This window comes from Haliotis cracherodii, unplaced genomic scaffold (genome assembly GCF_022045235.1).
Source record: "Haliotis cracherodii isolate W230 unplaced genomic scaffold, xgHalCrac1.p SCAF_13, whole genome shotgun sequence".
NCBI classification, from domain to species: domain Eukaryota; kingdom Metazoa; phylum Mollusca; class Gastropoda; order Lepetellida; family Haliotidae; genus Haliotis; species Haliotis cracherodii.
Window position 1 is genome coordinate 1,056,196 of NW_027266268.1, and position 72,089 is coordinate 1,128,284.

The window sequence follows — 72,089 nt, forward strand, 5'->3', positions numbered from 1 at the left end:
CATGACTTGAGGTCAAACTATAAATACATCAGCGATTCGAGCTTTTTCGCATGCACGACTTTTACGCCATGAGAGTTATTCTGAAAAGTATAAGTTTCAGAACAAAAATGTTTAGTGTGTGGATGCATTCTTACATGGTCCACCCTCATGAAAAAAATTGGCGCATTCGCAAGAAAAATCATGACTTGAGGTCGAACTATAAATACATCAGCGATTCGAACTTTTTCACATGCACGACTTTTACGCCATGAGAGTTATTCTGAAAAGCATAAGTTTCAGAACAAAAATGTTTGGTGTGTGGATGCATTCTTACATGGTCCACACTCATGAAAAAAATTGGCGCATTTGCAAGAAAAATCATGACTTGAGGTCGAACTATAAATACATCAGCGATTCGAACTTTTTCACATGCACGACTTTTACGCCATGAGAGTTATTCTGAAAAGTATAATTTTCAGAACAAAAATGTTTGGTGTGTGGATGCATTCTTACATGGTCCACCCTCATGAAAAAAAATTGGCGCATTCGCAAGAAAATCATGACTTGAGGTCGAACTATAAATGCATCAGCGATTCGAACTTTTTCACATGCACGACTTTTACGCCATGAGAGTTATTCTGAAAAGTATAAGTTTCAGAACAAAAATGTTTGGTGTGTGGATGCATTCTTACATGGTCCACCCTCATGAAAAAAATTGGCGCATTCGCAAGAAAAATCATGACTTGAGGTCAAACTATAAATACATCAGCGATTCGAGCTTTTTCGCATGCACGACTTTTACGCCATGAGAGTTATTCTGAAAAGTGTAAGTTTCAGAACAAAAATGTTTGGTGTGTGGATGCATTCTTACATGGTCCACCCTCATGAAAAAAATTGGCGCATTCGCAAGAAAAATCATGACTTGAGGTCGAACTATAAATGCATCAGCGATTCGAACTTTTTCACATGCACGACTTTTACGCCATGAGAGCTATTCTCAAAAGTATAAGTTTCAGAACAAAAATGTTTGGTGTGTGGATGCATTCTTACATGGTCCACACTCATGAAAAATATTGGCGCATTTGCAACAAAATTCATGACTTGAGGTCGAACTATAAATACATCAGCGATTCGAACTTTTTCGCATGCACGACTTTTACGCCATGAGAGTTATTCTGAAAAGTATAAGTTTCAGAACAAAAATGTTTGGTGTGTGGATGCATTCTTACATGGTCCACCCTCATGAATAAAATTGGCGCATTTGCAAGAAAAATCATGACTTGAGGTCGAACTATAAATACATCAGCGATTTGAGCTTTTTTGCATGCACGACTTTTACGCCATGAGAGCTATTCTCAAAAGTATAAGTTTCAGAACAAAAATGTTTGGTGTGTGGATGCATTCTTACATGGTCCACCCTCATGAAAAAAATTGGCGCATTCGCAAGAAAAATCATGACTTGAGGTCGAACTATAAATACATCAGCGATTCGAACTTTTTTGCATGCACGACTTTTACGCCATGAGAGTTATTCTGAAAAGTATAAGTTTCAGAACAAAAATGTTTAGTGTGTGGATGCATTTTTACATGGTCCACCCTCATGAAAAAAATTGGCGCATTTGCAAAAAAATTCTTGACTTGAGGTCGAACTATAAATACATCAGCGATTCGAACTTTTTCGCATGCACGACTTTTACGCCATGAGAGCTATTCTGAAAAGTATAAGTTTCAGAACAAAAATGTTTGGTGTGTGGATGCATTCTTACATGGTCCACACTCATGAAAAAAATTGGCGCAATTGCATAAAAATTCATGACTTGACACCGAACTATAAATACATCAGCGATTCGAGCTTTTTCGCATGCACGACTTTTACGCCATGAGAGTTATTCTGAAAAGTGTAAGTTTCAGAACAAAAATGTTTAGTGTGTGGATGCATTCTTACCTCGTCCACCCTCATGAAAAAAATTGGCGCATTCGCAAGAAAAATCATGACTTGAGGTCGAACTATAAATACATCAGCGATTCGAACATTTTCACATGCACGACTTTTACGCCATGAGAGTTATTCTCAAAAGTATAGGTTTCAGAACAAAAATGTTTGGTGTGTGGATGCATTCTTACATGGTCCACACTCATGAAAAAAATTGGCGCATTTGCAAGAAAAATCATGACTTGAGGTCGAACTATAAATGCATCAGCGATTCGAACTTTTTCGCATGCACGACTTTTACGCCATGAGAGCTATTCTCAAAAGTATAAGTTTCAGAACAAAAATGTTTGGTGTGTGGATGCATTCTTACATAGTCCACCCTCATGAAAAAAATTGGCGCATTTGCAGGAAAAATCATGACTTGAGGTCAAACTATAAATACATCAGCGATTCGAGCTTTTTCGCATGCACGACTTTTACGCCATGAGAGTTATTCTGAAAAGTATAAGTTTCAGAACAAAAATGTTTGGTGTGTGGATGCATTCTTACATGGTCCACCCTCATGAAAAAAATTGGCGCATTTGGAAGAAAAATCATGACTTGAGGTCGAACTATAAATACATCAGCGATTCGAACTTTTTCGCATGCACGACTTTTACGCCATGAGAGTTATTCTCAAAAGTATAAGTTTCAGAACAAAAATGTTTGGTGTGTGGATGCATTCTTACATGGTCCACACTCATGAAAAAAAATAGCGCATTCGCAAGAAAAATCATGACTTGAGGTCGAACTATAAATGCATCAGCGATTCGAACTTTTTCACATGCACGACTTTTACGCCATGAGAGCTATTCTCAAAAGTATAAGTTTCAGAACAAAAATGTTTAGTGTGTGGATGCATTCTTACATGGTCCACCCTCATGAAAAAAATTGGCGCATTTGCAAGAAAAATCATGACTTGAGGTCAAACTATAAATGCATCAGCGATTCGAGCTTTTTCGCATCCACGACTTTTACGCCATGAAAGTTATTCTGAAAAGTATAAGTTTCAGAACAAAAATGTTTGGTGTGTGGATGCATTCTTACATGGTCCACCCTCATGAAAAAAATTGGCGCATTCGCAAGAAAAATCATGACTTGAGGTCGAACTATAAATACATCAGCGATTCGAACTTTTTCACATGCACGACTTTTACGCCATGAGAGCTATTCTGAAAAGTATAAGTTTCAGAACATATATATTTGGTGTGTGGATGCATTCTTACATGGTCCACCCTCATGAAAAAAAATAGCGCATTCGCAAGAAAAATCATGACTTGAGGTCGAACTATAAATACATCAGCGATTCGAACTTTTTCGCATGCACGACTTTTACGCCATGAGAGTTATTCTGAAAAGTATAAGTTTCAGAACAAAAATGTTTGGTGTGTGGATGCATTCATACATGGTCCACACTCATGAAAAAAATTAGCGCAATTGCATAAAAATTCATGACTTGAGGCCGAACTATAAATACATCAGCGATTCGAACTTTTTCGCATGCACGACTTTTACGCCATGAGAGTTATTCTGAAAAGTATAAGTTTCAGAACAAAAATATTTGGTGTGTGGATGCATTCTTACATGGTCCACCCTCATGAAAAAAATTGGCGCATTTGCAAGAAAAATCATGACTTGAGGTCGAACTATAAATACATCAGCGATTTGAGCTTTTTTGCATGCACGACTTTTACGCCATGAGAGCTATTCTCAAAAGTATAAGTTTCAGAACAAAAATGTTTGGTGTGTGGATGCATTCTTACATGGTCCACCCTCATGAAAAAAATTGGCGCATTCGCAAGAAAAATCATGACTTGAGGTCGAACTATAAATACATCAGCGATTCGAACTTTTTCGCATGCACGACTTTTACGCCATGAGAGTTATTCTCAAAAGTATAAGTTTCAGAACAAAAATGTTTGGTGTGTGGATGCATTCTTACATGGTCCACCCTCATGAAAAAAAATAGCGCATTCGCAAGAAAAATCATGACTTGAGGTCGAACTATAAATACATCAGCGATTCGAACTTTTTCACATGCACGACTTTTACGCCATGAGAGCTATTCTCAAAAGTATAAGTTTCAGAACAAAAATGTTTAGTGTGTGGATGCATTCTTACATGGTCCACCCTCATGAAAAAAATTGGCGCATTTGCAAGAAAAATCATGACTTGAGGTCAAACTATAAATGCATCAGCGATTCGAGCTTTTTCGCATCCACGACTTTTACGCCATGAAAGTTATTCTGAAAAGTATAAGTTTCAGAACAAAAATGTTTGGTGTGTGGATGCATTCTTACATGGTCCACCCTCATGAAAAAAATTGGCGCATTCGCAAGAAAAATCATGACTTGAGGTCGAACTATAAATACATCAGCGATTCGAACTTTTTCACATGCACGACTTTTACGCCATGAGAGCTATTCTGAAAAGTATAAGTTTCAGAACATATATATTTGGTGTGTGGATGCATTCTTACATGGTCCACCCTCATGAAAAAAAATAGCGCATTCGCAAGAAAAATCATGACTTGAGGTCGAACTATAAATACATCAGCGATTCGAACTTTTTCGCATGCACGACTTTTACGCCATGAGAGTTATTCTGAAAAGTATAAGTTTCAGAACAAAAATGTTTCGTGTGTGGATGCATTCATACATGGTCCACACTCATGAAAAAAATTAGCGCAATTGCATAAAAATTCATGACTTGAGGCCAAACTATAAATACATCAGCGATTCGAACTTTTTCGCATGCACGACTTTTACGCCATGAGAGTTATTCTGAAAAGTATAAGTTTCAGAACAAAAATATTTGGTGTGTGGATGCATTCTTACATGGTCCACCCTCATGAAAAAAATTGGCGCATTTACAAAAAAATTCATGACTTGAGGTCGAACTATAAATACATCAGCGATTCGAACTTTTTCGCATGCACGACTTTTACGCCATGAGAGCTATTCTCAAAAGTATAAGTTTCAGAACAAAAATGTTTGGTGTGTGGATGCATTCTTACATGGTCCACCCTCATGAAAAAAATTGGCGCATTTGCAAGAAAAATCATGACTTGAGGTCGAACTATAAATACATCAGCGATTTGAGCTTTTCTGCATGCACGACTTTTACGCCATGAGAGCTATTCTGAAAAGTATAAGTTTCAGAACAAAAATGTTTGGTGTGTGGATGCATTCTTACATGGTCCACCCTCATGAAAAAAATTGGCGCATTCGCAAGAAAAATCATGACTTGAGGTCGAACTATAAATACATCAGCGATTCGAACTTTTTCGCATGCACGACTTTTACGCCATGAGAGTTATTCTGAAAAGTATAAGTTTCAGAAGAAAAATGTTTGGTGTGTGGATGCATTTTTACATGGTCCACCCTCATGAAAAAAATTGGCGCATTTGCAAAAAAATTCATGACTTGAGGTCGAACTATAAATACATCAGCGATTCGAACTTTTTCGCATGCACGACTTTTACGCCATGAGAGCTATTCTGAAAAGTATAAGTTTCAGAACAAAAATGTTTGGTGTGTGGATGCATTCTTACATGGTCAGCACTCATGAAAAAAATTGGCGCAATTGCATAAAAATTCATGACTTGACACCGAACTATAAATACATCAGCGATTCGAACTTTTTCGCCTGCACGACTTTTACGCCATGAGAGTTATTCTGAAAAGTATAAGTTTCAGAACAAAAATATTTTGTTCGTGGATGCATTCTTACATGGTCCACCCTCATGAAAAAAATTGGCGCATTTGCAAGAAAAATCATGACTTGAGGTCGAACTATAAATACATCAGCGATTCGAGCTTTTTTGCATGCACGACTTTTACGCCATGAGAGCTATTCTGAAAAGTATAAGTTTCAGAACAAAAATGTTTTGTGTGTGGATGCATTCTTACATGGTCCACCCTCATGAAAAAAATTGGCGCATTTGCAAGAAAAATCATGACTTGAGGTCGAACTATAAATACATCAGCGATTTGAGCTTTTTTGCATGCACGACTTTTACGCCATGAGAGTTATTCTGAAAAGTATAAGTTTCAGAACAAAAATGTTTGGTGTGTGGATGCATTCTTACATGGTCCACCCTCATGAAAAAAATTGGCGCATTCGCAAGAAAAATCATGACTTGAGGTCGAACTATAAATACATCAGCGATTCGAACTTTTTCGCATGCACGACTTTTACGCCATGAGAGTTATTCTGAAAAGTATAAGTTTCAGAACAAAAATGTTTGGTGTGTGGATGCATTTTTACATGGTCCACCCTCATGAAAAAAATTGGCGCATTTGCAAAAAAATTCATGACTTGAGGTCGAACTATAAATACATCAGCGATTCGAACTTTTTCGCATGCACGACTTTTACGCCATGAGAGCTATTCTGAAAAGTATAAGTTTCAGAACAAAAATGTTTGGTGTGTGGATGCATTCTTACATGGTCCACACTCATGAAAAAAATTGGCGCAATTGCATAAAAATTCATGACTTGACACCGAACTATAAATACATCAGCGATTCGACCTTTTTTGCATGCACGACTTTTACGCCATGAGAGTTATTCTGAAAAGTATAAGTTTCAGAACATATATATTTGGTGTGTGGATGCATTCTTACATGGTCCACCCTCATGAAAAAAATTGGCGCATTTACAAAAAAATTCATGACTTGAGGTCGAACTATAAATACATCAGCAATTCGAACTTTTTCGCATGCACGACTTTTACGCCATGAGAGCTATTCTGAAAAGTATAAGTTTCAGAACAAAAATGTTTGGTGTGTGGATGCATTCTTACATGGTCCACCCTCATGAAAAAAATTGGCGCATTTGCAAGAAAAATCATGACTTGAGGTCGAACTATAAATACATCAGCGATTCGAACTTTTTTGCATCCACGACTTTTACGCCATGAGAGCTATTCTGAAAAGTATAAGTTTCAGAACAAAAATGTTTGGTGTGTGGATGCATTCTTACATGGTCCACCCTCATGAAAAAAAATAGCGCATTCGCAAGAAAAATCATGACTTGAGGTCGAACTATAAATGCATCAGCGATTCGAACTTTTTCACATGCACGACTTTTACGCCATGAGAGCTATTCTCAAAAGTATAAGTTTCAGAACAAAAATGTTTAGTGTGTGGATGCATTCTTACATGGTCCACCCTCATGAAAAAAATTGGCGCATTTGCAAGAAAAATCATGACTTGAGGTCAAACTATAAATGCATCAGCGATTCGAGCTTTTTCGCATCCACGACTTTTACGCCATGAAAGTTATTCTGAAAAGTATAAGTTTCAGAACAAAAATGTTTAGTGTGTGGATGCATTCTTACATGGTCCACCCTCATGAAAAAAATTGGCGTATTCGCAAGAAAAATCATGACTTGAGGTCGAACTATAAATACATCAGCGATTCGAACTTTTTCACATGCACGACTTTTACGCCATGAGAGCTATTCTGAAAAGTATAAGTTTCAGAACATATATATTTGGTGTGTGGATGCATTCTTACATGGTCCACCCTCATGAAAAAAAATAGCGCATTCGCAAGAAAAATCATGACTTGAGGTCGAACTATAAATACATCAGCGATTCGAACTTTTTCGCATGCACGACTTTTACGCCATGAGAGTTATTCTGAAAAGTATAAGTTTCAGAACAAAAATGTTTGGTGTGTGGATGCATTCATACATGGTCCACACTCATGAAAAAAATTAGCGCAATTGCATAAAAATTCATGACTTGAGGCCGAACTATAAATACATCAGCGATTCGAACTTTTTCGCATGCACGACTTTTACGCCATGAGAGTTATTCTGAAAAGTATAAGATTCAGAACAAAAATATTTGGTGTGTGGATGCATTCTTACATGGTCCACCCTCATGAAAAAAATTGGCGCATTTACAAAAAAATTCATGACTTGAGGTCGAACTATAAATACATCAGCGATTCGAACTTTTTCGCATGCACGACTTTTACGCCATGAGAGCTATTCTGAAAAGTATAAGTTTCAGAACAAAAATGTTTGGTGTGTGGATGCATTCTTACATGGTCCACCCTCATGAAAAAAATTGGCGCATTTGCAAGAAAAATCATGACTTGAGGTCGAACTATAAATACATCAGCGATTTGAGCTTTTTTGCATGCACGACTTTTACGCCATGAGAGCTATTCTCAAAAGTATAAGTTTCAGAACAAAAATGTTTGGTGTGTGGATGCATTCTTACATGGTCCACCCTCATGAAAAAAATTGGCGCATTCGCAAGAAAAATCATGACTTGAGGTCGAACTATAAATACATCAGCGATTCGAACTTTTTCGCATGCACGACTTTTACGCCATGAGAGTTATTCTGAAAAGTATAAGTTTTAGAACAAAAATGTTTGGTGTGTGGATGCATTTTTACATGGTCCACCCTGATGAAAAAAATTGGCGCATTTGCAAAAAAATTCATGACTTGAGGTCGAACTATAAATACATCAGCGATTCGAACTTTTTCGCATGCACGACTTTTACGCCATGAGAGTTATTCTGAAAAGTATAAGTTTCAGAACAAAAATGTTTGGTGTGTGGATGCATTCTTACATGGTCCACACTCATGAAAAAAATTGGCGCATTTGCAAGAAAAATCATGACTTGAGGTCGAACTATAAATACATCAGCGATTCGAACTTTTTCGCATGCACGACTTTTACGCCATGAGAGTTATTCTCAAAAGTATAAGTTTCAGAACAAAAATATTTGGTTCGTGGATGCATTCTTATATGGCCCACCCTCATGAAAAAAATTGGCGCATTTGCAAGAAAAATCATGACTTGAGGTCGAACTATAAATACATCAGCGATTCGAGCTTTTTTGCATGCACGACTTTTACGCCATGAGAGTTATTCTGAAAAGTATAAGTTTCAGAACATATATATTTGGTGTGTGGATGCATTCTTACATGGTCCACCCTCATGAAAAAAAAATAGCGCATTCGAAAGAAAAATTATGACTTGAGGTCGAACTATAAATGCATCAGCGATTCGAACTTTTTCACATGCACGACTTTTACGCCATGAGAGCTATTCTGAAAAGTATAAGTTTTAGAACAAAAATGTTTGGTGTGTGGATGCATTCTTACACGGTCCACCCTCATGAAAAAAATTGGCGCATTTGCCAGAAAATTCATGACTTGAGGTCGAACTATAAATACATCAGCGATTCGAACTTTTTCGCATGCACGACTTTTACGCCATGATAGTTATTCTGAAAAGTATAAGTTTCAGAACAAAAATGTTTGGTGTGTGGATGCATTCTTACATGGTCCACACTCATGAAAAAAATTGGCGCATTTGCAAGAAAAATCATGACTTGAGGTCGAACTATAAATACATCAGCGATTCGAGCTTTTTTGCATGCACGACTTTTACGCCATGAGAGTTATTCTGAAAAGTATAAGTTTCAGAACAAAAATGTTTGGTGTGTGGATGCATTCTTACATGGTCCACACTCATGAAAAAAATTGGCGCAATTGCATAAAAATTCATGACTTGAGACCGAACTATAAATACATCAGCGATTCGAACTTTTTCGTCTGCACGACTTTTACGCCATGAGAGTTATTCTCAAAAGTATAAGTTTCAGAACAAAAATATTTGGTTCGTGGATGCATTCTTATATGGCCCACCCTCATGAAAAAACTTGGCGCATTTGCAAGAAAAATCATGACTTGAGGTCGAACTATAAATACATCAGCGATTCGAGCTTTTTTGCATGCACGACTTTTACGCCATGAGAGTTATTCTGAAAAGTATAAGTTTCAGAACAAAAATGTTTGGTGTGTGGATGCATTCTTACATGGTCCACCCTCATGAAAAAAATAGCGCATTCGCAAGAAAAATCATGACTTGAGGTCGAACTATAAATGCATCAGCGATTCGAACTTTTTCACATGCACGACTTTTACGCCATGAGAGCTATTCTCAAAAGTATAAGTTTCAGAACAAAAATGTTTGGTGTGTGGATGCATTCTTACATGGTCCACCCTCATGAAAAAAATTGGCGCATTTGCAAGAAAAATCATGACTTGAGGTCAAACTATAAATGCATCAGCGATTCGAGCTTTTTCGCATCCACGACTTTTACGCCATGAAAGTTATTCTGAAAAGTATAAGTTTCAGAACAAAAATGTTTAGTGTGTGGATGCATTCTTACATGGTCCACCCTCATGAAAAAAATTGGCGCATTCGCAAGAAAAATCATGACTTGAGGTCGAACTATAAATACATCAGCGATTCGAACTTTTTCACATGCACGACTTTTACGCCATGAGAGCTATTCTGAAAAGTATAAGTTTCAGAACATATATATTTGGTGTGTGGATGCATTCTTACATGGTCCACCCTCATGAAAAAAAAATAGCGCATTCGCAAGAAAAATCATGACTTGAGGTCGAACTATAAATACATCAGCGATTCGAACTTTTTCGCATGCACGACTTTTACGCCATGAGAGTTATTCTGAAAAGTATAAGTTTCAGAACAAAAAATGTTTGGAGTGTGGATGCATTCTTACATGGTCCACACTCATGAAAAAAATTAGCGCAATTGCATAAAAATTCATGACTTGAGGCCGAACTATAAATACATCAGCGATTCGAGCTTTTTCGCATGCACGACTTTTACGCCATGAGAGTTATTCTGAAAAGTATAAGTTTCAGAACAAAAATATTTGGTGTGTGGATGCATTCTTACATGGTCCACCCTCATGAAAAAAATTGGCGCATTTACAAAAAAATTCATGACTTGAGGTCGAACTATAAATACATCAGCGATTCGAACTTTTTCGCATTCACGACTTTTACGCCATGAGAGCTATTCTGAAAAGTATAAGTTTCAGAACAAAAATGTTTAGTGTGTGGATGCATTCTTACATGGTCCACCCTCATGAAAAAAATTGGCGCATTTGCAAGAAAAATCATGACTTGAGGTCGAACTATAAATACATCAGCGATTTGAGCTTTTTTGCATGCACGACTTTTACGCCATGAGAGCTATTCTGAAAAGTATAAGTTTCAGAACAAAAATGTTTGGTGTGTGGATGCATTCTTACATGGTCCACCCTCATGAAAAAAATTGGCGCATTCGCAAGAAAAATCATGACTTGAGGTCGAACTATAAATACATCAGCGATTCGAACTTTTTCGCATGCACGACTTGTACGCCATGAGAGTTATTCTGAAAAGTATAAGTTTCAGAACAAAAATGTTTGGTGTGTGGATGCATTTTTACATGGTCCACCCTTATGAAAAAAATTGGCGCATTTGCAAAAAAATTCATGACTTGAGGTCGAACTATAAATACATCAGCGATTCGAACTTTTTCGCATGCACGACTTTTACGCCATGAGAGCTATTCTGAAAAGTATAAGTTTCAGAACAAAAATGTTTGGTGTGTGGATGCATTCTTACATGGTCCACACTCATGAAAAAAATTGGCGCAATTGCATAAAAATTCATGACTTGAGGTCGAACTATAAATACATCAGCGATTCGAGCTTTTTTGCATGCACGACTTTTACGCCATGAGAGTTATTCTGAAAAGTATAAGTTTCAGAACATATATATTTGGTGTGTGGATGCATTCTTACATGGTCCACCCTCATGAAAAAAAAAGCGCATTCGCAAGAAAAATCATGACTTGAGGTCGAACTATAAATACATCAGCGATTCGAACTTTTTCACATGCACGACTTTTACGCCATGAGAGCTATTCTGAAAAGTATAAGTTTCAGAACAAAAATATTTGGTTCGTGGATGCATTCTTACATGGTCCACCCTCATGAAAAAAATTGGCGCATTTGCAAGAAAAATCATGACTTGAGGTCGAACTATAAATACATCAGCGATTCGAACTTTTTCGCATGCACGACTTTTACGCCATGAGAGTTATTCTGAAAAGTATAAGTTTTTAGAACATATATATTTGGTGTGTGGATGCATTCTTACATGGTCCACCCTCATGAAAAAAATTGGCGCATTTACTAAAAAATTCATGACTTGAGGTCGAACTATAAATACATCAGCGATTCGAACTTTTTCGCATGCACGACTTTTACGCCATGAGAGCTATTCTGAAAAGTATAAGTTTCAGAACAAAAATGTTTGGTGTGTGGATGCATTCTTACATGGTCCACCCTCATGAAAAAAATTGGCGCATTTGCAAGAAAAATCATGACTTGAGGTCGAACTATAAATACATCAGCGATTCGATCTTTTTTGCATGCACGACTTTTACGGCATGAGAGCTTTTCTGAAAAGTATAAGTTTCAGAACAAAAATGTTTGGTGTGTGGATGCATTCTTACATGGTCCACCCTCATGAAAAAAATTGGCGCATTTGCAAGAAAAATCATGACTTGAGGTCGAACTATAAATACATCAGCGATTCGAACTTTTTCGCATGCACGACTTTTACGCCATGAGAGTTATTCTGAAAAGTATAAGTTTCAGAACAAAAATGTTTGGTGTGTGGATGCATTCTTACATGGTCCACACTCATGAAAAAAATTGGCGCATTTGCAAGAAAAATCATGACTTGAGGTCGAACTATAAATACATCAGCGATTCGAACTTTTTCGCATGCACGACTTTTACGCCATGAGAGTTATTCTGAAAAGTATAAGTTTCAGAACAAAAATGTTTGGTGTGTGGATGCATTTTTACATGGTCCACCCTCATGAAAAAAATTGGCGCATTTACAAAAAAATTCATGACTTGAGGTCGAACTATAAATACATCAGCGATTCGAACTTTTTCACATGCACGACTTTTACGCCATGAGAGTTATTCTCAAAAGTATAAGTTTCAGAACAAAAATGTTTGGTGTGTGGATGCATTCTTACATGGTCCACACTCATGAAAAAAATTGGCGCATTCGCAAGAAAAATCATGACTTGAGGTCGAACTATAAATGCATCAGCGATTCGAACTTTTTCACATGCAGGACTTTTACGCCATGAGAGTTATTCTGAAAAGTATAAGTTTCAGAACAAAAATGTTTGGTGTGCGGATGCATTCTTACATGGTCCACACTCATGAAAAAAATTGGCGCAATTGCATAAAAATTCATGACTTGAGGCCGAACTATAAATACATCAGCGATTCGAACTTTTTCGCATGCACGACTTTTACGCCATGAGAGTTATTCTGAAAAGTATAAGTTTCAGAACAAAAATGTTTGGTGTGTGGATGCATTCTTACATGGTCCACCCTCATGAAAAAAATTGGCGCATTTGCAAGAAAAATCATGACTTGAGGTCGAACTATAAATACATCAGCGATTCGAGCTTTTTCACATGCACGACTTTTACGGCATGAGAGCTATTCTGAAAAGTATAAGTTTCAGAACAAAAATGTTTGGTGTGTGGATGCATTCTTACATGGTCCACCCTGATGAAAAAAATTGGCGCATTTGCAAGAAAAATCATGACTTGAGGTCGAACTATAAATACATCAGCGATTCGAACTTTTTTGCATCCACGACTTTTACGCCATGAGAGCTATTCTCAAAAGTATAAGTTTCAGAACAAAAATGTTTGGTGTGTGGATGCATTCTTACATGGTCCACACTCATGAAAAAAATTGGCGCATTTGCAAGAAAAATCATGACTGGAGGTCGAACTATAAATACATCAGCGATTCGAACTTTTTCGCATGCACGACTTTTACGCCATGAGAGTTATTCTGAAAAGTATAAGTTTCAGAACAGAAATGTTTGGTGTGTGGATGCATTTTTACATGGTCCACCCTCATGAAAAAAATTGGCGCATTTACAAAAAAATTCATGACTTGAGGTCGAACTATAAATACATCAGCGATTCGAACTTTTTCACATGCACGACTTTTACGCCATGAGAGTTATTCTGAAAAGTATAAGTTTCAGAACAAAAATGTTTGGTGTGTGGATGCATTCTTACATGGTCCACACTCATGAAAAAAATTGGCGCAATTGCAGAAAAATTCATGACTTGAGACCGAACTATAAATACATCAGCGATTCGAACTTTTTCGTCTGCACGACTTTTAAGCCATGAGAGTTATTCTCAAAAGTATAAGTTTCAGAACAAAAATATTTTGTTCGTGGATGCATTCTTATATGGTTCACCCTCATGAAAAAAAATGGCGCATTTGCAAGAAAAATCATGACTTAAGGTCGAACTATAAATACATCAGCGATTCGAGCTTTTTCACATGCACGACTTTTACGCCATGAGAGTTATTCTCAAAAGTATAAGTTTCAGAACATATATATTTGGTGTGTGGATGCATTCTTACATGGTCCACCCTCATGAAAAAAAATAGCGCATTCGCAAGAAAAATCATGACTTGAGGTCGAACTATAAATGCATCAGCGATTCGAACTTTTTCACATGCACGACTTTTACGCCATGAGAGCTATTCTGAAAAGTATAAGTTTCAGAACAAAAATATTTGGTATGTGGATGCATTCTTACACGGTCCACCCTCATGAAAAAAAATAGCGCATTCGCAAGAAAAATCATGACTTGAGGTCGAACTATAAATACATCAGCGATTCGAACTTTTTCGCATGCACGACTTGTACGCCATGAGAGTTATTCTGAAAAGTATAAGTTTCAGAACAAAAATGTTTGGTGTGTGGATGCATTCTTACATGGTACACACTCATGAAAAAAATTAGCGCAATTGCATAAAAATTCAGGACAGGAGGTCGAACTATAAATACATCAGCGATTCGAACTTTTTCGCATGCACGACTTTTACGCCATGAGAGTTATTCTGAAAAGTATAAGTTTCAGAACAAAAATGTTTAGTGTGTGGATGCATTCTTACATGGTCCACACTCATGAAAAAAATTGGCGCATTTGCAAGAAAAATCATGACTTGAGGTCGAACTATAAATACATCAGCGATTCGAACTTTTTCGCATGCATGACTTTTACGCCATGAGAGTTATTCTGAAAAGTATAAGTTTCAGAACAAAAATGTTTGGTGTGTGGATGCATTTTTACATGGTCCACCCTCATGAAAAAAATTGGCGCATTTACACAAAAATTCATGACTTGAGGTCGAACTATAAATACATCAGCGATTCGAACTTTTTCACATGCACGACTTTTACGCCATGAGAGCTATTCTCAAAAGTATAAGTTTCAGAACAAAAATGTTTGGTGTGTGGATGCATTCTTACATGGTCCACACTCATGAAAAAAATTGGCGCATTCGCAAGAAAAATCATGACTTGAGGTCGAACTATAAATGCATCAGCGATTCGAACTTTTTCACATGCAGGACTTTTACGCCATGAGAGTTATTCTGAAAAGTATAAGTTTCAGAACAAAAATGTTTGGTGTGCGGATGCATTCTTACATGGTCCACACTCATGAAAAAAATTGGCGCAATTGCATAAAAATTCATGACTTGAGGCCGAACTATAAATACATCAGCGATTCGAACTTTTTCGCATGCACGACTTTTACGCCATGAGAGTTATTCTGAAAAGTATAAGTTTCAGAACAAAAATGTTTGGTGTGTGGATGCATTCTTACATGGTCCACCCTCATGAAAAAAATTGGCGCATTTGCAAGAAAAATCATGACTTGAGGTCGAACTATAAATACATCAGCGATTCGAGCTTTTTCACATGCACGACTTTTACGGCATGAGAGCTATTCTGAAAAGTATAAGTTTCAGAACAAAAATGTTTGGTGTGTGGATGCATTCTTACATGGTCCACCCTGATGAAAAAAATTGGCGCATTTGCAAGAAAAATCATGACTTGAGGTCGAACTATAAATACATCAGCGATTCGAACTTTTTTGCATCCACGACTTTTACGCCATGAGAGCTATTCTCAAAAGTATAAGTTTCAGAACAAAAATGTTTGGTGTGTGGATGCATTCTTACATGGTCCACACTCATGAAAAAAATTGGCGCATTTGCAAGAAAAATCATGACTGGAGGTCGAACTATAAATACATCAGCGATTCGAACTTTTTCGCATGCACGACTTTTACGCCATGAGAGTTATTCTGAAAAGTATAAGTTTCAGAACAGAAATGTTTGGTGTGTGGATGCATTTTTACATGGTCCACCCTCATGAAAAAAATTGGCGCATTTACAAAAAAATTCATGACTTGAGGTCGAACTATAAATACATCAGCGATTCGAACTTTTTCACATGCACGACTTTTACGCCATGAGAGTTATTCTGAAAAGTATAAGTTTCAGAACAAAAATGTTTGGTGTGTGGATGCATTCTTACATGGTCCACACTCATGAAAAAAATTGGCGCAATTGCAGAAAAATTCATGACTTGAGACCGAACTATAAATACATCAGCGATTCGAACTTTTTCGTCTGCACGACTTTTAAGCCATGAGAGTTATTCTCAAAAGTATAAGTTTCAGAACAAAAATATTTTGTTCGTGGATGCATTCTTATATGGTTCACCCTCATGAAAAAAAATGGCGCATTTGCAAGAAAAATCATGACTTAAGGTCGAACTATAAATACATCAGCGATTCGAGCTTTTTCACATGCACGACTTTTACGCCATGAGAGTTATTCTCAAAAGTATAAGTTTCAGAACATATATATTTGGTGTGTGGATGCATTCTTACATGGTCCACCCTCATGAAAAAAAATAGCGCATTCGCAAGAAAAATCATGACTTGAGGTCGAACTATAAATGCATCAGCGATTCGAACTTTTTCACATGCACGACTTTTACGCCATGAGAGCTATTCTGAAAAGTATAAGTTTCAGAACAAAAATGTTTGGTATGTGGATGCATTCTTACACGGTCCACCCTCATGAAAAAAATAGCGCATTCGCAAGAAAAATCATGACTTGAGGTCGAACTATAAATACATCAGCGATTCGAACTTTTTCGCATGCACGACTTGTACGCCATGAGAGTTATTCTGAAAAGTATAAGTTTCAGAACAAAAATGTTTGGTGTGTGGATGCATTCTTACATGGTACACACTCATGAAAAAAATTAGCGCAATTGCATAAAAATTCAGGACAGGAGGTCGAACTATAAATACATCAGCGATTCGAACTTTTTCGCATGCACGACTTTTACGCCATGAGAGTTATTCTGAAAAGTATAAGTTTCAGAACAAAAATGTTTGGTGTGTGGATGCATTCTTACATGGTCCACCCTCATGAAAAAAATTGGCGCAATTGCATAAAAATTCAGGACTTGAGACCGAACTATAAATACATCAGCGATTCGAACTTTTTCGCATGCATGACTTTTACGCCATGAGAGTTATTCTCAAAAGTATAAGTTTCAGAATAAAAATATTTGGTTTGTGGATGCATTCTTACATGGTCCACCCTCATGAAAAAAATTGGCGCATTTGCAAGAAAAATCATGACTTGAGGTCGAACTATAAATGCATCAGCGATTCGAACTTTTTCACATGCACGACTTTTACGCTATGAGAGCTATTCTCAAAAGTATAAGTTTCAGAACAAAAATATTTGGTGTGTGGATGCATTCTTACATAGTCCACCCTCATGAAACAAATTGGCGCATTTGCAAGAAAAATCATGACTTGAGGTCAAACTATAAATACATCAGCGATTCGAGCTTTTTCGCAAGCACGACTTTTACGCCATGAGAGTTATTCTGAAAAGTATAAGTTTCAGAACAAAAATGTTTGGTGTGTGGATGCATTCTTACATGGTCCACCCTCATGAAAAAAATTGGCGCATTCGCAAGAAAAATCATGATTTGAGGTCGAACTATAAATTCATCAGCGATTCGAACTTTTTCACATGCACGACTTTTACGCCATGAGAGCTATTCTCAAAAGTATAAGTTTCAGAACAAAAATATTTGGTGTGTGGATGCATTCTTACATGGTCCAACCTCATGAAAAAAATTGGCGCATTTCCAGGAAAAATCATCACTTGAGGTCGAACTATAAATACATCAGCGATTCGAACTTTTTCACATGCACGACTTTTACGCCATGAGAGTTATTCTGAAAAGTATAAGTTTCAGAACATATATATTTGGTGTGTGGATGCATTCTTACATAGTCCACCCTCATGAAAAAAATAGGCGCATTTGCAAGAAAATTTAGGACTTGAGGTCGAACTATAAATACATCAGCGATTCGAACTTTTTCGCATGCACGACTTTTACGCCATGAGAGTTATTCTGAAAAGTATAAGTTTCAGAACAAAAATGTTTGGTGTGTGGATGCATTCTTACATGGTCCAACCTCATGAAAAAAATTGGCGCATTTGCAACAAAAATCATGACTTGAGGTCGAACTATAAATACATCAGCGATTCGAACTTTTTCACATGCACGACTTTTACGCCATGAGAGTTATTCTCAAAAGTATAAGTTTCAGAACATATATATTTGGTGTGTGGATGCATTCTTACATGGTCCACCCTCATGAAAAAAAATTGGCGCATTCGCAACAAAAATCATGACTTGAGGTCGAACTATAAATGCATCAGCGATTCGAACTTTTTCACATGCACGACTTTTACGCCATGAGAGTTATTCTGAAAAGTATAAGTTTCAGAACAAAAATGTTTGGTGTGTGGATGCATTCTTACATGGTCCACACTCATGAAAAAAATTGGCGCATTTGCAAGAAAAATCATGACTTGAGGTCGAACTATAAATACATCAGAGATTCGAACTTTTTCGCATGCACGACTTTTACGCCATGAGAGTTATTCTGAAAAGTATAAGTTTAAGAACAAAAATGTTTGGTGTGTGGATGCATTTTTACATGGTCCACCCTCATGAAAAAAATTGGCGCAATTGCATAAAAATTCAGGACTTGAGACCGAACTATAAATACATCAGCGATTCGAGCTTTTTCGCCTGCACGACTTTTACGCCATGAGAGTTATTCTCAAAAGTATAAGTTTCAGAATAAAAATATTTGGTTCGTGGATGCATTCTTACATGGTCCACCCTCATGAAAAAAATTGGCGCATTTGCAAGAAAAATTATGACTTGAGGTCGAACTATAAATGCATCAGCGATTCGAACTTTATCACATGCACGACTTTTACGCTATGAGAGCTATTCTCAAAAGTATAAGTTTCAGAACAAAAATGTTTGGTGTGTGGATGCATTCTTACATAGTCCACCCTCATGAAAAAAATTGGCGCATTTGCAAGAAAAATCATGACTTGAGGTCAAACTATAAATACATCAGCGATTCGATCTTTTTCGCAAGCACGACTTTTACGCCATGAGAGTTATTCTGAAAAGTATAAGTTTCAGAACAAAAATGTTTGGTGTGTGGATGCATTCTTACATGGTCCACCCTCATGAAAAAAATTGGCGCATTCGCAAGAAAAATCATGATTTGAGGTCGAACTATAAATACATCAGCGATTCGAACTTTTTCACATGCACGTTTTTTACGCCATGTTAGTTATTCTGAAAAGTATAAGTTTCAGAACAAAAATGTTTGGTGTGTGGATGCATTCTTACATGGTCCACCCTCATGAAAAAAATTGGCGCAATTGCATAATAATTCAGGACTTGAGACCGAACTATAAATACATCAGCGATTCGAACTTTTTCACATGCACGACTTTTACGCCATGAGAGTTATTCTCAAAAGTATAAGTTTCAGAACAAAAATATTTGGTGTGTGGATGCATTCTTACATGGTCCACCCTCATGAAAAAAATTGGCGCATTTGCAAGAAAAATCATGACTTGAGGTCGAACTATAAATGCATCAGCGATTCGAGCTTTTTCGCATGCACGACTTTTACGCCATGAGAGCTATTCTCAAAAGTATAAGTTTCAGAACAAAAATATTTAGTTCGTGGATGCATTCTTACATGGTCCACCCTCATGAAAAAAATTGGCGCATTTGCAAGAAAAATCATGACTTGAGGTCAAACTATAAATACATCAGCGATTCGAGCTTTTTCGCAAGCACGACTTTTACGCCATGAGAGTTATTCTGAAAAGTATAAGTTTCAGAACAAAAATGTTTGGTGTGTGGATGCATTCTTACATGGTCCACCCTCATGAGAAAAATTGGCGCATTCGCAAGAAAAATCATGACTTGAGGTCGAACTATAAATACATCAGCGATTCGAACTTTTTCACATGCACGACTTTTACGCCATGAGAGCTATTCTCAAAAGTATAAGTTTCAGAACATATATATTTGGTGTTGGGATGCATTCTTACATGGTCCACCCTCATGAAAAAAATTGGCGCATTCGCAAGAAAAATCAGGACTTGAGGTCGAACTATAAATACATCAGCGATTCGAACTTTTTCGCATGCACGACTTTTACGCCATGTTAGTTATTCTGAAAAGTATAAGTTTCAGAACAAATATGTTTGGTGTGTGGATGCATTCTTACATGGTCCACCCTCATGAAAAAAATTGGCGCAATTGCATAAAAATTCAGGACTTGAGACCGAACTATAAATACATCAGCGATTCGAACTTTTTCGCCTGCACGACTTTTACGCCATGAGAGTTATTCTGAAAAGTATAAGTTTCAGAACAAAAATATTTCGTTCGTGGATGCATTCTTACATGGTCCACCCTCATGAATAAAATTGGCGCATTTGCAACAAAAATCATGACTTGAGGTCGAACTATAAATGCATCAGCGATTCGAACTTTTTCACATGCACGACTTTTACGCCATGAGAGCTATTCTCAAAAGTATAATTTTTAGAACAAAAATATTTGGTGTGTGGATGCATTCTTACATGGTCCAACCTCATGAAAAAAATTGGCGCATTTGCAAGAAAAATCATGACTGGAGGTCGAACTATAAATACATCAGCGATTCGAACTTTTTCGCATGCACGACTTTTACGCCATGAGAGTTATTCTGAAAAGTATAAGTTTCAGAACAAAAATGTTTGGTGTGTGGATGCATTCTTACATGGTCCACCCTCATGAAAAAAATTGGCGCATTTGCAACAAAAATCATGACTTGAGGTCGAACTATAAATACATCAGCGATTCGAACTTTTTCGCATGCACGACTTTTACGCCATGAGAGTTATTCTGAAAAGTATAAGTTTCAGAACAAAAATGTTTGGTGTGTGGATGCATTCTTACATGGTCCAACCTCATGAAAAAAATTGGCGCATTTGCAAGAAAAATCATGACTTGAGGTCGAACTATAAATACATCAGCGATTCGAGCTTTTTTGCATGCACGACTTTTACGCCATGAGAGTTATTCTGAAAAGTATAAGTTTCAGAACAAAAATGTTTGGTGTGTGGATGCATTCTTACATGGTCCACCCTCATGAAAAAAATTGGCGCATTTACAAAAAAATTCATGACTTGAGGTCGAATTATAAATACATCAGCGATTCGAACTTTTTCACATGCACGACTTTTACGCCATGAGAATTATTCTGAAAAGTATAAGTTTCAGAACAAAAATGTTTGGTGTGTGGATGCATTCTTACATGGTCCACCCTCATGAAACAAATTGGCGCATTTGCAAGAAAATTCATGACTTGAGGTCGAACTATAGATACATCAGCGATTCGAACTTTTTCGCATGCACGACTTTTACGCCATGAGAGTTATTCTGAAAAGTATAAGTTTCAGAACAAAAATGTTTGGTGTGTGGATGCATTCTTACATGGTCCACCCTCATGAAAAAAATTGGCGCAATTGCATAAAAATTCAGGACTTGAGGTCGAACTATAAATACATCAGCGATTCGAACTTTTTCGCATGCACGACTTTTACGCCATGAGAGTTATTCTCAAAAGTATAAGTTTCAGAACAAAAATATTTGGTTCGTGGATGCATTCTTACATGGTCCACCCTCATGAATAAAATTGCCGTATTTGCAACAAAAATCATGACTTGCGGTCGAACTATAAATACATCAGCGATTCGAGCTTTTTCGCATGCACGACTTTTACGCCATGAGAGTTATTCTGAAAAGTATAAGTTTCAGAACAAAAATGTTTGGTGTGTGGATGCATTCTTACATGGTGCACACTCATGAAAAAAATTGGCGCATTTGCAAGAAAATTCATGACTTGAGGTCGAACTATAGATACATCAGCGATTCGAACTTTTTCGCATGCACGACTTTTACGCCATGAGAGTTATTCTGAAAAGTATAAGTTTCAGAACAAAAATGTTTGGTGTGTGGATGCATTTTTACATGGTCCACCCTCATGAAAAAAATTGGCGCATTTACAAAAAAATTCATGACTTGAGGTCGAACTATAAATACATCAGAGATTCGAACTTTTTCACATGCACGACTTTTACGCCATGAGAGTTATTCTGAAAAGTATAAGTTTCAGAACAAAAATATTTGGTGTGTGGATGCATTTTTACATGGTCCACCCTCATGAAAAAAATTGGCGCATTTGCAAGAAAAATCATGACTTGAGACCGAACTATAAATACATCAGCGATTCGAACTTTTTCGCCTGCACGACTTTTACGCCATGAGAGTTATTTTCAAAAGTATAAGTTTCGGAACATATATATTTGGTGTGTGGATGCATTCTTACATGGTCCACACTCATGAAAAAAATTGGCGCATTCGCAAGAAAAATCATGACTTGAGGTCGAACTATAAATGCATCAGCGATTCGAACTTTTTCACATGCAGGACTTTTACGCCATGAGAGTTATTCTGAAAAGTATAAGTTTCAGAACAAAAATGTTTGGTGTGCGGATGCATTCTTACATGGTCCACACTCATGAAAAAAATTGGCGCAATTGCATAAAAATTCATGACTTGAGGCCGAACTATAAATACATCAGCGATTCGAACTTTTTCGCATGCACGACTTTTACGCCATGAGAGTTATTCTGAAAAGTATAAGTTTCAGAACAAAAATGTTTGGTGTGTGGATGCATTCTTACATGGTCCACCCTCATGAAAAAAATTGGCGCATTTGCAAGAAAAATCATGACTTGAGGTCGAACTATAAATACATCAGCGATTCGAGCTTTTTCACATGCACGACTTTTACGGCATGAGAGCTATTCTGAAAAGTATAAGTTTCAGAACAAAAATGTTTGGTGTGTGGATGCATTCTTACATGGTCCACCCTGATGAAAAAAATTGGCGCATTTGCAAGAAAAATCATGACTTGAGGTCGAACTATAAATACATCAGCGATTCGAACTTTTTTGCATCCACGACTTTTACGCCATGAGAGCTATTCTCAAAAGTATAAGTTTCAGAACAAAAATGTTTGGTGTGTGGATGCATTCTTACATGGTCCACACTCATGAAAAAAATTGGCGCATTTGCAAGAAAAATCATGACTGGAGGTCGAACTATAAATACATCAGCGATTCGAACTTTTTCGCATGCACGACTTTTACGCCATGAGAGTTATTCTGAAAAGTATAAGTTTCAGAACAGAAATGTTTGGTGTGTGGATGCATTTTTACATGGTCCACCCTCATGAAAAAAATTGGCGCATTTACAAAAAAATTCATGACTTGAGGTCGAACTATAAATACATCAGCGATTCGAACTTTTTCACATGCACGACTTTTACGCCATGAGAGTTATTCTGAAAAGTATAAGTTTCAGAACAAAAATGTTTGGTGTGTGGATGCATTCTTACATGGTCCACACTCATGAAAAAAATTGGCGCAATTGCAGAAAAATTCATGACTTGAGACCGAACTATAAATACATCAGCGATTCGAACTTTTTCGTCTGCACGACTTTTAAGCCATGAGAGTTATTCTCAAAAGTATAAGTTTCAGAACAAAAATATTTTGTTCGTGGATGCATTCTTATATGGTTCACCCTCATGAAAAAAAATGGCGCATTTGCAAGAAAAATCATGACTTAAGGTCGAACTATAAATACATCAGCGATTCGAGCTTTTTCACATGCACGACTTTTACGCCATGAGAGTTATTCTCAAAAGTATAAGTTTCAGAACATATATATTTGGTGTGTGGATGCATTCTTACATGGTCCACCCTCATGAAAAAAAATAGCGCATTCGCAAGAAAAATCATGACTTGAGGTCGAACTATAAATGCATCAGCGATTCGAACTTTTTCACATGCACGACTTTTACGTCATGAGAGCTATTCTGAAAAGTATAAGTTTCAGAACAAAAATGTTTGGTATGTGGATGCATTCTTACACGGTCCACCCTCATGAAAAAAAATAGCGCATTCGCAAGAAAAATCATGACTTGAGGTCGAACTATAAATACATCAGCGATTCGAACTTTTTCGCATGCACGACTTGTACGCCATGAGAGTTATTCTGAAAAGTATAAGTTTCAGAACAAAAATGTTTGGTGTGTGGATGCATTCTTACATGGTACACACTCATGAAAAAAATTAGCGCAATTGCATAAAAATTCAGGACAGGAGGTCGAACTATAAATACATCAGCGATTCGAACTTTTTCGCATGCACGACTTTTACGCCATGAGAGTTATTCTGAAAAGTATAAGTTTCAGAACAAAAATGTTTGGTGTGTGGATGCATTCTTACATGGTCCACACTCATGAAAAAAATTGGCGCATTTGCAAGAAAAATCATGACTTGAGGTCGAACTATAAATACATCAGCGATTCGAACTTTTTCGCATGCACGACTTTTACGCCATGAGAGTTATTCTGAAAAGTATAAGTTTCAGAACAAAAATGTTTGGTGTGTGGATGCATTTTTACATGGTCCACCCTCATGAAAAAAATTGGCGCATTTACACAAAAATTCATGACTTGAGGTCGAACTATAAATACATCAGCGATTCGAACTTTTTCACATGCACGACTTTTACGCCATGAGAGCTATTCTCAAAAGTATAAGTTTCAGAACAAAAATGTTTGGTGTGTGGATGCATTCTTACATGGTCCACACTCATGAAAAAAATTGGCGCATTCGCAAGAAAAATCATGACTTGAGGTCGAACTATAAATGCATCAGCGATTCGAACTTTTTCACATGCAGGACTTTTACGCCATGAGAGTTATTCTGAAAAGTATAAGTTTCAGAACAAAAATGTTTGGTGTGCGGATGCATTCTTACATGGTCCACACTCATGAAAAAAATTGGCGCAATTGCATAAAAATTCATGACTTGAGGCCGAACTATAAATACATCAGCGATTCGAACTTTTTCGCATGCACGACTTTTACGCCATGAGAGTTATTCTGAAAAGTATAAGTTTCAGAACAAAAATGTTTGGTGTGTGGATGCATTCTTACATGGTCCACCCTCATGAAAAAAATTGGCGCATTTGCAAGAAAAATCATGACTTGAGGTCGAACTATAAATACATCAGCGATTCGAGCTTTTTCACATGCACGACTTTTACGGCATGAGAGCTATTCTGAAAAGTATAAGTTTCAGAACAAAAATGTTTGGTGTGTGGATGCATTCTTACATGGTCCACCCTGATGAAAAAAATTGGCGCATTTGCAAGAAAAATCATGACTTGAGGTCGAACTATAAATACATCAGCGATTCGAACTTTTTTGCATCCACGACTTTTACGCCATGAGAGCTATTCTCAAAAGTATAAGTTTCAGAACAAAAATGTTTGGTGTGTGGATGCATTCTTACATGGTCCACACTCATGAAAAAAATTGGCGCATTTGCAAGAAAAATCATGACTGGAGGTCGAACTATAAATACATCAGCGATTCGAACTTTTTCGCATGCACGACTTTTACGCCATGAGAGTTATTCTGAAAAGTATAAGTTTCAGAACAGAAATGTTTGGTGTGTGGATGCATTTTTACATGGTCCACCCTCATGAAAAAAATTGGCGCATTTCCAAAAAAATTCATGACTTGAGGTCGAACTATAAATACATCAGCGATTCGAACTTTTTCACATGCACGACTTTTACGCCATGAGAGTTATTCTGAAAAGTATAAGTTTCAGAACAAAAATGTTTGGTGTGTGGATGCATTCTTACATGGTCCACACTCATGAAAAAAATTGGCGCAATTGCAGAAAAATTCATGACTTGAGACCGAACTATAAATACATCAGCGATTCGAACTTTTTCGTCTGCACGACTTTTAAGCCATGAGAGTTATTCTCAAAAGTATAAGTTTCAGAACAAAAATATTTTGTTCGTGGATGCATTCTTATATGGTTCACCCTCATGAAAAAAAATGGCGCATTTGCAAGAAAAATCATGACTTAAGGTCGAACTATAAATACATCAGCGATTCGAGCTTTTTCACATGCACGACTTTTACGCCATGAGAGTTATTCTCAAAAGTATAAGTTTCAGAACATATATATTTGGTGTGTGGATGCATTCTTACATGGTCCACCCTCATGAAAAAAAATAGCGCATTCGCAAGAAAAATCATGACTTGAGGTCGAACTATAAATGCATCAGCGATTCGAACTTTTTCACATGCACGACTTTTACGCCATGAGAGCTATTCTGAAAAGTATAAGTTTCAGAACAAAAATGTTTGGTATGTGGATGCATTCTTACACGGTCCACCCTCATGAAAAAAAATAGCGCATTCGCAAGAAAAATCATGACTTGAGGTCGAACTATAAATACATCAGCGATTCGAACTTTTTCGCATGCACGACTTGTACGCCATGAGAGTTATTCTGAAAAGTATAAGTTTCAGAACAAAAATGTTTGGTGTGTGGATGCATTCTTACATGGTACACACTCATGAAAAAAATTAGCGCAATTGCATAAAAATTCAGGACAGGAGGTCGAACTATAAATACATCAGCGATTCGAACTTTTTCGCATGCACGACTTTTACGCCATGAGAGTTATTCTGAAAAGTATAAGTTTCAGAACAAAAATGTTTGGTGTGTGGATGCATTCTTACATGGTCCACCCTCATGAAAAAAATTGGCGCAATTGCATAAAAATTCAGGACTTGAGACCGAACTATAAATACATCAGCGATTCGAACTTTTTCGCATGCATGACTTTTACGCCATGAGAGTTATTCTCAAAAGTATAAGTTTCAGAATAAAAATATTTGGTTTGTGGATGCATTCTTACATGGTCCACCCTCATGAAAAAAATTGGCGCATTTGCAAGAAAAATCATGACTTGAGGTCGAACTATAAATGCATCAGCGATTCGAACTTTTTCACATGCACGACTTTTACGCTATGAGAGCTATTCTCAAAAGTATAAGTTTCAGAACAAAAATATTTGGTGTGTGGATGCATTCTTACATAGTCCACCCTCATGAAACAAATTGGCGCATTTGCAAGAAAAATCATGACTTGAGGTCAAACTATAAATACATCAGCGATTCGAGCTTTTTCGCAAGCACGACTTTTACGCCATGAGAGTTATTCTGAAAAGTATAAGTTTCAGAACAAAAATGTTTGGTGTGTGGATGCATTCTTACATGGTCCACCCTCATGAAAAAAATTGGCGCATTCGCAAGAAAAATCATGATTTGAGGTCGAACTATAAATTCATCAGCGATTCGAACTTTTTCACATGCACGACTTTTACGCCATGAGAGCTATTCTCAAAAGTATAAGTTTCAGAACAAAAATATTTGGTGTGTGGATGCATTCTTACATGGTCCAACCTCATGAAAAAAATTGGCGCATTTCCAAGAAAAATCATCACTTGAGGTCGAACTATAAATACATCAGCGATTCGAACTTTTTCACATGCACGACTTTTACGCCATGAGAGTTATTCTGAAAAGTATAAGTTTCAGAACATATATATTTGGTGTGTGGATGCATTCTTACATAGTCCACCCTCATGAAAAAAATAGGCGCATTTGCAAGAAAATTTAGGACTTGAGGTCGAACTATAAATACATCAGCGATTCGAACTTTTTCGCATGCACGACTTTTACGCCATGAGAGTTATTCTGAAAAGTATAAGTTTCAGAACAAAAATGTTTGGTGTGTGGATGCATTCTTACATGGTCCAACCTCATGAAAAAAATTGGCGCATTTGCAACAAAAATCATGACTTGAGGTCGAACTATAAATACATCAGCGATTCGAACTTTTTCACATGCACGACTTTTACGCCATGAGAGTTATTCTCAAAAGTATAAGTTTCAGAACATATATATTTGGTGTGTGGATGCATTCTTACATGGTCCACCCTCATGAAAAAAAATTGGCGGATTCGCAACAAAAATCATGACTTGAGGTCGAACTATAAATGCATCAGCGATTCGAACTTTTTCACATGCACGACTTTTACGCCATGAGAGTTATTCTGAAAAGTATAAGTTTCAGAACAAAAATGTTTGGTGTGTGGATGCATTCTTACATGGTCCACACTCATGAAAAAAATTGGCGCATTTGCAAGAAAAATCATGACTTGAGGTCGAACTATAAATACATCAGAGATTCGAACTTTTTCGCATGCACGACTTTTACGCCATGAGAGTTATTCTGAAAAGTATAAGTTTAAGAACAAAAATGTTTGGTGTGTGGATGCATTTTTACATGGTCCACCCTCATGAAAAAAATTGGCGCAATTGCATAAAAATTCAGGACTTGAGACCGAACTATAAATACATCAGCGATTCGAGCTTTTTCGCCTGCACGACTTTTACGCCATGAGAGTTATTCTGAAAAGTATAAGTTTCAGAATAAAAATATTTGGTTCGTGGATGCATTCTTACATGGTCCACCCTCATGAAAAAAATTGGCGCATTTGCAAGAAAAATTATGACTTGAGGTCGAACTATAAATGCATCAGCGATTCGAACTTTATCACATGCACGACTTTTACGCTATGAGAGCTATTCTCAAAAGTATAAGTTTCAGAACAAAAATGTTTGGTGTGTGGATGCATTCTTACATAGTCCACCCTCATGAAAAAAATTGGCGCATTTGCAAGAAAAATCATGACTTGAGGTCAAACTATAAATACATCAGCGATTCGATCTTTTTCGCAAGCACGACTTTTACGCCATGAGAGTTATTCTGAAAAGTATAAGTTTCAGAACAAAAATGTTTGGTGTGTGGATGCATTCTTACATGGTCCACCCTCATGAAAAAAATTGGCGCATTCGCAAGAAAAATCATGATTTGAGGTCGAACTATAAATACATCAGCGATTCGAACTTTTTCACATGCACGACTTTTACGCCATGTTAGTTATTCTGAAAAGTATAAGTTTCAGAACAAAAATGTTTGGTGTGTGGATGCATTCTTACATGGTCCACCCTCATGAAAAAAATTGGCGCAATTGCATAATAATTCAGGACTTGAGACCGAACTATAAATACATCAGCGATTCGAACTTTTTCACATGCACGACTTTTACGCCATGAGAGTTATTCTCAAAAGTATAAGTTTCAGAACAAAAATATTTGGTGTGTGGATGCATTCTTACATGGTCCACCCTCATGAAAAAAATTGGCGCATTTGCAAGAAAAATCATGACTTGAGGTCGAACTATAAATGCATCAGCGATTCGAGCTTTTTCGCATGCACGACTTTTACGCCATGAGAGCTATTCTCAAAAGTATAAGTTTCAGAACAAAAATATTTAGTTCGTGGATGCATTCTTACATGGTCCACCCTCATGAAAAAAATTGGCGCATTTGCAAGAAAAATCATGACTTGAGGTCAAACTATAAATACATCAGCGATTCGAGCTTTTTCGCAAGCACGACTTTTACGCCATGAGAGTTATTCTGAAAAGTATAAGTTTCAGAACAAAAATGTTTGGTGTGTGGATGCATTCTTACATGGTCCACCCTCATGAGAAAAATTGGCGCATTCGCAAGAAAAATCATGACTTGAGGTCGAACTATAAATACATCAGCGATTCGAACTTTTTCACATGCACGACTTTTACGCCATGAGAGCTATTCTCAAAAGTATAAGTTTCAGAACATATATATTTGGTGTTGGGATGCATTCTTACATGGTCCACCCTCATGAAAAAAATTGGCGCATTCGCAAGAAAAATCAGGACTTGAGGTCGAACTATAAATACATCAGCGATTCGAACTTTTTCGCATGCACGACTTTTACGCCATGTTAGTTATTCTGAAAAGTATAAGTTTCAGAACAAATATGTTTGGTGTGTGGATGCATTCTTACATGGTCCACCCTCATGAAAAAAATTGGCGCAATTGCATAAAAATTCAGGACTTGAGACCGAACTATAAATACATCAGCGATTCGAACTTTTTCGCCTGCACGACTTTTACGCCATGAGAGTTATTCTGAAAAGTATAAGTTTCAGAACAAAAATATTTGGTTCGTGGATGCATTCTTACATGGTCCACCCTCATGAATAAAATTGGCGCATTTGCAACAAAAATCATGACTTGAGGTCGAACTATAAATGCATCAGCGATTCGAACTTTTTCACATCCACGACTTTTACGCCATGAGAGCTATTCTCAAAAGTATAAGTTTCAGAACAAAAATATTTGGTGTGTGGATGCATTCTTACATGGTCCAACCTCATGAAAAAAATTGGCGCATTTGCAAGAAAAATCATGACTGGAGGTCGAACTATAAATACATCAGCGATTCGAACTTTTTCGCATGCACGACTTTTACGCCATGAGAGTTATTCTGAAAAGTATAAGTTTCGGAACAAAAATGTTTGGTGTGTGGATGCATTCTTACATGGTCCACCCTCATGAAAAAAATTGGCGCATTTGCAACAAAAATCATGACTTGAGGTCGAACTATAAATACATCAGCGATTCGAACTTTTTCGCATGCACGACTTTTACGCCATGAGAGTTATTCTGAAAAGTATAAGTTTCAGAACAAAAATGTTTGGTGTGTGGATGCATTCTTACATGGTCCAACCTCATGAAAAAAATTGGCGCATTTGCAAGAAAAATCATGACTTGAGGTCGAACTATAAATACATCAGCGATTCGAACTTTTTTGCATGCACGACTTTTACGCCATGAGAGTTATTCTGAAAAGTATAAGTTTCAGAACAAAAATGTTTGGTGTGTGGATGCATTCTTACATGGTCCACCCTCATGAAAAAAATTGGCGCATTTACAAAAAAATTCATGACTTGAGGTCGAATTATAAATACATCAGCGATTCGAACTTTTTCACATGCACGACTTTTACGCCATGAGAATTATTCTGAAAAGTATAAGTTTCAGAACAAAAATGTTTGGTGTGTGGATGCATTCTTACATGGTCCACCCTCATGAAACAAATTGGCGCATTTGCAAGAAAATTCATGACTTGAGGTCGAACTATAGATACATCAGCGATTCGAACTTTTTCGCATGCACGACTTTTACGCCATGAGAGTTATTCTGAAAAGTATAAGTTTCAGAACAAAAATGTTTGGTGTGTGGATGCATTCTTACATGGTCCACCCTCATGAAAAAAATTGGCGCAATTGCATAAAAATTCAGGACTTCAGGTCGAACTATAAATACATCAGCGATTCGAACTTTTTCGCCTGCACGACTTTTACGCCATGAGAGTTATTCTCAAAAGTATAAGTTTCAGAACAAAAATATTTGGTTCGTGGATGCATTCTTACATGGTCCACCCTCATGAATAAAATTGCCGTATTTGCAACAAAAATCATGACTTGCGGTCGAACTATAAATACATCAGCGATTCGAGCTTTTTCGCATGCACGACTTTTACGCCATGAGAGTTATTCTGAAAAGTATAAGTTTCAGAACAAAAATGTTTGGTGTGTGGATGCATTCTTACATGGTGCACACTCATGAAAAAAATTGGCGCATTTGCAAGAAAATTCATGACTTGAGGTCGAACTATAGATACATCAGCGATTCGAACTTTTTCGCATGCACGACTTTTACGCCATGAGAGTTATTCTGAAAAGTATAAGTTTCAGAACAAAATTGTTTGGTGTGTGGATGCATTTTTACATGGTCCACCCTCATGAAAAAAATTGGCGCATTTACAAAAAAATTCATGACTTGAGGTCGAACTATAAATACATCAGAGATTCGAACTTTTTCACATGCACGACTTTTACGCCATGAGAGTTATTCTGAAAAGTATAAGTTTCAGAACAAAAATATTTGGTGTGTGGATGCATTTTTACATGGTCCACCCTCATGAAAAAAATTGGCGCATTTGCAAGAAAAATCATGACTTGAGACCGAACTATAAATACATCAGCGATTCGAACTTTTTCGCCTGCACGACTTTTACGCCATGAGAGTTATTTTCAAAAGTATAAGTTTCGGAACATATATATTTGGTGTGTGGATGCATTCTTACATGTCCACCCTCATGAAAAAAAATAGCGCATTTGCAAGAAAAATCATGACTTGAGGTCGAACTATAAATGCATCAGCGATTCGAACTTTTTCACATGCACGACTTTTACGCCATGAGAGTTATTCTGAAAAGTATAAGTTTCAGAACAAAAATGTTTGGTGTGTGGATGCATTCTTACATGGTCCACCCTCATGAGAAAAATTGGCGCATTCGCAAGAAAAATCATGACTTGAGGTCGAAGTATAAATACATCAGCGATTCGAACTTTTTCACATGCACGACTTTTACGCCATGAGAGCTATTCTCAAAAGTATAAGTTTCAGAACATATATATTTGGTGTGTGGATGCATTCTTACATGGTCCACCCTCATGAAAAAAATTGGCGCATTTGCAAGAAAAATCAGGACTTGAGGTCGAACTATAAATACATCAGCGATTCGAACTTTTTCGCATGCACGACTTTTACGCCATGTTAGTTATTCTGAAAAGTATAATTTTCAGAACAAAAATGTTTGGTGTGTGGATGCATTCTTACATGGTCCACCCTCATGAAAAAAATTGGCGCAATTGCATAAAAATTCAGGACTTGAGACCGAACTATAAATACATCAGCGATTCGAACTTTTTCGCCTGCACGACTTTTACGCCATGAGAGTTATTCTCAAAAGTATAAGTTTCAGAACAAAAATATTTGGTTCGTGGATGCATTCTTACATGGTCCACCCTCATGAAAAAAATTGGCGCATTTGCAACAAAAATCATGACTTGAGGTCGAACTATAAATGCATCAGAGATTCGAACTTTTTCACATGCACGACTTTTACGCCATGAGAGCTATTCTCAAAAGTATAAGTTTCAGAACAAAAATATTTGGTGTGTGGATGCATTCTTACATGGTCCAACCTCATGAAAAAAATTGGCGCATTTGCAAGAAAAATCATGACTGGAGGTCGAACTATAAATACATCAGCAATTCGAACTTTTTCGCATGCACGACTTTTACGCCATGAGAGTTATTCTCAAAAGTATAAGTTTCGGAACAAAAATGTTTGGTGTGTGGATGCATTCTTACATGGTCCACCCTCATGAAAAAAATTGGCGCATTCGCAAGAAAAATCATGATTTGAGGTCGAACTATAAATACATCAGCGATTCGAACTTTTTCACATGCACGACTTTTACGCCATGAGAGTTATTCTGAAAAGTATAAGTTTCAGAACAAAAATGTTTGGTGTGTGGATGCATTCTTACATGGTCCACACTCATGAAAAAAATTGGCGCATTTGCAAGAAAAATCATGACTTGAGGTCGAACTATAAATGCATCAGAGATTCGAACTTTTTCACATGCACGACTTTTACGCTATGAGAGCTATTCTCAAAAGTATAAGTTTCAGAACAAAAATATTTGGTGTGTGGATGCATTCTTACATAGTCCACCCTCATGAAAATAATTGGCGCATTTGCAAGAAAAATCATGACTTGAGGTCAAACTATAAATACATCAGCGATTTGAGCTTTTTCGCAAGCACGACTTTTACGCCATGAGAGTTATTCTGAAAAGTATAAGTTTCAGAACAAAAATGTTTGGTGTGTGGATGCATTCTTACATAGTCCACACTCATGAAAAAAATTGGCGCATTCGCAAGAAAATTCATGACTTGAGGTCGAACTATAAATACATCAGCGATTCGAACTTTTTCGCATGCACGACTTTTACGCCATGAGAGTTATTCTGAAAAGTATAAGTTTCAGAACAAAAATGTTTGGTGTGTGGATGCATTCTTACATGGTGCACACTCATGAAAAAAATTGGCGCATTTGCAAGAAAATTCATGACTTGAGGTCGAACTATAGATACATCAGCGATTCGAACTTTTTCGCATGCACGACTTTTACGCCATGAGAGTTATTCTGAAAAGTATAAGTTTCAGAACAAAAATGTTTGGTGTGTGGATGCATTTTTACATGGTCCACCCTCATGAAAAAAATTGTCGCATTTACAAAAAAAATCATGACTTGAGGTCGAACTATAAATACATCAGAGATTCGAACTTTTTCACATTCACGACTTTTACGCCATGAGAGTTATTCTCAAAAGTATAAGTTTCAGAACAAAAATATTTGGTGTGTGGATGCATTTTTACATGGTCCACCCACATGAAAAAAATTGGCGCAATTGCAAAAAAATTCATGACTGGAGGTCGAACTATAAATACATCAGCGATTCGAACTTTTTCGCCTGCACGACTTTTACGCCATGAGAGTTATTCTGAAAAGTATAAGTTTCAGAACAAAAATATTTGGTGTGTGGATGCATTCTTACATGGTCCACCCTCATGAAAAAAATTGGCGCAATTGCATAAAAATTCAGGACTTGAGACCGAACTATAAATACATCAGCGATTCGAACTTTTTCGCCTGCACGACTTTTACGCCATGAGAGTTATTCTCAAAAGTATAAGTTTCAGAACAAAAATATTTGGTTCGTGGATGCATTCTTACATGGTCCACCCTCATGAAAACAATTGGCGCATTTGCAACAAAAATCATGACTTGAGGTCGAACTATAAATGCATCAGAGATTCGAACTTTTTCACATGCACGACTTTTACGCCATGAGAGCTATTCTCAAAAGTATAAGTTTCAGAACAAAAATATTTGGTGTGTGGATGCATTCTTACATGGTCCAACCTCATGAAAAAAATTGGCGCATTCGCAAGAAAAATCATGACTTGAGGTCGAACTATAAATGCATCAGCGATTCGAACTTTTTCACATGCACGACTTTTACGCCATGAGAGTTATTCTGAAAAGTATAAGTTTCAGAACAAAAATGTTTGGTGTGTGGATGCATTCTTACATGGTCCACCCTCATGAAAAAAATTGGCGCATTCGCAAGAAAAATCAGGACTTGAGGTCGAACTATAAATACATCAGCGATTCGAACTTTTTCGCATGCACGACTTTTACGCCATGTTAGTTATTCTGAAAAGTATAATTTTCAGAACAAAAATGTTTGGTGTGTGGATGCATTCTTACATGGTCCACCCTCATGAAAAAAATTGGCGCAATTGCATAAAAATTCAGGACTTGAGGTCGAACTATAAATACATCAGCGATTCGAACTTTTTCGCATGCACGACTTTTACGCCATGAGAGTTATTCTCAAAAGTATAAGTTTCAGAACAAAAATATTTGGTTCGTGGATGCATTCTTACATGGTCCACCCTCATGAATAAAATTGGCGCATTTGCAACAAAAATCATGACTTGAGGTCGAACTATAAATACATCAGCGATTCGAGCTTTTTCGCATGCACGACTTTTACGCCATGAGAGTTATTCTGAAAAGTATAAGTTTCAGAACAAAAATGTTTGGTGTGTGGATGCATTCTTACATGGTGCACACTCATGAAAAAAATTGGCGCATTTGCAAGAAAATTCATGACTTGAGGTCGAACTATAGATACATCAGCGATTCGAACTTTTTCGCATGCACGACTTTTACGCCATGAGAGTTATTCTCAAAAGTATAAGTTTCAGAACAAAAATGTTTGGTGTGTGGATGCATTCTTACATGGTCCACACTCATGAAAAGAATTGGCGCATTTGGAAGAAAAATCATGACTTGAGGTCGAACTATAAATACATCAGCGATTCGAACTTTTTCGCATGCACGACTTTTACGCCATGAGAGTTATTCTCAAAAGTATAAGTTTCAGAACAAAAATGTTTGGTGTGTGGATGCATTTTTACATGGTCCACCCTCATGAAAAAAATTGGCGCATTTACAAAAAAATTCATGACTTGAGGTCGAACTATAAATACATCAGAGATTCGAACTTTTTCACATGCACGACTTTTACGCCATGAGAGTTATTCTGAAAAGTATAAGTTTCAGAACAAAAATATTTGGTGTGTGGATGCATTTTTACATGGTCCACCCTCATGAAAAAAATTGGCGCATTTGCAAGAAAAATCATGACTTGAGACCGAACTATAAATACATCAGCGATTCGAACTTTTTCGCCTGCACGACTTTTACGCCATGAGAGTTATTTTCAAAAGTATAAGTTTCGGAACATATATATTTGGTGTGTGGATGCATTCTTACATGTCCACCCTCATGAAAAAAAATAGCGCATTTGCAAGAAAAATCATGACTTGAGGTCGAACTATAAATGCATCAGCGATTCGAACTTTTTCACATGCACGACTTTTACGCCATGAGAGTTATTCTGAAAAGTATAAGTTTCAGAACAAAAATGTTTGGTGTGTGGATGCATTCTTACATGGTCCACCCTCATGAAAAAAATTGGCGCATTCGAAAGAAAAATCATGACTTGAGGTCGAACTATAAATACATCAGCGATTCGAACTTTTTCACATGCACGACTTTTACGCCATGAGAGCTATTCTCAAAAGTATAAGTTTCAGAACATATATATTTGGTGTGTGGATGCATTCTTACATGGTCCACCCTCATGAAAAAAATTGGCGCATTCGCAAGAAAAATCATGACTTGAGGTCGAACTATAAATACATCAGCGATTCGAACTTTTTCGCATGCACGACTTTTACGCCATGTTAGTTATTCTGAAAAGTATAATTTTCAGAACAAAAATGTTTGGTGTGTGGATGCATTCTTACATGGTCCACCCTCATGAAAAAAATTGGCGCAATTGCATAAAAATTCAGGACTTGAGACCGAACTATAAATACATCAGCGATTCGAACTTTTTCGCCTGCACGACTTTTACGCCATGAGAGTTATTCTCAAAAGTATAAGTTTCAGAACAAAAATATTTGGTTCGTGGATGCATTCTTACATGGTCCACCCTCATGAAAAAAATTGGCGCATTTGCAACAAAAATCATGACTTGAGGTCGAACTATAAATGCATCAGAGATTCGAACTTTTTCACATGCACGACTTTTACGCCATGAGAGCTATTCTCGAAAGTATAAGTTTCAGAACAAAAATATTTGGTGTGTGGATGCATTCTTACATGGTCCAACCTCATGAAAAAAATTGGCGCATTTGCAAGAAAAATCATGACTGGAGGTCGAACTATAAATACATCAGCAATTCGAACTTTTTCGCATGCACGACTTTTACGCCATGAGAGTTATTCTCAAAAGTATAAGTTTCGGAACAAAAATGTTTGGTGTGTGGATGCATTCTTACATGGTCCACCCTCATGAAAAAAATTGGCGCATTCGCAAGAAAAATCATGATTTGAGGTCGAACTATAAATACATCAGCGATTCGAACTTTTTCACATGCACGACTTTTACGCCATGAGAGTTATTCTGAAAAGTATAAGTTTCAGAACAAAAATGTTTGGTGTGTGGATGCATTCTTACATAGTCCACACTCATGAAAAAAATTGGCGCATTCGCAAGAAAATTCATGACTTGAGGTCGAACTATAAATACATCAGCGATTCGAACTTTTTCGCATGCACGACTTTTACGCCATGAGAGTTATTCTGAAAAGTATAAGTTTCAGAACAAAAATGTTTGGTGTGTGGATGCATTCTTACATGGTGCACACTCATGAAAAAAATTGGCGCAATTGCAAGAAAATTCATGACTTGAGGTCGAACTATAGATACATCAGCGATTCGAACTTTTTCGCATGCACGACTTTTACGCCATGAGAGTTATTCTGAAAAGTATAAGTTTCAGAACAAAAATGTTTGGTGTGTGGATGCATTCTTACATGGTCCACACTCATGAAAAAAATTGGCGCATTTGCAAGAAAAATCATGACTTGAGGTCGAACTATAAATACATCAGCGATTCGAACTTTTTCGCATGCACGACTTTTACGCCATGAGAGTTATTCTGAAAAGTATAAGTTTCAGAACAAAAATGTTTGGTGTGTGGATGCATTTTTACATGGTCCACACTCATGAAAAAAATTGGCGCATTTACAAGAAAATTCATGACTTGAGGTCGAACTATAAATACATCAGAGATTCGAACTTTTTCACATGCACGACTTTTACGCCATGAGAGTTATTCTGAAAAGTATAAGTTTCAGAACAAAAATATTTGGTGTGTGGATGCATTTTTACATGGTCCACCCTCATGAAAAAAATTGGCGCAATTGCATAAAAATTCATGACTTGAGACCGAACTATAAATACATCAGCGATTCGAACTTTTTCGCCTGCACGACTTTTACGCCATGAGAGTTATTCTCAAAAGTATAAGTTTCAGAACAAAAATATTTGGTGTGTGGATGCATTCTTACATGGTCCACCCTCATGAAAAAAATGGAGCATTTGCAAGAAAAATCATGACTTGAGGTCGAACTATAAATACATCAGAGATTCGAACTTTTTTGCATGCACGACTTTTACGCCATGAGAGTTATTCTGAAAAGTATAAGTTTCGGAACATATATATTTGGTGTGTGGATGCATTCTTACATGGTCCACCCTCATGAGAAAAATTGGCGCATTCGCAAGAAAAATCATGACTTGAGGTCGAACTATAAATACATCAGCGATTCGAACTTTTTCACATGCACGACTTTTACGCCATGAGAGCTATTCTCAAAAGTATAAGTTTCAGAACATATATATTTGGTGTGTGGATGCATTCTTACATGGTCCACCCTCATGAAAAAAATTGGCGCATTCACAAGAAAAATCATGACTTGAGGTCGAACTATAAATACATCAGCGATTCGAACTTTTTCGCATGCACGACTTTTACGCCATGTTAGTTATTCTGAAAAGTATAATTTTCAGAACAAAAATGTTTGGTGTGTGGATGCATTCTTACATGGTCCACCCTCATGAAAAAAATTGGCGCAATTGCATAAAAATTCAGGACTTGAGACCAAACTATAAATACATCAGCGATTCGAACTTTTTCGCATGCACGACTTTTACGCCATGAGAGTTATTCTCAAAAGTATAAGTTTCAGAACAAAAATATTTGGTTCGTGGATGCATTCTTACATGGTCCACCCTCATGAATAAAATTGGCGCATTTGCAACAAAAATCATGACTTGAGGTCGAACTATAAATGCATCAGAGATTCGAACTTTTTCACATGCACGACTTTTACGCCATGAGAGTTATTCTGAAAAGTATAAGTTTCAGAACAAAAATGTTTGGTGTGTGGATGCATTCTTACATAGTCCACACTCATGAAAAAAATTGGCGCATTCGCAAGAAAATTCATGACTTGAGGTCGAACTATAAATACATCAGCGATTCGAACTTTTTCGCATGCACGACTTTTACGCCATGAGAGTTATTCTGAAAAGTATAAGTTTCAGAACAAAAATTTTTGGTGTGTGGATGCATTCTTACATGGTGCACACTCATGAAAAAAATTGGCGCATTCGCAAGAAAAATCATGATTTGAGGTCGAACTATAAATACATCAGCGATTCGAACTTTTTCACATGCACGACTTTTACGCCATGAGAGTTATTCTGAAAAGTATAAGTTTCAGAACAAAAATGTTTGGTGTGTGGATGCATTCTTACATAGTCCACACTCATGAAAAAAATTGGCGCATTCGCAAGAAAATTCATGACTTGAGGTCGAACTATAAATACATCAGCGATTCGAACTTTTTCGCATGCACGACTTTTACGCCATGAGAGTTATTCTGAAAAGTATAAGTTTCAGAACAAAAATGTTTGGTGTGTGGATGCATTCTTACATGGTGCACACTCATGAAAAAAATTGGCGCATTTGCAAGAAAATTCATGACTTGAGGTCAAACTATAGATACATCAGCGATTCGAACTTTTTCGCATGCACGACTTTTACGCCATGAGAGTTATTCTCAAAAGTATAAGTTTCAGAACAAAAATGTTTGGTGTGTGGATGCATTCTTACATGGTCCACACTCATGAAAAAAATTGGCGCATTTGCAAGAAAAATCATGACTTGAGGTCGAACTATAAATACATCAGCGATTCGAACTTTTTCGCATGCACGACTTTTACGCCATGAGAGTTATTCTCAAAAGTATAAGTTTCAGAACAAAAATGTTTGGTGTGTGGATGCATTTTTACATGGTCCACCCTCATGAAAAAAATTGGCGCATTTACAAGAAAATTCATGACTTGAGGTCGAACTATAAATACATCAGAGATTCGAACTTTTTCACATGCACGACTTTTACGCCATGAGAGTTATTCTGAAAAGTATAAGTTTCAGAACAAAAATATTTGGTGTGTGGATGCATTTTTACATGGTCCACCCTCATGAAAAAAATTGGCGCAATTGCATAAAAATTCATGACTTGAGACCGAACTATAAATACATCAGCGATTCGAACTTTTTCGCATGCACGACTTTTACGCCATGAGAGTTATTCTCAAAAGTATAAGTTTCAGAACAAAAATATTTGGTGTGTGGATTCATTCTTACATGGTCCACCCTCATGAAAAAAAATGGAGCATTTGCAAGAAAAATCATGACTTGAGGTCGAACTATAAATACATCAGCGATTCGAACTTTTTCACATGCACGACTTTTACGCCATGAGAGCTATTCTCAAAAGTATAAGTTTCAGAACATATATATTTGGTGTGTGGATGCATTCTTACATGGTCCACCCTCATGAAAAAAATTGGCGCATTCGCAAGAAAAATCAGGACTTGAGGTCAAACTATAAATACATCAGCGATTCGAACTTTTTCGCATGCACGACTTTTACGCCATGTTAGTTATTCTGAAAAGTATAATTTTCAGAACAAAAATGTTTGGTGTGTGGATGCATTCTTACATGGTCCACCCTCATGAAAAAAATTGGCGCAATTGCATAAAAATTCAGGACTTGAGACCGAACTATAAATACATCAGCGATTCGAACTTTTTCGCATGCACGACTTTTACGCCATGAGAGTTATTCTCAAAAGTATAAGTTTCAGAACAAAAATATTTGGTTCGTGGATGCATTCTTACATGGTCCACCCTCATGAAAAAAATTGGCGCATTTGCAACAAAAATCATGACTTGAGGTCGAACTATAAATGCATCAGAGATTCGAACTTTTTCATATGCACGACTTTTACGCCATGAGAGCTATTCTCAAAAGTATAAGTTTCAGAACAAAAATGTTTGGTGTGTGGATGCATTCTTACATGGTCCACCCTCATGAAAAAAATTGGCGCATTCGCAAGAAAAATCATGATTTGAGGTCGAACTATAAATACATCAGCGATTCGAACTTTTTCACATACACGACTTTTACGCCATGAGAGTTATTCTGAAAAGTATAAGTTTCAGAACAAAAATGTTTGGTGTGTGGATGCATTCTTACATAGTCCACACTCATGAAAAAAATTGGCGCATTCGCAAGAAAATTCATGACTTGAGGTCGAACTATAAATACATCAGCGATTCGAACTTTTTCGCATGCACGACTTTTACGCCATGAGAGTTATTCTGAAAAGTATAAGTTTCAGAACAAAAATGTTTGGTGTGTGGATGCATTCTTACATGGTGCACACTCATGAAAAAAATTGGCGCATTTGCAAGAAAATTCAGGACTTGAGGTCGAACTATAGATACATCAGCGATTCGAACTTTTTCGCATGCACGACTTTTACGCCATGAGAGTTATTCTGAAAAGTATAAGTTTCAGAACAAAAATGTTTGGTGTGTGGATGCATTCTTACATGGTCCACACTCATGAAAAAAATTGGCGCATTTGCAAGAAAAATCATGACTTGAGGTCGAACTATAAATACATCAGCGATTCGAACTTTTTCGCATGCACGACTTTTACGCCATGAGAGTTATTCTCAAAAGTATAAGTTTCAGAACAAAAATGTTTGGTGTGTGGATGCATTTTTACATGGTCCACCCTCATGAAAAAAATTGGCGCATTTACAAGAAAATTCATGACTTGAGGTCGAACTATAAATACATCAGAGATTCGAACTTTTTCACATGCACGACTTTTACGCCATGAGAGTTATTCTGAAAAGTATAAGTTTCAGAACAAAAATATTTGGTGTGTGGATGCATTTTTACATGGTCCACCCTCATGAAAAAAATTGGCGCAATTGCATAAAAATTCATGACTTGAGACCGAACTATAAATACATCAGCGATTCGAACTTTTTCGCCTGCACGACTTTTACGCCATGAGAGTTATTCTCAAAAGTATAAGTTTCAGAACAAAAATATTTGGTGTGTGGATGCATTCTTACATGGTCCACCCTCATGAAAAAAAATGGAGCATTTGCAAGAAAAATCATGACTTGAGGTCGAACTATAAATACATCAGCGATTCGAACTTTTTTGCATGCACGACTTTTACGCCATGAGAGTTATTCTGAAAAGTATAAGTTTCGGAACATATATATTTGGTGTGTGGATGCATTCTTACATGGTCCACCCTCATGAAAAAAAATAGCGCATTCGCAAGAAAAATCATGACTTGAGGTCGAACTATAAATGCATCAGCGATTCGAACTTTTTCACATGCACGACTTTTACGCCATGAGAGCTATTCTCAAAAGGATAAGTTTCAGAACAAAAATGTTTGGTGTGTGGATGCATTCTTACATGGTCCACCCTCATGAAAAAAATTGGCGCATTCGCAAGAAAAATCATGACTTGAGGTCGAACTATAAATACATCAGCGATTCGAACTTATTCGCATGCACGACTTTTACGCCATAAGAGTTATTCTGAAAAGTATAAGTTTCAGAACAAAAATGTTTGGTGTGTGGATGCATTCTTACATGGTCCACACTCATGAAAAAAATTAGCGCAATTGCATAAAAATTCAGGACTTGAGGTCGAACTATAAATACATCAGCGATTCGAACTTTTTCGCATGCACGACTTTTACGCCATGAGAGTTATTCTCAAAAGTATAAGTTTCAGAACAAAAATGTTTGGTGTGTGGATGCATTCTTACATGGTCCACCCTCATGAAAAAAAATAGCGCATTTGCAAGAAAAATCCTGACTTGAGGTCGAACTATAAATGCATCAGCGATTCGAACTTTTTCACATGCACGACTTTTACGCCATGAGAGCTATTCTCAAAAGGATAAGTTTCAGAACAAAAATGTTTAGTGTGTGGATGCATTCTTACATGGTCCACCCTCATGAAAAAAATTGGCGCATTTGCAAGAAAAATCATGACTTGAGGTCGAACTATAAATACATCAGCGATTCGAACTTATTCGCATGCACGACTTTTACGCCATGAGAGTTATTCTGAAAAGTATAAGTTTCAGAACAAAAATGTTTGGTGTGTGGATGCATTCTTACATGGTGCACACTCATGAAAAAAATTGGCGCATTTGCAAGAAAATTCAGGACTTGAGGCCGAACTATAGATACATCAGCGATTGGAACTTTTTCGCATGCACGACTTTTACGCCATGAGAGTTATTCTGAAAAGTATAAGTTTCAGAACAAAAATGTTTGGTGTGTGGATGCATTCTTACATGGTCCACCCTCATGAAAAAAATTGGAGCATTTGCAAGAAAAATCATGACTTGAGGTCGAACTATAAATACATCAGCGATTCGAACTTTTTGCATGAACGACTTTTACGCCATGAGAGTTATTCTGAAAAGTATAAGTTTCAGAACATATATATTTGGTGTGTGGATGCATTCTTACATGGTCCACCCTGATGAAAAAAAATAGCGCATTCGCAAGAAAAATCATGACTTGAGGTCGAACTATAAATGCATCAGCAATTCGAACTTTTTCACATGCACGACTTTTACGCCATGAGAGCTATTCTCAAAAGTATAAGTTTCAGAACAAAAATGTTTGGTGTGTGGATGCATTCTTACATGGTCCACCCTCATGAAAAAAATTGGCGCATTTGCAAGAAAATTCATGACTTGAGGTCGAACTATAAATACATCAGCGATTCGAACTTTTTCGTCTGCACGACTTTTACGCCATGAGAATTATTCTGAAAAGTATAAGTTTCAGAACATATATATTTGGTGTGTGGATGCATTCTTACATGGTCCACCTTCATGAAAAAAAATAGCGCATTCGCAAGAAAAATCATGACTTGAGGTCGAACTATAAATGCATCAGCAATTCGAACTTTTTCACATGCACGACTTTTACGCCATGAGAGCTATTCTCAAAAGTATAAGTTTCAGAACAAAAATATTTGGTGTGTGGTTGCATTCTTCCATAGTCCACCCTCATGAAAAAAATTGGCGCATTTGCAAGAAAAATCATGACTTGAGGTCGAACTATAAATACATCAGCGATTCGAACTTATTCGCATGCACGACTTTTACGCCATGAGAGTTATTCTGAAAAGTATAAGTTTCAGAACAAAAATGTTTGGTGTGTGGATGCATTCTTACATGGTGCACACTCATGAAAAAAATTGGCGCATTTGCAAGAAAATTCAGGACTTGAGGCCGAACTATAGATACATCAGCGATTGGAACTTTTTCGCATGCACGACTTTTACGCCATGAGAGTTATTCTGAAAAGTATAAGTTTCAGAACAAAAATGTTTGGTGTGTGGATGCATTCTTACATGGTCCACCCTCATGAAAAAAATTGGAGCATTTGCAAGAAAAATCATGACTTGAGGTCGAACTATAAATACATCAGCGATTCGAACTTTTTGCATGAACGACTTTTACGCCATGAGAGTTATTCTGAAAAGTATAAGTTTCAGAACATATATATTTGGTGTGTGGATGCATTCTTACATGGTCCACCCTGATGAAAAAAAATAGCGCATTCGCAAGAAAAATCATGACTTGAGGTCGAACTATAAATGCATCAGCAATTCGAACTTTTTCACATGCACGACTTTTACGCCATGAGAGCTATTCTGAAAAGTATAAGTTTCAGAACAAAAATGTTTGGTGTGTGGATGCATTCTTACATGGTCCACCCTCATGAAAAAAATTGGCGCATTTGCAAGAAAATTCATGACTTGAGGTCGAACTATAAATACATCAGCGATTCGAACTTTTTCGTCTGCACGACTTTTACGCCATGAGAATTATTCTGAAAAGTATAAGTTTCAGAACATATATATTTGGTGTGTGGATGCATTCTTACATGGTCCACCTTCATGAAAAAAAATAGCGCATTCGCAAGAAAAATCATGACTTGAGGTCGAACTATAAATGCATCAGCAATTCGAACTTTTTCACATGCACGACTTTTACGCCATGAGAGCTATTCTCAAAAGTATAAGTTTCAGACCAAAAATATTTGGTGTGTGGTTGCATTCTTCCATAGTCCACCCTCATGAAAAAAATTGGCGCATTTGCAAGAAAAATCATGACTTGAGGTCGAACTATAAATACATCAGCGATTCGAGCTTTTTCGCATCCACGACTTTTACGCCATGAGAGTTATTCTGAAAAGTATAAGTTTCAGAACAAAAATGTTTAGTGTGTGGATGCATTCTTACATGGTCCACCCTCATGAAAAAAAATAGCGCATTCGCAAGAAAAATCATGACTTGAGGTCGAACTATAAATACATCAGCGATTCGAACTTTTTCGCATACACGACTTTTACGCCATGAGAGTTATTCTCAAAAGTATAAGTTTCAGAACAAAAATGTTTGGTGTGTGGATGCATTCTTACATGGTCCACCCTCATGAAAATAATTGGCGCATTCGCAAGAAAAATCATGACTTGAGGTCGAACTATAAATACATCAGCGATTCGAACTTTTTCGCATGCACGATTTTTACGCCATGAGAGCTATTCTCAAAAGTATAAGTTTCAGAACATATATATTTGGTGTGTGGATGCATTCTTACATGGTCCACCCTCATGAAAAAAATTGGCGCATTTGCAAGAAAAATCATGACTTGAGGTCGAACTATAAATGCATCAGCAATTCGAACTTTTTCACATGCACGACTTTTACGCCATGAGAGCTATTCTCAAAAGTATAAGTTTCAGAACAAAAATATTTGGTGTGTGGTTGCATTCTTCCATAGTCCACCCTCATGAAAAAAATTGGCGCATTTGCAAGAAAAATCATGACTTGAGGTCGAACTATAAATACATCAGCGATTCGAGCTTTTTCGTATCCACGACTTTTACGCCATGAGAGTTATTCTGAAAAGTATAAGTTTCAGAACAAAAATGTTTGGTGTGTGGATGCATTCTTACATGGTCCACACTCATGAAAAAAATTGGCGCATTCGCAAGAAAAATCATGACTTGAGGTCGAACTATAAATACATCAGCGATTCGAACTTTTTCACATGCACGACTTTTACGCCATGAGAGCTATTCTGAAAAGTATAAGTTTCAGAACAAAAATGTTTGGTGTGTGGATGCATTCTTACATGGTCCACCCTCATGAAAAAAATTGGCGCATTTGCAAGAAAAATCATGACTTGAGGTCGAACTATAAATGCATCAGCGATTCGAACTTTTTTGCATGCACGACTTTTACGCCATGAGAGCTATTCTCAAAAGTATAAGTTTCAGAACATATATATTTGGTGTGTGGATGCATTCTTACATGGTCCACCCTCATGAAAAAAATTGGCGCATTTGCAAGAAAAATCATGACTTGAGGTCGAACTATAAATGCATCAGCGATTCGAACTTTTTCACATGCACGACTTTTACGCCATGAGAGTTATTCTGAAAAGTATAAGTTTCAGAACAAAAATGTTTGGTGTGTGGATGCATTCTTACATGGTCCACCCTCATGAAAAAATTGGCGCATTTGCAAGAAAATTCATGACTTGAGGTCGAACTATAAATACATCAGCGATTCGAACTTTTTTGCATGCACGACTTTTACGCCATGAGAGCTATTCTCAAAAGTATAAGTTTCAGAACAAAAATGTTTGGTGTGTGGATGCATTCTTACATGGTCCACCCTCATGAAAAAAAATAGCGCATTCGCAAGAAAAATCATGACTTGAGGTCGAACTATAAATACATCAGCGATTCGAACTTTTTCACATGCACGACTTTTACGCCATGAGAGCTATTCTGAAAAGTATAAGTTTCAGAACAAAAATGTTTGGTGTGTGGATGCATTCTTACATGGTCCACACTCATGAAAAAAATTGGCGCATTCGCAAGAAAAATCATGACTTGAGGTCGAACTATAAATACATCAGCGATTCGAACTTTTTCACATGCACGACTTTTACGCCATGAGAGCTATTCTGAAAAGTATAAGTTTCAGAACAAAAATGTTTGGTGTGTGGATGCATTCTTACATGGTCCACACTCATGAAAAAAATTGGCGCATTCGCAAGAAAAATCATGACTTGAGGTCGAACTATAAATACATCAGCGATTCGAACTTTTTCACATGCACGACTTTTACGCCATGAGAGCTATTCTCAAAAGTATAAGTTTCAGAACATATATATTTGGTTCGTGGATGCATTCTTACATGGTCCACCCTGATGAAAAAAATTGGCGCATTTGCAAGAAAAATCATGACTTGAGGTCGAACTATAAATGCATCAGCGATTCGAACTTTTTCACATGCACGATTTTTACGCCATGAGAGCTATTCTCAAAAGTATAAGTTTCAGAACATATATATTTGGTGTGTGGATGCATTCTTACATGGTCCACCCTGATGAAAAAAATTGGCGCATTTGCAAGAAAAATCATGACTTGAGGTCGAACTATAAATGCATCAGCGATTCGAACTTTTTCACATGCACGACTTTTACGCCATGAGAGTTATTCTGAAAAGTATCAGTTTCAGAACATATATATTTGGTGTGTGGATGCATTCTTACATGGTCCACCCTCATGAAAAAATTGGCGCATTTGCAAGAAAAATCATGACTTGAGGTCGAACTATAAATACATCAGCGATTCGAACTTTTTCACATGCACGACTTTTACGCCATGAGAGCTATTCTCAAAAGTATAAGTTTCAGAACAAAAATGTTTGGTGTGTGGATGCATTCTTACATGGTCCACCCTCATGAAAAAAATTGGCTTATTTGCAAGAAAATTTATGACTTGAGGTCGAACTATAAATACATCAGCGATTCGAACTTTTTTGCATGCACGACTTTTACGCCATGAGAGTTATTCTCAAAAGTATAAGTTTCAGAACAAAAATGTTTAGTGTGTGGATGCATTCTTACATGGTCCACCCTCATGAAAAAAATTGGCGCATTCGCAAGAAAAATCATGACTTGAGGTCGAACTATAAATACATCAGCGATTCGAACTTTTTCACATGCACGACTTTTACGCCATGAGAGCTATTCTCAAAAGTATAAGTTTCAGAACATATATATTTGGTGTGTGGATGCATTCTTACATGGTCCACCCTCATGAAAAAAATTGGCGCATTTGCAAGAAAAATCATGACTTGAGGTCGAACTATAAATACATCAGCGATTCGAACTTTTTTGCATGCACGACTTTTACGCCATGAGAGTTATTCTCAAAAGTATAAGTTTCAGAACAAAAATGTTTAGTGTGTGGATGCATTCTTACATGGTCCACCCTCATGAAAAAAATTGGCGCATTCGCAAGAAAAATCATGACTTGAGGTCGAACTATAAATACATCAGCGATTCGAACTTTTTCACATGCACGATTTTTACGCCATGAGAGCTATTCTCAAAAGTATAAGTTTCAGAACATATATATTTGGTGTGTGGATGCATTCTTACATGGTCCACCCTCATGAAAAAAATTGGCGCATTTGCAAGAAAAATCATGACTTGAGGTCGAACTATAAATGCATCAGCAATTCGAACTTTTTCACATGCACGACTTTTACGCCATGAGAGCTATTCTCAAAAGTATAAGTTTCTGAACAAAAATATTTGGTGTGTGGTTGCATTCTTCCATAGTCCACCCTGATGAAAAAAATTGGCGCATTCGCAAGAAAAATCATGACTTGAGGTCGAACTATAAATACATCAGCGATTCGAGCTTTTTCGTATCGACGACTTTTACGCCATGAGAGCTATTCTGAAAAGTATAAGTTTCAGAACAAAAATGTTTGGTGTGTGGATGCATTCTTACATGGTCCACCCTCATGAAAAAAATTGGCGCATTCGCAAGAAAAATCATGACTTGAGGTCGAACTATAAATGCATCAGCGATTCGAACTTTTTCACATGCACGACTTTTACGCCATGAGAGTTATTCTGAAAAGTATAAGTTTCAGAACATATATATTTGGTGTGTGGATGCATTCTTACATGGTCCACCCTCATGAAAAAATTAGCGCATTCGCAAGAAAATTCATGACTTGAGGTCGAACTATAAATACATCAGCGATTCGAACTTTTTCACATGCACGACTTTTACGCCATGAGAGCTATTCTCAAAAGTATAAGTTTCAGAACAAAAATGTTTGGTGTGTGGATGCATTCTTACATGGTCCACCCTCATGAAAAAAATTGGCGCATTTGCAAGAAAATGTATGACTTGAGGTCGAACTATAAATACATCAGCGATTCGAACTTTTTTGCATGCACGACTTTTACGCCATGAGAGTTATTCTGAAAAGTATAAGTTTCAGAACAAAAATGTTTAGTGTGTGGATGCATTCTTACATGGTCCACCCTCATGAAAAAAATTGGGGCATTCGCAAGAAAAATCATGACTTGAGGTCGAACTATAAATACATCAGCGATTCGAACTTTTTCACATGCACGACTTTTACGCCATGAGAGCTATTCTCAAAAGTATAAGTTTCAGAACATATATATTTGGTGTGTGGATGCATTCTTACATGGTCCACCCTGATGAAAAAAATTGGCGCATTTGCAAGAAAAATCATGACTTGAGGTCGAACTATAAATACATCAGCGATTCGAACTTTTTCACATGCACGACTTTTACGCCATGAGAGTTATTCTGAAAAGTATAAGTTTCAGAACATATATATCTGGTGTGTGGATGCATTCTTCCATAGTCCACCCTCATGAAAAAAATTGGCGCATTTGCCAGAAAAATCATGACTTGAGGTCGAACTATAAATACATCAGCGATTCGAACTTTTTTGCATGCACGACTTTTACGCCATGAGAGTTATTCTCAAAAGTATAAGTTTCAGAACAAAAATGTTTAGTGTGTGGATGCATTCTTACATGGTCCACCCTCATGAAAAAAATTGGCGCATTCGCAAGAAAAATCATGACTTGAGGTCGAACTATAAATACATCAGCGATTCGAACTTTTTCACATGCACGATTTTTACGCCATGAGAGCTATTCTCAAAAGTATAAGTTTCAGAACATATATATTTGGTGTGTGGATGCATTCTTACATGGTCCACCCTCATGAAAAAAATTGGCGCATTCGCAAGAAAAATCATGACTTGAGGTCGAACTATAAATGCATCAGCAATTCGAACTTTTTCACATGCACGACTTTTACGCCATGAGAGCTATTCTCAAAAGTATAAGTTTCTGAACAAAAATATTTGGTGTGTGGATGCATTCTTCCATAGTCCACCCTCATGATAAAAATTGGCGCATTTGCAAGAAAAATCATGACTTGAGGTCGAACTATAAATACATCAGCAATTCGAGCTTTTTCGTATCCACGACTTTTACGCCATGAGAGTTATTCTGAAAAGTATAAGTTTCAGAACAAAAATGTTTGGTGTGTGGATGCATTCTTACATGGTCCACACTCATGAAAAAAATTGGCGCATTCGCAAGAAAAATCATGACTTGAGGTCGAACTATAAATACATCAGCGATTCGAACTTTTTCACATGCACGACTTTTACGCCATGAGAGCTATTCTGAAAAGTATAAGTTTCAGAACAAAAATGTTTGGTGTGTGGATGCATTCTTACATGGTCCACCCTCATGAAAAAAATTGGCGCATTTGCAAGAAAATTTATGACTTGAGGTCGAACTATAAATACATCAGCGATTCGAACTTTTTTGCATGCACGACTTTTACGCCATGAGAGTTATTCTCAAAAGTATAAGTTTCAGAACAAAAATGTTTGGTGTGTGGATGCATTTTTACATGGTCCACCCTCATGAAAAAAATTGGCGCATTTACAAGAAAATTCATGACTTGAGGTCGAACTATAAATACATCAGAGATTCGAACTTTTTCACATGCACGACTTTTACGCCATGAGAGTTATTCTGAAAAGTATAAGTTTCAGAACAAAAATGTTTAGTGTGTGGATGCATTCTTACATGGTCCACCCTCATGAAAAAAATTGGCGCATTCGCAAGAAAAATCATGACTTGAGGTCGAACTATAAATACATCAGCGATTCGAACTTTTTCACATGCACGATTTTTACGGCATGAGAGCTATTCTCAAAAGTATAAGTTTCAGAACAAAAATGTTTGGTGTGTGGATGCATTCTTACATGGTCCACACTCATGAAAAAAATTGGCGCATTTGCAAGAAAAATCATGACTTGAGGTCGAACTATAAATGCATCAGCGATTCGAACTTTTTCACATGCACGATTTTTACGCCATGAGAGCTATTCTCAAAAGTATAAGTTTCAGAACATATATATTTGGTGTGTGGATGCATTCTTACATGGTCCACCCTGATGAAAAAAATTGGCGCATTTGCAAGAAAAATCATGACTTGAGGTCGAACTATAAATGCATCAGCGATTCGAACTTTTTCACATGCACGACTTTTACGCCATGAGAGTTATTCTGAAAAGTATAAGTTTCAGAACATATATATTTGGTGTGTGGATGCATTCTTACATGGTCCACCCTCATGAAAAAAATTGGCGCATTTGCAAGAAAAATCATGACTTGAGGTCGAACTATAAATGCATCAGCGATTCGAACTTTTTCACATGCACGACTTTTACGCCATGAGAGTTATTCTGAAAAGTATAAGTTTCAGAACAAAAATGTTTAGTGTGTGGATGCATTCTTACATGGTCCACCCTCATGAAAAAAAATAGCGCATTCGCAAGAAAAATCATGACTTGAGGTCGAACTATAAATACATCAGCAATTCGAACTTTTTTGCATGCACGACTTTTACGCCATGAGAGTTATTCTGAAAAGTATAAGTTTCAGAACAAAAATGTTTAGTGTGTGGATGCATTCTTACATGGTCCACCCTCATGAAAAAAATTGGCGCATTCGCAAGAAAAATCATGACTTGAGGTCGAACTATAAATACATCAGCGATTCGAACTTTTTTGCATGCACGACTTTTACGCCATGAGAGCTATTCTCAAAAGTATAAGTTTCAAAACATATATATTTGGTGTGTGGATGCATTCTTACATGGTCCACCCTCATGAAAAAATAGTGCATTCGCAAGAAAAATCATGACTTGAGGCCGAACTATAAATACATCAGCGATTCGAACCTTTTTCACATGCACGACTTTTACGCCATGAGAGTTATTCTGAAAAGTATAAGTTTCAGAACAAAAATGTTTGGTGTGTGGATGCATTCTTACATGGTCCACCCTCATGAAAAAAATTGGCGCATTCGCAAGAAAAATCATGACTTGAGGTCGAACTATAAATACATCAGCGATTCGAACTTTTTCACATGCACGACTTTTACGCCATGAGAGCTATTCTCAAAAGTATAAGTTTCAGAACAAAAATGTTTGGTGTGTGGATGCATTCTTACATGGTCCACCCTCATGAAAAAAATTGGCGCATTTGCAAGAAAAATCATGACTTGAGGTTGAACTATAAATACATCAGCGATTCGAACTTTTTCACATGCACGACTTTTACGCCATGAGTGCTATTCTGAAAAGTATAAGTTTCAGAACAAAAACGTTTGGTGTGTGGATGCATTCTTACATGGTCCACCCTCATGAAAAAAATTGGCGCATTTGCAAAAAAAATCATGACTTGAGGTTGAACTATAAATACATCAGCGATTCGAACTTTTTCGCATGCACGACTTTTACGCCATGAGAGTTATTCTGAAAAGTATAAGTTTCAGAACAAAAACGTTTGGTGTGTGGATGCATTCTTACATGGTCCACCCTCACGAAAAAATTAGCGCATTTGCAAAAAAAATCATGACTTGAGGTCGAACTATAAATACATCAGCGATTCGAACTTTTTCACATGCACGACTTTTACGCCATGAGAGCTATTCTGAAAAGTATAAGTTTCAGAACAAAAACGTTTGGTGTGTGGATGCATTCTTACATGGTCCACCCTCATGAAAAAAATTGGCGCATTCGCAAGAAAAATCATGACTTGAGGTTGAACTATAAATACATCAGCGATTCGAACTTTTTCACATGCACGACTTTTACGCCATGAGAGCTATTCTCAAAAGTATAAGTTTCAAAACATATATATTTGGTGTGTGGATGCATTCTTACATGGTCCACCCTCATGAAAAAATTGGCGCATTCGCAAGAAAAATCATGACTTGAGGTCGAACTATAAATACATCAGCGATTCGAACTTTTTCACATGCACGACTTTTACGCCATGAGAGCTATTCTCAAAAGTATAAGTTTCAGAACAAAAATATTTGGTGTGTGGATGCATTCTTACATGGTCCACCCTCATGAAAAAATTTGGCGCATTTGCAAAAAAAATCATGACTTGAGGTCGAACTATAAATACATCAGCGATTCGAACTTTTTCGCATGCACGACTTACACGCCATGAGAGTTATTCTAAAAAGTATAAGTTTCAGAACAAAAATGTTTAGTGTGTGGATGCATTCTTACATGGTCCACCCTCATGAAAAAAATTGGCGCAATTACATAAAAATTCAGGACTTGAGGTCGAACTATAAATACATCAGCGATTCGAACTTTTTCACATGCACGACTTTTACGCCATGAGAGCTATTCTCAAAAGTATAAGTTTCAGAACATATATATTTGGTGTGTGGATGCATTCTTACATGGTCCACCCTCATGAAAAAAATTGGCGCATTTGCAAGAAAAATCATGACTTGAGGTCGAACTATAAATGCATCAGCGATTCGAACTTTTTCACATGCACGATTTTTACGCCATGAGAGCTATTCTCAAAAGTATAAGTTTCAGAACATATTTATTTGGTGTGTGGATGCATTCTTACATGGTCCACCCTGATGAAAAAAATTGGCGCATTTGCAAGAAAAATCATGACTTGAGGTCGAACTATAAATGCATCAGCGATTCGAACTTTTTCACATGCACGACTTTTACGCCATGAGAGTTATTCTGAAAAGTATAAGTTTCAAAACATATATATTTGGTGTGTGGATGCATTCTTACATGGTCCACCCTCATGAAAACAATTGGCGCATTTGCAAGAAAAATCATGACTCGAGGTCGAACTATAAATACATCAGCGATTCGAACTTTTTCGCATCCACGACTTTTACGCCATGAGAGTTATTCTGAAAAGTATAAATTTCAGAACAAAAATTTTTAGTGTGTGGATGCATTCTTACATGGTCCACCCTCATGAAAAAAATTGGCGCAATTGCATAAAAATTCAGGACTTGAGGTTGAACTATAAATACATCAGCGATTCGAACTTTTTCACATGCACGACTTTTACGCCATGAGAGCTATTCTCAAAAGTATAAGTTTCAGAACAAAAATGTTTGGTGTGTGGATGCATTCTTACATGGTCCACCCTGATGAAAAAAATTGGTGCATTTGCAAGAAAAATCATGACTTGAGGTTGAACTATAAATACATCAGCGATTCGAACTTTTTCACATGTACGACTTTTACGCCATGAGAGCTATTCTCAAAAGTATAAGTTTCAAAACATATATATTTGGTGTGTGGATGCATTCTTACATGGTCCACCCTCATGAAAACAATTGGCGCATTTGCAAGAAAAATCATGACTTGAGGTCGAACTATAAATACATCAGCGATTCGAACTTTTTCACATGCACGACTTTTACGCCATGAGAGCTATTCTCAAAAGTATAAGTTTCAGAACAAAAATATTTGGTGTGTGGATGCATTCTTACATGGTCCACCCTCATGAAAAAATTTGGCGCATTTGCAAAAAAAATCATGACTTGAGGTCGAACTATAAATACATCAGCGATTCGAACTTTTTCGCATGCACGACTTACACGCCATGAGAGTTATTCTAAAAAGTATAAGTTTCAGAACAAAAATGTTTAGTGTGTGGATGCATTCTTACATGGTCCACCCTCATGAAAAAAATTGGCGCAATTACATAAAAATTCAGGACTTGAGGTCGAACTATAAATACATCAGCGATTCGAACTTTTTCACATGCACGACTTTTACGCCATGAGAGCTATTCTCAAAAGTATAAGTTTCAGAACAAAAATATTTGGTGTGTGGATGCATTCTTACATGGTCCACCCTCATGAGAAAAATTGGCGCAATTGCATAAAAATTCATGACTTGAGGTCGAACGATAAATACATCAGCGATTCGAACTTTTTCGCATGCACGACTTTTACGCCATGAGAGCTATTCTCAAAAGTATAAGTTTCAAAACATATATATTTGGTGTGTGGATGCATTCTTACATGGTCCACCCTCATGAAAAAATAGTGCATTCGCAAGAAAAATCATGACTTGAGGCCGAACTATAAATACATCAGCGATTCGAACCTTTTTCACATGCACGACTTTTACGCCATGAGAGTTATTCTGAAAAGTATAAGTTTCAGAACAAAAATGTTTGGTGTGTGGATGCATTCTTACATGGTCCACCCTCATGAAAAAAATTGGCGCATTCGCAAGAAAAATCATGACTTGAGGTCGAACTATAAATACATCAGCGATTCGAACTTTTTCACATGCACGACTTTTACGCCATGAGAGCTATTCTCAAAAGTATAAGTTTCAGAACATATATATTTGGTGTGTGGATGCATTCTTACATGGTCCACCCTCATGAAAAAATTTGGCGCATTTGCAAAAAAAATCAGGACTTGAGGTCGAACTATAAATACATCAGCGATTCGAACTTTTTCGCATGCACGACTTACACGCCATGAGAGTTATTCTAAAAAGTATAAGTTTCAGAACAAAAATGTTTGGTGTGTGGATGCATTCTTACATGGTCCACCCTCATGAAAAAAATTGGCGCAATTGCATAAAAATTCAGGACTTGAGGTCGAACTATAAATACATCAGCGATTCGAACTTTTTCACATGCACGACTTTTACGCCATGAGAGCTATTCTCAAAAGTATAAGTTTCAGAACAAAAATATTTGGTGTGTGGATGCATTCTTACATGGTCCACCCTCATGAGAAAAATTGGCGCAATTGCATAAAAATTCATGACTTGAGGTCGAACGATAAATACATCAGCGATTCGAACTTTTTCGCATCCACGACTTTTACGCCATGAGAGCTATTCTCAAAAGTATAAGTTTCAAAACATATATATTTGGTGTGTGGATGCATTCTTACATGGTCCACCCTCATGAAAAAATAGTGCATTCGCAAGAAAAATCATGACTTGAGGCCGAACTATAAATACATCAGCGATTCGAACCTTTTTCACATGCACGACTTTTACGCCATGAGAGTTATTCTGAAAAGTATAAGTTTCAGAACAAAAATGTTTGGTGTGTGGATGCATTCTTACATGGTCCACCCTCATGAAAAAAATTGGCGCATTTGCAAGAAAAATCATGACTTGAGGTTGAACTATAAATACATCAGCGATTCGAACTTTTTCACATGCACGACTTTTACGCCATGAGTGCTATTCTCAAAAGTATAAGTTTCAGAACAAAAATGTTTGGTGTGTGGATGCATTCTTACATGGTCCACCCTCATGAAAAAAATTGGCGCATTTGCAAGAAAAATCATGACTTGAGGTTGAACTATAAATACATCAGCGATTCGAACTTTTTCACATGCACGACTTTTACGCCATGAGTGCTATTCTCAAAAGTATAAGTTTCAGAACAAAAATGTTTGGTGTGTGGATGCATTCTTACATGGTCCACCCTCATGAAAAAAATTGGCGCATTTGCAAGAAAAATCATGACTTGAGGTCGAACTATAAATACATCAGTGATTCGAACTTTTTCACATGCACGACTTTTACGCCATGAGAGCTATTCTCAAAAGTATAAGTTTCAAAACATATATATTTGGTGTGTGGATGCATTCTTCCATGGTCCACCCTCATGAAAAAAATGGCGCATTTGCAAGAAAAATCATGACTTGAGGTTGAACTATAAATACATCAGTGATTCGAACTTTTTCACATGCACGACTTTTACGCCATGAGAGCTATTCTCAAAAGTATAAGTTTCAAAACATATATATTCGGTGTGTGGATGCATTCTTACATGGTCAACCCTCATGAAAAAATTGGCGCATTTGCAAGAAAAATCATGACTTGAGGTCGAACTATAAATACATCAGCGATTCGAACTTTTTCGCATCCAAGACTTTTACGCCATGAGAGTTATTCTGAAAAGTATAAGTTTCAGAACAAAAATGTTTGGTGTGTGGATGCATTCTTACATGGTCCACCCTCATGAAAAAAATTGGCGCAATTGCATAAAAATTCAGGACTTAAGGTCGAACTATAAATACATCAGCGATTCGAACTTTTTCGCATGCACGACTTTTACGCCATGAGAGCTATTCTCAAAAGAATAAGTTTCAGAACAAAAATATTTAGCGTGTGGATGCATTCTTACATGGTCCACCCTCATAAAAAAAATTGGCGCAATTGCATAAAAATTCAGGACTTGAGGTCGAACTATAAATACATCAGCGATTCGAACTTTTTCACATGCACGACTTTTACGCCATGAGAGCTATTCTCAAAAGTATAAGTTTCAGAACAAAAATATTTGGTGTGTGGATGCATTCTTACATGGTCCACCCTCATGAAAAAAATTGGCGCATTTGCAAGAAAAATCATGACTTGAGGTTGAACTATAAATACATCAGCGATTCGAACTTTTTCACATGCACGACTTTTACGCCATGAGTGCTATTCTCAAAAGTATAAGTTTCAGAACAAAAATGTTTGGTGTGTGGATGCATTCTTACATGGTCCACCCTCATGAAAAATATTGGCGCATTTGCAAGAAAAATCATGACTTGAGGTCGAACTATAAATACATCAGCGATTCGAACTTTTTCGCATGCACGACTTTTACGCCATGAGAGTTATTCTAAAAAGTATAAGTTTCAGAACAAAAATGTTTGGTGTGTGGATGCAATTTTACATGGTCCACCCTCATGAAAAAACTTGGCGCATTTGCAAGAAAAATCATGACTTGAGGTCGAACTATAAATACATCAGCGATTCGAACTTTTTCGCATGCACGACGTACACACCATGAGAGTTATTCTCAAAAGTATAAGTTTCAGAACAAAAATGTTTGGTGTGTGGATGCATTCTTACATGGTCCACCCTCATGAAAAAAAAGGCGCATTTGCAAGAAAAATCATGACTTGAGGTCGAAGTATAAATACATCAGCGATTCGAACTTTTTCGCATGCACGACTTTTACGCCATGAGAGTTATTCTCAAAAGTATAAGTTTCAGAACAAAAATATTTGGTGTGTGGATGCATTCTTACATGGTCCACCCTCATGAAAAAAATTGGCGCATTTGCAAGAAAAATCATGACTTGAGGTCGAACTATAAATACATCAGCGATTCGAACTTTTTCGCATCCACGACTTTTACGCCATGAGAGCTATTCTCAAAAGTATAAGTTTCAGAACATATATATTTGGTGTGTGGATGCATTTTTACATGGTCCACCCTCATGAAAAAAATTGACGCATTTGCATGAAAAATCATAACTTGAGGTCGAACTATAAATATATTTGCGATTCGAACTTTTTCACATGCACGATTTTTACGCCATGAGAGTTATTCTGAAAAGTATAAGTTTCAGAACAAAAATATTTGGTGTGTGGATGCATTCTTACATGGTCCACCCTCATGAAAAAAATTAGCACATTTGCAAGAAAAATCATGACTTGAGGTCGAACTATAAATACATCAGCGATTCGAACTTTTTCACATGCACGACTTTTACGCCATGAGAGTTATTCTGAAAAAGTATAAGTTTCAGAACAAAAATGTTTGGTGTGTGGATGCAATTTTACATGGTCCACCCTCATGAAAAAAATTGGCGCATTTGCAAGAAAAATCATGACTTGAGGTCGAACTATAAGTACATCAGCGATTCGAACTTTTTCACATGCACGACTTTTACGCCATGAGAGTTATTCTGAAAAGTATAAGTTTCAGAACAAAAATGTTTGGTGTGTGGATGCATTCTTACATGGTCCACCCTCATGAAAAAAATTGGCGCAATTCCATAAAAATTCATGACTTGAGGTCGAACAATAAGTACATCAGCGATTCGAACCTTTTCGCATGCACGACTTTTACGCCATGAGAGCTATTCTCAAAAGGATAAGTTTCAGAACATATATATTTGGTGTGTGGATGCATTCTTACATGGTCCACCCTCATGAAAAAAATTGGCGCATTTGCAAGAAAAATCATGACTTGAGGTCGAACTATAAATACATCAGCGATTCGAACCTTTTTCGCATGCACGACTTTTACGCCATGAGAGTTATTCTCAAAAGTATAAGTTTCAGAACAAAAATGTTTGGTGTGTGGATGCATTCTTACATGGTCCACCCTCATGAAAAAAATTGGCGCAATTGCATACAAATTCAGGACTTGAGGTCGAACTATAAATACATCAGCGATTCGAACTTTTTCGCATGCACGACTTTTACGCCATGAGAGCTATTCTCAAAAGTATAAGTTTCAGAACAAAAATGTTTGGTGTGTGGATGCATTCTTACATGGTCCACCCTCATGAAAAAAATTGGCCCATTTGCAAGAAAAATCATGACTTGAGGTCGAACTATAAATACATCAGCGATTCGAACTTTTTCACATGCACGACTTTTACGCCATCAGAGCTATTCTCAAAAGTATAAGTTTCAGAACAAAAATATTTGGTGTGTGGATGCATTCTTATATGGTCCACCCTCATGTAAAAAATTGGCGCATTCGCAAGAAAAATCATGACTTGAGGTCGAACTATAAATACATCAGCGATTCGAACTTTTTCACATGCACGACTTTTACGCCATGAGAGTTATTCTGAAAAAGTATAAGTTTCAGAACAAAAATGTTTGGTGTGTGGATGCAATTTTACATGGTCCACCCTCATGAAAAAAATTGGCGCATTTGCAAGAAAAATCATGACTTGAGGTCGAACTATAAGTACATCAGCGATTCGAACCTTTTCGCATGCACGACTTTTACGCCATGAGATATATTCTCAAAAGTACAAGTTTCAGAACAAAAATATTTGTAGTGTGGATGCATTCTTACATGGTCCACCCTCATGAAAAAAATTGGCGCAATTGCATCAAAAATCATGACTTGACACCAAACTATAAATACATCAGCAATTGAAACTTTTTCGAAGCCATGACTCTTATGCAAACTGTGGAGACTGCTTTAACGATATGGGGGAAAAAAAATTATTCGATTTTGTTGATTTTGAGCACCCTGGGTCTGGTGAAAATACATAATTTTCAGCTTAAAATACATTTTTGAACATCTGCGGAGACTGCGCAAACGATATGGGGAATAAAACAAATTATTCGATTTTGTTTGTTTTGACTACCCCGGGTCTGGTGAAAATGCACAATTTTGGTAAATTGGGCTCACTTCTAAAACTTCAACATTTTGAGCTCAAAATACAAAATTTAAACCTTAAAATACATTTTTGAACATCTGTGGAGACTGTGCAAACGATATGGCGAAAAAAAAAATGTATTCGATTTTGTTGATTTTGACAAGCCCGGTTCTGGTGAAAATGCACAATTTTGGTAAATTGGGCTCACTTCTAAAACTTCAACATTTTGAGCTCAAAATACAAAATTTGAACCTTAAAATACATTTTTGAACATCTGCGGAGACTGCACAAAAGATATAGGGAATAAATGAAATTATTCGATTTTGTTGATTTTGACCCTCCCGGTTCTGGTGAAAATGCACAATTTTGGTAAATTGGGCTCACTTCTAAAACTTCAACATTTTGAGCTCAAAATACAAAATTTAAACCTTAAAATACATTTTTGAACATCTGCGGAGACTGCGCAAACGATATCGGGAATAAAAAAAATGTATTCGATTTTGTTGATTTTGACAACCCTGGGTCTGGTGAATTTTGTCAAATTAAGCTCACTTCTTATACTTCAACATTTTGAGCTCAAAATACAAAATTTTCAGCTTAAAATACATTTTTGAACATCTGCAGAGACTGCGCAAACGATATGGTGAATAAAAAAATGTATTCGATTTTGATGATTTTGGCCACCCTGGGTCTGGTGAAAATGCACAATTTTGGCAAATTAAGCTCACTTCTTCAAATGCAATATTTTGAGCTCAAAATACAAAATTTAAACCTGAAAATACATTTTTGAACATCTGCGGAGACTGCACAAACGATATCGGGAATAAAAAAAATTATTCGATTTTGTTGATTTTGACTACCCTGGGTCTGGTGAATTTTGTAAAATTAAGCTCACTTCTTAAACTTCAACATTTTGAGCTCAAAATACAAATTTTAAACCTTAAAATACATTTTTGAACATCTGTGGAGACTGCGCAAACGATATGGCGAAAAAAAAAATGTATTCGATTTTGTTGATTTTGACCACCCCGGGTCTGTTGAAAATGCACAATTTTGGCAAATTAAGCTCAATTCTTAAACTTTAACATTTTGAGCTGAAATTACAAAATTTAAACCTTTAAATACATTTTTGTACATCTGCGGAGACTGCGCAAACGATATGGGGAATAAAAAAAAAAGTATTCGATTTTGTTGATATTGACCACCCCGGGTCTGTTGAAAATGCACAATTTTGGCAAATTAAGCTCAATTCTTAAACTTTAACATTTTGAGCTGAAATTACAAAATTTAAACCTTTAAATACATTTTTGTACATCTGCGGAGACTGCACTTCTTATATTTCAATATTTTGAGCTCAAAATACAAATTTTAAACCTTAAAATACATTTTGGAACATCTGCGGAGACTGCGCAAACGATATGGGGAATAAAAAAAATGCATTCGATTTTGTTGATATTGACCACCCTGGGTCTGGTGAAAGTGCACAATTTTGGCAAATTAAGCTCACTTCTTAAACTTCAACATTTTGAGCTCAAAATACAAAATCTAAAATTTGAAATACATTTTTGAACATCTGCGGAGACTGCACAAACGATATGGGAAATAAAAAAAACAATTCAATTTTGTTGATTTTGACCACCCCGGGTCTGGTGAAAATTCACAATTTTGGTAAATTGGGCTCACTTCTAAAACTTCAACATTTTGAGCTCAAAATACAAAATTTAAACCTTAAAATACATTTTTGAACATCTGTGGAGACTGCGCAAACGATATGGCGAAAAAAAAAATGTATTCGATTTTGTTGATTTTGACAAGCCCGGTTCTGGTGAAAATTCACAATTTTGGTAAATTGGGCTCACTTCTAAAACTTCAACATTTTGAGCTCAAAATACAAAATTTGAACCTTAAAATACATTTTTGAACATCTGCGGAGACTGCACAAAAGATATAGGGAATAAATGAAATTATTCGATTTTGTTGATTTTGACCCTCCCGGTTCTGGTGAAAATTCACAATTTTGGTAAATTGGGCTCACTTCTAAAACTTCAACATTTTGAGCTCAAAATACAAAATTTAAACCTTAAAATACATTTTTGAACATCTGCGGAGACTGCGCAAACGATATCGGGAATAAAAAAAATGTATTCGATTTTGTTGATTTTGACAACCCTGGGTCTGGTGAATTTTGTCAAATTAAGCTCACTTCTTATACTTCAACATTTTGAGCTCAAAATACAAAATTTTCAGCTTAAAATACATTTTTGAACATCTGCAGAGACTGCGCAAACGATATGGTGAATAAAAAAATGTATTCGATTTTGATGATTTTGGCCACCCTGGGTCTGGTGAAAATGCACAATTTTGGCAAATTAAGCTCACTTCTTCAAATGCAATATTTTGAGCTCAAAATACAAAATTTAAACCTGAAAATACATTTTTGAACATCTGCGGAGACTGTGCAAACGAAATGGGGAATAAAAAAAAGTATTCGATTTTGTTGATATTGACCACCCCGGGTCTGGTGAAAATACACAATTTTGGCAAATTAAGCTCACTTCTTAAACTTCAACATTTTGAGCTCAAAATACAAAATTTAAACCTTAAAATACATTTTTGAACATCTGCGGAGACTGTGCAAACGAAATGGGGAATAAAAAAAAGTATTCGATTTTGTTGATATTGACCACCCCGGGTCTGGTGAAAATGCACAATTTTGGCAAATTAAGCTCACTTCTTAAACTTCAACATTTTGAGCTCAAAATACAAAATTTTCAGTTTAAAATACATTTTTGAACATTTGCGTAGACTGCGCAAACGATATCGGGAATAAAAAAAATGTATTCGTTTTTGTTGATTTTGACAACCCTGGGTCTGGTGAATTTTGTAAAATTAAGCTCACTTCTTAAACTTCAACATTTTAAGCTCAAAATACAAATTTTAAAATTTAAAATACATTTTTGAACATCTGCGGAGACTGCGCAAACGACATGTGGAATAAAAAATGTATTCAATTTTGTTGATTTTGACTACCCTGGGTCTGGTGAAAATGCACAATTTTGGCAAATTAAGCTCAATTCTTAAACTTTAACATTTTGAGCTGAAAGTACAAAATTTAAACCTTTAAATACATTTTTGTACATCTGCGGAGACTGCGCAAACGATATGGGGAATAAAAAAAAGTATTCGATTTTGTTGATATTGACCACCCCGGGTCTGTTGAAAATGCACAATTTTGGCAAATTAAGCTCACTTCTTAAACTTCAACATTTTGAGCTGAAATTACAAAATTTAAACCTTTAAATACATTTTTGTACATCTGCGGAGACTGCGCAAACGATATCGGGAATAAAAAAAATGTATTCGATTTTGTTGATTTTGACAACCCTTGGTCTGGTGAATTTTGTAAAATTAAGCTCACTTCTTAAACTTCAACATTTTAAGCTCAAAATACAAATTTTAAAATTTAAAATACATTTTTGAACATCTGCGGAGACTGCGCAAACGACATGTGGAATAAAAAATGTATTCAATTTTGTTGATTTTGACTACCCTGGGTCTGGTGAAAATGCACAATTTTGGCAAATTAAGCTCAATTCTTAAACTTTAACATTTTGAGCTGAAAATACAAAATTTAAACCTTTAAATACATTTTTGTACATCTGCGGAGACTGCACAAACGATATGGGGAATAAAAAAAAGTATTCGATTTTGTTGATATTGACCACCCCGGGTCTGTTGAAAATGCACAATTTTGGCAAATTAAGCTCAATTCTTAAACTTTAACATTTTGAGCTGAAATTACAAAATTTAAACCTTTAAATACATTTTTGTACATCTGCGGAGACTGCGCAAACGATATCGGGAATAAAAAAAATTTATTCGATTTTGTTGATTTTGACAACCCTGGGTCTGGTGAATTTTGTAAAATTAAGCTCACTTCTTAAACTTCAACATTTTAAGCTCAAAATACAAATTTTAAAATCTAAAATACATTTTTGAACATCTGCGGAGACTGCGCAAACGACATGTGGAATAAAAAATGTATTTAATTTTGTTGATTTTGACCACCCCGGGTCTGGTGAAAATGCACAATTTTGGCAAATAAAGCTCACTTCTTATATTTCAATATTTTGAGCTCAAAATACAAATTTTAAACCTTAAAATACATTTTTGAACATCTGTGGAGACTGCGCAAACGATATGGCGAAAAAAAAAATGTATTCGATTTTGTTGATTTTGACCACCCCGGGTCTGTTGAAAATGCACAATTTTGGCAAATTAAGCTCAATTCTTAAACTTTAACATTTTGAGCTGAAATTACAAAATTTAAACCTTTAAATACATTTTTGTACATCTGCGGAGACTGCGCAAACGATATGGGGAATAAAAAAAAAAGTATTCGATTTTGTTGATATTGACCACCCCGGGTCTGTTGAAAATGCACAATTTTGGCAAATTAAGCTCAATTCTTAAACTTTAACATTTTGAGCTGAAATTACAAAATTTAAACCTTTAAATACATTTTTGTACATCTGCGGAGACTGCACTTCTTATATTTCAATATTTTGAGCTCAAAATACAAATTTTAAACCTTAAAATACATTTTGGAACATCTGCGGAGACTGCGCAAACGATATGGGGAATAAAAAAAATGCATTCGATTTTGTTGATATTGACCACCCTGGGTCTGGTGAAAGTGCACAATTTTGGCAAATTAAGCTCACTTCTTAAACTTCAACATTTTGAGCTCAAAATACAAAATCTAAAATTTGAAATACATTTTTGAACATCTGCGGAGACTGCACAAACGATATGGGAAATAAAAAAAACAATTCAATTTTGTTGATTTTGACCACCCCGGGTCTGGTGAAAATTCACAATTTTGGTAAATTGGGCTCACTTCTAAAACTTCAACATTTTGAGCTCAAAATACAAAATTTAAACCTTAAAATACATTTTTGAACATCTGTGGAGACTGCGCAAACGATATGGCGAAAAAAAAAATGTATTCGATTTTGTTGATTTTGACAAGCCCGGTTCTGGTGAAAATTCACAATTTTGGTAAATTGGGCTCACTTCTAAAACTTCAACATTTTGAGCTCAAAATACAAAATTTGAACCTTAAAATACATTTTTGAACATCTGCGGAGACTGCACAAAAGATATAGGGAATAAATGAAATTATTCGATTTTGTTGATTTTGACCCTCCCGGTTCTGGTGAAAATTCACAATTTTGGTAAATTGGGCTCACTTCTAAAACTTCAACATTTTGAGCTCAAAATACAAAATTTAAACCTTAAAATACATTTTTGAACATCTGCAGAGACTGCGCAAACGATATCGGGAATAAAAAAAATGTATTCGATTTTGTTGATTTTGACAACCCTGGGTCTGGTGAATTTTGTCAAATTAAGCTCACTTCTTATACTTCAACATTTTGAGCTCAAAATACAAAATTTTCAGCTTAAAATACATTTTTGAACATCTGCAGAGACTGCGCAAACGATATGGTGAATAAAAAAATGTATTCGATTTTGATGATTTTGGCCACCCTGGGTCTGGTGAAAATGCACAATTTTGGCAAATTAAGCTCACTTCTTCAAATGCAATATTTTGAGCTCAAAATACAAAATTTAAACCTGAAAATACATTTTTGAACATCTGCGGAGACTGTGCAAACGAAATGGGGAATAAAAAAAAGTATTCGATTTTGTTGATATTGACCACCCCGGGTCTGGTGAAAATACACAATTTTGGCAAATTAAGCTCACTTCTTAAACTTCAACATTTTGAGCTCAAAATACAAAATTTAAACCTTAAAATACATTTTTGAACATCTGCGGAGACTGTGCAAACGAAATGGGGAATAAAAAAAAGTATTCGATTTTGTTGATATTGACCACCCCGGGTCTGGTGAAAATGCACAATTTTGGCAAATTAAGCTCACTTCTTAAACTTCAACATTTTGAGCTCAAAATACAAAATTTTCAGTTTAAAATACATTTTTGAACATTTGCGGAGACTGCGCAAACGATATCGGGAATAAAAAAAATGTATTCGTTTTTGTTGATTTTGACAACCCTGGGTCTGGTGAATTTTGTAAAATTAAGCTCACTTCTTAAACTTCAACATTTTAAGCTCAAAATACAAATTTTAAAATTTAAAATACATTTTTGAACATCTGCGGAGACTGCGCAAACGACATGTGGAATAAAAAATGTATTCAATTTTGTTGATTTTGACTACCCTGGGTCTGGTGAAAATGCACAATTTTGGCAAATTAAGCTCAATTCTTAAACTTTAACATTTTGAGCTGAAAGTACAAAATTTAAACCTTTAAATACATTTTTGTACATCTGCGGAGACTGCGCAAACGATATGGGGAATAAAAAAAAGTATTCGATTTTGTTGATATTGACCACCCCGGGTCTGTTGAAAATGCACAATTTTGGCAAATTAAGCTCACTTCTTAAACTTCAACATTTTGAGCTGAAATTACAAAATTTAAACCTTTAAATACATTTTTGTACATCTGCGGAGACTGCGCAAACGATATCGGGAATAAAAAAAATGTATTCGATTTTGTTGATTTTGACAACCCTTGGTCTGGTGAATTTTGTAAAATTAAGCTCACTTCTTAAACTTCAACATTTTAAGCTCAAAATACAAATTTTAAAATTTAAAATACATTTTTGAACATCTGCGGAGACTGCGCAAACGACATGTGGAATAAAAAATGTATTCAATTTTGTTGATTTTGACTACCCTGGGTCTGGTGAAAATGCACAATTTTGGCAAATTAAGCTCAATTCTTAAACTTTAACATTTTGAGCTGAAAATACAAAATTTAAACCTTTAAATACATTTTTGTACATCTGCGGAGACTGCACAAACGATATGGGGAATAAAAAAAAGTATTCGATTTTGTTGATATTGACCACCCCGGGTCTGTTGAAAATGCACAATTTTGGCAAATTAAGCTCAATTCTTAAACTTTAACATTTTGAGCTGAAATTACAAAATTTAAACCTTTAAATACATTTTTGTACATCTGCGGAGACTGCGCAAACGATATCGGGAATAAAAAAAATTTATTCGATTTTGTTGATTTTGACAACCCTGGGTCTGGTGAATTTTGTAAAATTAAGCTCACTTCTTAAACTTCAACATTTTAAGCTCAAAATACAAATTTTAAAATCTAAAATACATTTTTGAACATCTGCGGAGACTGCGCAAACGACATGTGGAATAAAAAATGTATTTAATTTTGTTGATTTTGACCACCCCGGGTCTGGTGAAAATGCACAATTTTGGCAAATAAAGCTCACTTCTTATATTTCAATATTTTGAGCTCAAAATACAAATTTTAAACCTTAAAATACATTTTTGAACATCTGTGGAGACTGCGCAAACGATATGGCGAAAAAAAAAATGTATTCGATTTTGTTGATTTTGACCACCCCGGGTCTGTTGAAAATGCACAATTTTGGCAAATTAAGCTCAATTCTTAAACTTTAACATTTTGAGCTGAAATTACAAAATTTAAACCTTTAAATACATTTTTGTACATCTGCGGAGACTGCGCAAACGATATGGGGAATAAAAAAAAAAGTATTCGATTTTGTTGATATTGACCACCCCGGGTCTGTTGAAAATGCACAATTTTGGCAAATTAAGCTCAATTCTTAAACTTTAACATTTTGAGCTGAAATTACAAAATTTAAACCTTTAAATACATTTTTGTACATCTGCGGAGACTGCACTTCTTATATTTCAATATTTTGAGCTCAAAATACAAATTTTAAACCTTAAAATACATTTTGGAACATCTGCGGAGACTGCGCAAACGATATGGGGAATAAAAAAAATGCATTCGATTTTGTTGATATTGACCACCCTGGGTCTGGTGAAAGTGCACAATTTTGGCAAATTAAGCTCACTTCTTAAACTTCAACATTTTGAGCTCAAAATACAAAATCTAAAATTTGAAATACATTTTTGAACATCTGCGGAGACTGCACAAACGATATGGGAAATAAAAAAAACAATTCAATTTTGTTGATTTTGACCACCCCGGGTCTGGTGAAAATTCACAATTTTGGTAAATTGGGCTCACTTCTAAAACTTCAACATTTTGAGCTCAAAATACAAAATTTAAACCTTAAAATACATTTTTGAACATCTGTGGAGACTGCGCAAACGATATGGCGAAAAAAAAAATGTATTCGATTTTGTTGATTTTGACAAGCCCGGTTCTGGTGAAAATTCACAATTTTGGTAAATTGGGCTCACTTCTAAAACTTCAACATTTTGAGCTCAAAATACAAAATTTGAACCTTAAAATACATTTTTGAACATCTGCGGAGACTGCACAAAAGATATAGGGAATAAATGAAATTATTCGATTTTGTTGATTTTGACCCTCCCGGTTCTGGTGAAAATTCACAATTTTGGTAAATTGGGCTCACTTCTAAAACTTCAACATTTTGAGCTCAAAATACAAAATTTAAACCTTAAAATACATTTTTGAACATCTGCGGAGACTGCGCAAACGATATCGGGAATAAAAAAAATGTATTCGATTTTGTTGATTTTGACAACCCTGGGTCTGGTGAATTTTGTCAAATTAAGCTCACTTCTTATACTTCAACATTTTGAGCTCAAAATACAAAATTTTCAGCTTAAAATACATTTTTGAACATCTGCAGAGACTGCGCAAACGATATGGTGAATAAAAAAATGTATTCGATTTTGATGATTTTGGCCACCCTGGGTCTGGTGAAAATGCACAATTTTGGCAAATTAAGCTCACTTCTTCAAATGCAATATTTTGAGCTCAAAATACAAAATTTAAACCTGAAAATACATTTTTGAACATCTGCGGAGACTGCACAAACGATATCGGGAATAAAAAAAATTATTCGATTTTGTTGATTTTGACTACCATGGGTCTGGTGAATTTTGTAAAATTAAGCTCACTTCTTAAACTTCAACATTTTGAGCTCAAAATACAAAATTTAAACCTTAAAATACATTTTTGAACATCTGCGGAGACTGTGCAAACGAAATGGGGAATAAAAAAAAGTATTCGATTTTGTTGATATTGACCACCCTGGGTCTGGTGAAAATGCACAATTTTGGCAAATTAAGCTCACTTCTTAAACTTCAACATTTTGAGCTCAAAATACAAAATTTTCAGTTTAAAATACATTTTTGAACATCTGCGGAGACTGCGCAAACGATATCGGGAATAAAAAAAATGTATTCGTTTTTGTTGATTTTGACAACCCTGGGTCTGGTGAATTTTGTAAAATTAAGCTCACTTCTTAAACTTCAACATTTTAAGCTCAAAATACAAATTTTAAAATTTAAAATACATTTTTGAACATCTGCGGAGACTGCGCAAACGACATGTGGAATAAAAAATGTATTCAATTTTGTTGATTTTGACTACCCTGGGTCTGGTGAAAATGCACAATTTTGGCAAATTAAGCTCAATTCTTAAACTTTAACATTTTGAGCTGAAAGTACAAAATTTAAACCTTTAAATACATTTTTGTACATCTGCGGAGACTGCGCAAACGATATGGGGAATAAAAAAAAGTATTCGATTTTGTTGATATTGACCACCCTGGGTCTGTTGAAAATGCACAATTTTGGCAAATTAAGCTCACTTCTTAAACTTCAACATTTTGAGCTGAAATTACAAAATTTAAACCTTTAAATACATTTTTGTACATCTGCGGAGACTGCGCAAACGATATCGGGAATAAAAAAAATGTATTCGATTTTGTTGATTTTGACAACCCTTGGTCTGGTGAATTTTGTAAAATTAAGCTCACTTCTTAAACTTCAACATTTTAAGCTCAAAATACAAATTTTAAAATTTAAAATACATTTTTGAACATCTGCGGAGACTGCGCAAACGACATGTGGAATAAAAAATGTATTCAATTTTGTTGATTTTGACTACCCTGGGTCTGGTGAAAATGCACAATTTTGGCAAATTAAGCTCAATTCTTAAACTTTAACATTTTGAGCTGAAAATACAAAATTTAAACCTTTAAATACATTTTTGTACATCTGCGGAGACTGCACAAACGATATGGGGAATAAAAAAAAGTATTCGATTTTGTTGATATTGACCACCCCGGGTCTGTTGAAAATGCACAATTTTGGCAAATTAAGCTCAATTCTTAAACTTTAACATTTTGAGCTGAAATTACAAAATTTAAACCTTTAAATACATTTTTGTACATCTGCGGAGACTGCGCAAACGATATCGGGAATAAAAAAAATTTATTCGATTTTGTTGATTTTGACAACCCTGGGTCTGGTGAATTTTGTAAAATTAAGCTCACTTCTTAAACTTCAACATTTTAAGCTCAAAATACAAATTTTAAAATCTAAAATACATTTTTGAACATCTGCGGAGACTGCGCAAACGACATGTGGAATAAAAAATGTATTTAATTTTGTTGATTTTGACCACCCCGGGTCTGGTGAAAATGCACAATTTTGGCAAATAAAGCTCACTTCTTATATTTCAATATTTTGAGCTCAAAATACAAATTTAAACCTTAAAATACATTTTTGAACATCTGTGGAGACTGCGCAAACGATATGGCGAAAAAAAAAATGTATTCGATTTTGTTGATTTTGACCACCCCGGGTCTGTTGAAAATGCACAATTTTGGCAAATTAAGCTCAATTCTTAAACTTTAACATTTTGAGCTGAAATTACAAAATTTAAACCTTTAAATACATTTTTGTACATCTGCGGAGACTGCGCAAACGATATGGGGAATAAAAAAAAAAGTATTCGATTTTGTTGATATTGACCACCCCGGGTCTGTTGAAAATGCACAATTTTGGCAAATTAAGCTCAATTCTTAAACTTTAACATTTTGAGCTGAAATTACAAAATTTAAACCTTTAAATACATTTTTGTACATCTGCGGAGACTGCACTTCTTATATTTCAATATTTTGAGCTCAAAATACAAATTTTAAACCTTAAAATACATTTTGGAACATCTGCGGAGACTGCGCAAACGATATGGGGAATAAAAAAAATGCATTCGATTTTGTTGATATTGACCACCCTGGGTCTGGTGAAAGTGCACAATTTTGGCAAATTAAGCTCACTTCTTAAACTTCAACATTTTGAGCTCAAAATACAAAATCTAAAATTTGAAATACATTTTTGAACATCTGCGGAGACTGCACAAACGATATGGGAAATAAAAAAAACAATTCAATTTTGTTGATTTTGACCACCCCGGGTCTGGTGAAAATTCACAATTTTGGTAAATTGGGCTCACTTCTAAAA